Source organism: Pleurodeles waltl, chromosome 4_1 (genome assembly GCF_031143425.1).
Source record: "Pleurodeles waltl isolate 20211129_DDA chromosome 4_1, aPleWal1.hap1.20221129, whole genome shotgun sequence".
Classification (NCBI taxonomy): domain Eukaryota; kingdom Metazoa; phylum Chordata; class Amphibia; order Caudata; family Salamandridae; genus Pleurodeles; species Pleurodeles waltl.
In genome coordinates this window covers 758,357,181-758,429,269 of record NC_090442.1, presented here as the reverse complement: position 1 = coordinate 758,429,269, position 72,089 = coordinate 758,357,181, and positions in this window count along the sequence as shown.

The window sequence follows — 72,089 nt, the reverse complement described above, 5'->3', positions numbered from 1 at the left end:
CCTTATGGATTTTCACTAATGGCTCTTTTGCTCGTGTAGCGATTCCTCTTTCTCAGTCTCCCACATTTGCAAGCTAAATTAGGCCCGCAAGTTTTACTCTCAACTGATCAATGGGTCTGTCCTAGCGCACATAGAACTCGCCAAATCTCAGTCGAAAAATTTATTTGACTCATCTATCTCACACAACAACTTGTTGACCACTCCCGATCAACCTACTAAACAAGACAGATTACAACATATCACCAAGTGTCTCCTGCACTTGTCAATATACTCTGGAGTCTTAGACCACGCAGGGTCCGTACTTCACCAACAACCATGTGGATAATTTTTTAGCACAAAGTGCCACACACATTTGAAGTTCGACGACTTCCCTACTCTCATACTATGGAGTACGCACACTCCTACTAACTTCAGCTGGAGTACTCAAACTCCCTACATTACCTCACATACATCACAATTCACCTGCGATTTGCCTAAGCCTGTGCAAGCGCAACCTACCACTTTTGCCCTATCACAAAACACACTGAGAACATACCCAATTTTTCTAGCAGGATCTAGGATCTGGGAAAGTTGTTTCTGGGCTTCAGGGGACATCATCTTTACTACAATTGCCATTTCAGAAAAACAAATTCGAAACCTCGTAAAAATACCCACGACTAACCCTAAGTTATACTACTACCATAACCACTAGTCACCTAATAACTAGTTGTCCATGGAAACTAACCATCAAGCTGCTACCAAAAACTGCTAGCGCATCTGGTCCTTAGAATGCAAACTTACAAGGGGATGCGTATGGGTCGATTAACCTTTTGAATAGCAGGGAGTATCCTAGTCATGTAGTAACCAGTGAATCAGTTACTGAAATCAATAATTAAAATACATTCTATGAAAAACAACTCTAACCATCAGATTCAAGAATAACCACTGCTCAGGAAAAGGGTTAACAAGTTTTATTCCCTATTGATTACAATTGTAAGTCATCTGTTAATTCAATCTTTAGTCAAATCAATTCTTTATTATTAATTAATTAAAAGACATTGGCAGTCATTACAACATTGGCGGTAAAAGCCGCTTACCGCCGTGCAGAAGACCGCCAACACACCGCCTCGGCTGCGGAAATCCGCCACAGCTATTATGACCCACAGCACAGAATCTGCCAATATTCAGACACCCATACAAGTCTGCCACACCAAAGGTCAGTGATAAACTGGCGAAAACAAAACCTCCACCGTCACGCCAACAGAAATACGCACACACCATCACGACACACGAATCCACGCGGCGGTCTTTCAAATGCAGTATTCCATTGGCGGTACACACATCTCCAAAACACAGCCACATTGGACAAATTGAAATACACACATCTGATACACATACACACACACCACTCCCACAAACCCAATACAATATAAAACACACACATCACCCACAAACCCCTACAACCACAACCTCTTTCTCCACCCCCAAACCTCCTCCAGCTACCCGTCCCAGTGTCTCCAAAAACCTTTTCCTGTCCAACTTTGACCTCTTTCCCACACCTCCCCCACTCCGTCCGTATCCTAGGTCCCAAACTAGCACCTCAGCCACAACATCTCCGGGACCAGTATTGCCTGTAGTCACCGGAATATGGAGTGCACCAGCCCCCAGGGCAGCCAGTGTGGCACGGAGCCACAGCACAGACAGGGCCCCACCTGTGAAGCATCAAAGGTTGGCCAGTGCCCGGCGGGAGAGGGGGAAGACTCCAGCCACCAAAGCTGCTCCCAGGGGTCCCGGTGGGAGTGTGGAGTCAGCTGTGACACCTTCGAAGGTGGGGAAGGGCCACAAGAAACCAGGAAAGTCTGGGAAGAGCAGCACGTGTGGAGGAGACCGCCATCATCCCCGCTGCCCAGGAGGCCACAGCCGTCATCCCCGCTGCCCAGGAGGCCACAGCCGTCATCCCCGCTGGCCAGGAGGCCCCAGCCATCATCCCCGCTGCCCAGGAGGCCACTGCCATCATCCCCGCTGGGCCAGAGAGGACCGCCAGCACAAGCCCTGCTGGGCTAGAGAGGACCGCCAGCACAAGCCCCGCTGGGCCAGAGAGGACCGCCAGCACAAGCCCCACTGGGCTAGAGAGGACCGCCAGCACAAGCCCCGCTGGGACAGAGAGGACCGCCAGCACAAGCCCCGCTGTGACAGAGAAGCCCGCGAGCAGCTGAGTCACTGCAAAGGAGCCCACCGCTCCAAGCACCGCTGAACAGGGCACCGCTGAACAGGGCACCACCACTCCAAGCGCCGCTGAACAGGGCACCGCCGCCTCAAGCACCGCCGCCTCAAGCACCCCTGAACAGGGCACCGCTGCTCCAAGCACCGCTGAACAGGGCACCGCCACCTCAAGCACCGCTGGCCCATGAGCGCCAAGGGTACTGACGCTACTGAGTCCGTCACGGGCAGGATGTAGCACTCTGGGCACAAAGCCCCCTCCAGAACCAGTGGAGAGATACATCCACTACCTCTGTCCTTAGCAGGATGAAGCACTCTGGGCACAAAGCCCCCTCCAGAACCAGTGGAGAGATACATCCACTACCTCAGTCCTTAGCAGGATGAAGTACTCTAAGCACAATGCCTCCTCCAGAACCAGTGGAGAGATACATCCACTACCTCTGTCCTTAGCAGGATGAAGCACTCTGGGCACAAAGCCCCCCACCAGAACCAGTGGAGTGATACATCCACTACCTCTGTCCTCAGCAGGATGAAGCACTCTGGGCACAAAGCCTCCACCAGAACCAGTGGAGAGATACATCCACTACCTCTGTCCTTAGCAGGATGAAGCACTCTGGGCACAAAGCCCCCTCCAGAACCAGTGGAGGGATACATCCACTACTTCTGTCCTTAGCAGGATGAAGCACTCTGGGCACAAAGCCCCCTCCAGAACCAGTGGAGAGATACATCCACTACCTCTGTCCTTAGCAGGATGAAGTACTCTGGGCACAAAGCCCCCTCCAGAACTAGTGGAGAGATACATCCACTACCTCTGTCCTTACCAGGATGAAGCACTCTGGCCACAAAGCCCCCTCGATAACCAGTGGAGAGATACATCCACTACCTCAGTCCTTAGCAGGATGAAGTACTCTGGCCACAATGCCTCCTCCAGAACCAGTGGAGACTGTTATCCACTTGAGAGACTGTGGCTTTGCACTCCCCAGGATGGAACAGTGGGCAACCCACCCACTGTAGAGACTTGAGCTACTGTGGCTTTGCACACCCCAGGATGGAACAGTGGGCAACCCACCCACTGTAGAGACTTGAGAGACTGTGGCTTTGCACTCCCCAGGATGGACCAGTGGGCAACCCACCCACTGTAGAGACTTGAGAGACTGTGGGTTTGCACTCCCCAGGATTGAACAGTGGGCATGTGGCCCTCTCGTGGATTTGGCGTCGTGGACTCAACCGGCTGAGGTGCCCCCCCTTTCCCTCCCCATGAGGTGCCTGTTTTCTTGCTCTCTGATGCCCCTGCGGTGTTCTCTCCGTCATGGTCGGGGATCTTGTGTGGGCCTCGCCCATACCGTGTAGGCCCAGTGTTCCACGGACTTAATTGGAGCCCTACCTGGACTACTATGCTTGGTGTATATTTTGTTTATGGTGTATATATATATATATATATATATATATATATATATATATATATATATTTTTGCCTACTTTATTTTAATATATTACAATGGTTACACTCATTTCCTTTTGTCTTCTCATTCTTCTGGGGGGTTTGGGGGGTGTAACTATCATGTATTAATATGTATTAGTGTATGTGTTGTAGTGGGTGAGGGTGGGGGTGGGGGTGTTGCGTGTGTGTGTCCCTGTTTTTTCTCTCCCCTCTCCCCTGTGTCGTAGGTGCAGTACTCACTGTGGTCTTCGCCGCCGGCGTTCGTGCTCCTGGAAGAGGAGCAGGAAGACTATCGCAGGGAGAATTTCGAGTTCCGGCTCCATGGTGTCCTAGTTCCTCGTGGGGTCTGTAGAGGTGAGTGTTTTCCCTTCAGAATCCTGTTTCCGCCGTGTTTTTATCCGAGGTGAATCCGCCCTGGAAAAGGTGGCGGATTGGCCTGTTGTGATACTGTGGGCGGTACTTTGTCCTCCGTCTGTCTGTTGGCGGTGACGGCCGCACTGTTTGTTTGTACCGCCGTGACGATCGGAGTGTTAAAGTGGCTGTCTTTGTTGGCGGTTTCCGCCACGTTCGTATTTGCTAATTTTTTACCACCGGCCTGTTGGCGGTCTTACCGCCGCTTTAACACCAATCGACAGGGTTGTAACGACCACCATTATCTCTTGAAGGAAACATGTACGGCAAAGCAACACCATAAGCTATGAATATCAGCATTAATACTGTAATTCAGCAATTGAGTCTGCCAGTCATTTGTCACCGTCAAGTCGTCCCTGACATCCTACCTAACCAAGATTAGAATTAGCATGTGGGTCTTCATGTGAAAATAATTTTGAGAAAACATCAATTTAGAAACATTCTACCTATGTGAAAGTCTCTGTAAAACAGCGCAGTTGGTACCTAGAAGGAAAGGCACAAAACCATCAGTCACATTTTCATAGCTACGTAGCCAGGATGGATCAGCAACTGGTCAGTCTTTATCCCCAGGTCATCGAACAGTCTGCTACAGATCAGGCTCACAGAGTATGAGCCCAATATCAGCACCTCAGACAGCGTCTCCTGGCGTCATCAATTTTCTCCCTGCAGTTCTGTCTCCTCGTCCCTTGTCATGACTTTTCATTAGGGTCTCCCAGTCCATCCCACTAAGTGCTAATTGGTCAACCGGTCGGAAGATATGACTCTAACCTATAGTTTTTATTTACCAAATCTTTGACTTTGCATATATTTTGAGTCCCATAAAACTGATGGGTTCTTCTTCCGATGAGAACATCATCCGGCTCTTCAGGTAACAAAATTGTTGCATATGTTTCTTCAGTCAGTGCCTCTATTGTTCAAGTCCTGGGAATGTACATTTAGCCTACACTACACATAATTGTATCAAACGTCCTTCATCATCTCTACATTGCAGAATGTTCTAGCTAAGCGGCCTGAACTCTGTGCGGTTCAAGGTCTCCTGACTCCAGTTACCAGTTCTTTGCAAAGCGTTAGAATCTCTCCATATTTCAGAGCGAGCAAGGCCCAGTGAAACCAAGCCCTTTGTCCGGCTAATTAAAAAATATGAATTAATATAAAACATAGGTTATACATTTCATTATGACATATTAGTACATTTTTCTCATATGTTTTTCATGAATTTGCATCTTTTACGTTATTATAATACAAATGGTGATCATACCCCATGGGCACCTTTCTCAACGCATACATTATTTTCTATCATCAATTTCTCTGCGCATTTTCATTATTAGTAAACACACATATAAGTCATTAATAATTTCTTAATTAACATATCTGCTCCAACAATCCCATCACTGCCTTGGGAAGAATTGTGGAGTTTGAAGTTGTCTTCCAGTTCCCATGGGCCAGGGGGCAAGATGATGAATAGATGTTGGAAGAGCTTAAAAAATGCAGAGGTGTGACACATATTCAAAGTCAGAGTGAATAAAATCCTTATAATCATGCTGAGGAGGACATGAAACATTTGAAACTACATTAAGAACCATGAGTTGGTTAACAAGTGGATGGTGTAAGTAATGCATATTAGTTGTGATGCAGTAAGGGAAAGTTTCGGATGATCTATAGTCACTGCCAAGACGTTTGACGATTTTAAATGTAATTAATTAAATGTCGCTCTAGTTTTGTTTACCTGCAATTGGGAGTATTATATTTGTACTTCAATATTCTTTTTAATTTATAATCGACTTTTCGCCTATCATCATTTCAAGTATATATGTTGTGTTGTTTTAACATACATTTCTTTTGAATTTGCTGTTGACCTCCCTTGTGGAGTCTCTTCATATAAATAGTTGTGCTGGAGCGCTCGCAGAGGTCTTCTTCCCGCCTCAGGTTCAGAAACCACAAGCGCTCTGGTGAGACACCATACCTTATCCCACCACTGGAAGTTGACTGGATCTTTGGACTCAGTGAGGAGTGTGGTAATCACATTCATTCAACATAAATCAATAACATAAAACCTTAAACAATTCTAGTCACAAAGACTAGTTTAAACACCAAACCAAACTCCAAACTGAATAAAGTCTCAAAGCTTTATTACATTCCCAAAATCAATGTAACGTATATGGTGCGCACAACTAAATTATAAACATACATGAGAATCATTGGCTGACTGAGATTAAGGACCAGATTTACAAGGCCCTAGCGCCTCCTTGTGCCACATTAGTGTCAGTTTATTTTACTAATGTGGCTCAACAAGGTAAAAATCGCTGCACAATATTTACAAAGTGGCGCAATACATGCTTTGCGCCACTTTGCGACCCCTTGTGCCACATTATGCCTGCGCCAGGCATAATGTGTGCAAGGGGACGTTCTGGCTTTAGGAGGCCTACAAAAATGGTGCAATGAAATCCACATGATTTCATTGTACCATTTTTGGCATCATTTTGAACTCCTGTTCAAAGCAGGGGTTAAATGGAAGCACCCATTGAAATCAATGGCCTCCTTGGACTTTGCTCCACTAGTGTCAACATTTTTGAGGCTGGTGGAGCAGAGCGCCACAACAGCATCAAACATTTTGAGGCTTATGGCCTAACATGCGCCATGGTTTGCCGTATTCTTAATACGGCGCACCCATGGTGTCCTTAGGTGGTGGTACGGGGGCGCAAGAAGTCTGGCGCTTACTGATGTGCCAGATTCTTGTAAATCTGGGCCTAAGTCTACTAAATGTCAATACCCTTAAACACTCCAAAAGAATAACATAAATGAGCAAAACTACAATATGCACATTCATTTCAGATTTCAATGCAGATGATGGTGACATCAGTAAATCATCAAAATTCAATTTAACAATCAATTTTCAGGGCTGGGACATCTTTACCTGTAACACACATATGGATTTGTGCATGTGTGGGAACGGTCTATCAAATACAGGCAAAAACAAAAGATGAGACAAAAATATTTGGAAAAATAACCTAACTATGGTAAGTCACTATAAAAATACACTGGTGTAATTATCTAAGCTGAACAATAAACAAGAAACCACATTATAAATTATACCTCTCCTCATGGGAAAGCAGATAGGAAGGTTTCATCAAGCAGAGCGTTCCCCTTTTTGCAACATCAGTAGACAGCAGCATTAAGACAGTAGGTAACGCAGGCTGCACATAGGACAAAGTAGCAATTCAGAAGTGATTTGGGCATATTAGTACTGAACAGCATTAGCAATTGGGACATATAGGACTAAAAGGAAACCCATAACATAAAGGCTAAATATGGCAGAAGACTTAGAGAGGGACAAAAGGTGGAGGTGACAGCAACAGCCTTTGCAAGACTTTCACATACTAACTAAACCTTTCTCCCTAATTAGAAATGCCCACGGGTTTGCAATTATTACCTGGGTTAGCTCATCTTACGCACAAGAATCAACATCCAAAGGTAGCCACTGACAGCATCAAGTTTGCAACTATTCCGAATTCTCACAGGGAAAAGATTTGTTCATCTTGAAGAGTTCTACCAAAATATTGTGTTTCCCAGTTGATTGCAACTGATGGGAATCTTTCTCACTATACACAGGATGAGGTGAACAATTCTCACATGAAGTTAATAAGGCTTCCTGTCTTGTTCGACAGCTAGAACAAATACTGTTACTTAGTTAACATTGAAACATGTTCTCTGTCTTCAATACAATAGGACACTCAACAGCACATCAGCAACCTAGGAAATAATTCAGGTCAGAGGGAACAGAATGAGTTTGCATTTCTTCATTACTACTGAAAATTTAATTTTTCAGACCTAGTCTAGCTAAGAAAGCCTAAATACACATTAATACAGTTAATATACATAAATCCTACTGCGCACCTTACAATTGAATCAATTATGCAAAGCAAATTTAATTGCAAACATTATTCACAGCATATTAGAAACAGTTTAAACATAAAGGCCCTCATTCTGACCTTGGCGGGCGGCGGAGGCCGCCCGCCAAAGTCCCGCCGTCATGTTACCGTTCCGCGGTCGAAAGACCGCGGCGGTAATTCTGACTTTCCCGCTGGGCTGGCGGGCGGTCGCCTTCAGACCGCCAGCCAGCCCAGCGGGAAAGAGGCTTCCACGAGGAAGCCGGCTCGGAATCGAGCCGGCGGAGTGGAAGCTGTGCGACGGGTGCAGTTGCACCCGTCGCGTATTTCACTGTCTGCGCAGCAGACAGTGAAATACTTGTAGGGGCCCTCTTACGGGGGCCCCTGCAATGCCCATGCCAGTGGCATGGGCACTGCAGGGGCCCCCAGGGGCCCCGCGACCCCCCCTACCGCCATCCGGATCTCGGCGGTCCGACCGCCGGGATCTGGATGGCGGTAGGGGGGGTCGGAATCCCCATTGGAGCACCGCCGGCCTGTCGGCGGTGCTCCCGCGGTCCTCCGCCCTGGCGGACAAAGACCGCCAGGGTCAGAATGACCACCAAAGTGTTTAAACGTGCATTTATTTTTCTGCACACATGTAACTCATGTTAATAAAATAATTTAAATCAATTTAAGTGAGATTGATTCATGCCCATTTCATACTTTTAATATACTTCATTGTACTGTTTCTCTAAGAATAATACTTTCAAAATGAATTCATGTCAGAAGTTCACTCGACTATAAATGTGGAATTTCTTTCATGCCAAAACATGATGTCAAATAAGCATGGAGGCCACATTGTCCATCATAATTCAAAAGTTCACATTTCACATTTCCATGTTAATTTCTCTGCTAGGCTTTTAAATGAAGGTTAATAATGTCACTGTATGCTAACTTCTATGGCTTAGAAAAATTTGATCTCTCTGAGGTGTGTATAGATTCCTGTTCTTGTATACCATGTCACCAGTTAGCCATGTTCTATTAAAGGAGATATGTATATTATTTGTATGTGTTCTTATGCAAATTGTAGGTCCATCACATGTGTTTTCCAGTTCTATACTCTAATGTAAAATGTGTAGGCTTGAAAAGGCTGTTACACAGAAACTAGAGTTAGAAGACAGCATACTCCTGAGGCTGCATTATGAAGAAGTTTCCTGCTTACAAATTGTGCCCTGCTTCCTAGACAGCACTGCCGGGCATCATTTACGGTTCCCTTAAATGGGGTGGAGTCAATAAAGTCAGTTGTACATCAACATGTCCATTTTCCACTTACACAGCCTTCTTTAAATAGAGTTCCCAGCCTCTCGCTCTGAAAATAGCCAATAGCCAATAGACTTGACTTCTTCTACTGTGCCTCTGCCTCTTTTTCGGAGCCTCTGACAAGTGAAAATGAACTTCATACTACAATGGATGCAAAATAGGTAATTTTTAAATCAGTAGATATATTGAGAGTCTGGTGAAACTAAAACACACGTCGGTCTGGGGCAAAGCCAGTCACATATCAAGGCTATCTGACCTCCTGCTCCAGGTCTTCTGACCTTTTAGGATTCACCCTGCTTTCCTTGATGACCAGTCCACCTTGTGACCAAACCGAAATACAACTCGCCTTGCCTGCATTTGTACTCTATTATGAGTTTAGGAAATGAATAAGGGAAATAGGTACAGTTCACAATCACTTATTACCTAACCACTGTATGTTGCTAAGTGGTAGTTTCTCTATATGAGATCTTTTAATTTCAGTGCCACGATTGCTGACAAGTGGGATACAGGTCCCATGAATGGACTTCGCCGGTTGATTAAAATAATCTCCTTGTTGTAACCGTGTAATGTGAATCCACTTTGTAGCCACTTATTCTGAATGATGCTGTAAGTTGTTCTGTCCTTTCAGCATAAGAACAAAAAAAGATTTTAACAAAAGAGCAAAGATTGGCAAAAATGTAAATTCAGCAATGAGTCCTAAGTGCTGCTCCATGGTACACTGCTACAAGAGCTCAGCTGAGCTTGATATACTTACTTTCAGAATCGGAATCACTATTGTGTTTATTTAGACTATTGTTCACTAAACCAATAAAATACATTCGATCTTCACAAGAGAAATTCACATTCATGAATGTCCATATTGCTCACAGATTGTAAAAAGCATCCCAAAGCCAAGGTTATATCTAAATAAATGTTTGCTAAAACATCAATTGCAGTGAGGTGTAATAAAACATTATAGGTTAAAAATAAAGGTTTTGAGAATTTCTGAGGCATGTTTAAAAGTGGGGGGTAATCAATAAATACATTAGCAATAGTACCTTTTTTTAAATAGTGTAGTCACATTAGCATTTGTTTTGCCTATTTATTCAGACATATGGGGGCCTACAACCTCTTTAAAATGTTTTTATTTCTTGAAGCATTGAAGGGTCCGACAAATAAAACAGATAAGGGAAGGTATCGAGATTTCCCAAACATGAACGTCATATCAACTGAAGATCTTTGTGTTTAATACAACATACCATTTTGATTAGATAAAGTCAATGCCCCTTCCCAAAGTTTATTTACCCTAGAAAGGAAAGGTCCAGATTTCCTTCCTGTGTAAATGCTACATAGGAGTTGAGAATTCAACTGTAGGGACTCAAATAGGGACTCAAACAGAGAGTATGGATGAAATCCCCCCTCAAAGGTAGATGTCCAAAACTGATTAAGAATGAGATCCCTCAATGAGTTAGAAGATTAGTAGAATAATTCTTAATGTAGTCTTTTTAACTGATCAGGTAGCCGTTCAGTTAATCATTATATTGTAGGAGGGTTTGCATGAAATTGTAGGAAAAGAACTTTACACGTTGCAAAGTGAGTTCAGCTTTTATTCATTGGTTCCAAAATATATAAGAGGGTTGAAAATTGTAGACCAAAACACAGCCGACACGTGTTTTGCCCTCTATTGTTAATCCACCTAGGACTTCCTCAGGGTATTGTAGTATTCATGTAAAAGTACACATCATGTCTTAAACAGTCATTGTAGTAGTCATGAGTAACAGCATATCATGTAGTATACGGTCCAAATACCGTACGTTAGTCCAAAAGAAAAGGGAAAAACTGCACTCGTTTGCCGTGTCCAGGTCTTAGTGAGGCGCCATCTTGGCCTTCCTAAAGTTGTTTCTTGTGGAGAAAATGACCCCAGCTAACAAAAGCCCCTGCAGATAATATATGGTATGACTTTTTTTGTAAAAACTTCTTAAGAGGCCGAGCCCGTTTTAGCTCTCTGCATTGTGCTTCAATCCAATAGATCTGTGATATTTTATCAGGGCTATCCATCCAAGTGAGACTGTGTATACGTTTTAAAAAACATATGGGGTCATTCTGACTTAGGTGGGCGGCGGAGGCCGCCCGCCAAAGTTCCCCCGACAGAATACCGCAGCGCGGTCAAAAGACCGCCGCGGTAATTCTGAGTTTCCCGCAGGGCCGGCGGGCGACCGCCAGAAGGCCGCCCGCCCGCCCAGCGGGAAACCCCCTTCCACGAGGATGCCGGCTCCGAATGGAGCCGGTGGAGTGGAAAGGGTGCGACGGGTGCAGTTGCACCCGTCGCGATTTTCAGTGTCTGCAAATCTTTGTGGGGCCCTGTTAGGGGGCCCCACGACACCCGTTCCCGCCAGCAAGGTTCTGGCGGTCAAAACCGCCAGAACCAGGCTGGAGGGAAGGGGGTCGGAATCCCCATGGTGGCGCTGCTTGCAGCGCCGCCATGGAGGATTCCTCAGGCCAGGGGAAAACCGGCGAGAAACCGCCGGTTTCCCTTTTCTGACCGCGGCGGTCAGAATTGGCCTGGATGCACCGCCAGCTTGTTGGCGGTGCATCCGCGGTCCCCAGCCCTGGCAGTCTATGACCGCCAGGGTCGGAATGACCCCCATAGTCCAACCATGTATGTCCATTAAATAAATTACCTTTCACTGCGATACTCTGGACCATTGACCCTTTTTAAATAGTTAAACTCTTTCTATACACAGTCTGTGCACTGGGTCAAAAATATCTAATTTACGTATACATAATATTTGAGAACCATAAAGTGCTAACAGAGGGATTTCGTGAAAACAAGTTGTCAGAAGTGGTGTATATGAAAATCTTCCATGATTCCTAAAGAACCAAAAGCAAATGCGAAAACTCAGGGGGGGACTATTTTCCCAGGAGCAAAGAGAGCCCTCACACATCCATTAGGATTTCAAGCATCATCACTGGGCAAACTCCTCCTCAGACCAGTGCTGCAATGTCTGACGGGCACCCATTCGGAGAGGGATGCTCTTAACCGGAATTCTTAAAGTTAAGCTGTGCCAGAGATTGATACATTAAGTAACAAAGGTGAGGAGGGAAAATATACAACAAATAAAATTAGCTCTAAACCCAAGCCATCACAATTTAATGTATCAGAAACAGGTTTAGATTAAGAATAAAATTAACCGGAGTGCCTAAAGAGATAATGTTCCTATGCACTCACACTAAAAACATTTGGGGGGGAGAAGGAAACTGTCCTAACCCCTCTACTCTAAGGTCAACATGTTTTGTGTCTCAATGGCCACCAAGGATCCAGTGATGCTTCAACAGGACCAACACATCTACACAACTTCTCCTCTAGATGTCTTATAAACCCAAATAGGGTACAGATAAGTAAACAAATTCTGGTCACTCACTCATGTCCACTGCACGTCTGGTCAGTAAATAAAAAAAAAGAGTCGTCCTGTAAAAGGTAAATAAGAGCAGTAATATATGCCATATATAACAAAACTACTCAGTGAGTATACAGCATTGTTAAGAAGTGCTCATAAAACTATGGCCCTCATTCCGACCCTGGCGGTTTCAAACCGCCAGGGTGGAGGACCACGGGAGCACCGCCGACAGGCCGGCGGTGCTCCAATGGGCATTCCGACCGCGGCGGTAAAGCCGCGGTCGGACCGGCAACACTGGCGGTCTCCCGCCAGTGTACCGCCGCCCATAGGAATCCTCCAAGGCGGCGCAGCTAGCTGCGCCGCCGAGGGGATTCTGACCCCCCCTACCGCCATCCAGTTCCCGGCGGTTCTCCCGCCGGGAACCGGATGGCGGTAGTGGGGGTCGCGGGGCCCCTGGGGGCCCCTGCAGTGCCCATGCCACTGGCATGGGCACTGCAGGGGCCCCCGTAAGAGGGCCCCTAAATGTATTTCACTGTCTGCTTCGCAGACAGTGAAATACGCGACGGGTGCAACTGCACCCGTCGCACAGCTTCCACTCCGCCGGCTCGATTCCGAGCCGGCTTCATCGTGGAAGCCTCTTTCCCGCTGGGCTGGCGGGCGGCCTGAAGGCGGCCGCCCGCCAGCCCAGCGGGAAAGCCAGAATCACCGCCGCGGTCTTTCGACCGCGGAACGGTATTCTGGCGGCCCCCGACAGGCCCGCGGCGACCGCCGCCGGCCAATGTCGGAATGAGGGCCTATATGTGCAAACTGGTGAAAGAAATAGGTATACGCTTACCATCCCAATCAGAGATAATGGCACCTTAGGGGTACACGGGTCTATCACCAAGAGCATAGAACTGAACAAAACATGATAGAGTGTGGAGAAAATAAGTAAAAAGTAACAACAATGTTAACAGTTGTTCTCATGATTTTCATCACCAACACACACTCAAGGAGGTTAGGTATGTATTAAACCTGGGACATAAACCATGAATCAATTGATCTAAATCACCATCAAGCGGTCAGAATGTTTTAGACCTTAATATGCAGTCAGATGCAGAAGAAAGCACCATAGATGTGCGGAAGCCAGTAAATATGGGCAAGTACGAGATTGTCCAATGTCACCACGACAAAAAATAGGTTGAAACTAAACGCTCCCCTTTTAAATGGCAGGAATGTGTAGTTCATCAAAATCGGAACTCACGGCCGCCCCGTAGTAACCAACACTATCAATATGAGTCTATTGCCAACACAAATAAAACATCACAACCAGTACTCACTTGCGGCGCGGACTGTGAAAGTCGAGGACCTACCCCGACGCCATGTTCCTAAAATTGACGAGGGAACGTATCAGGAGCCTATAAATAGACGCCGGTAAACGCCAGTCGCCGGCTGATGAACACGGAAGTGGTACCTCTGCCGTGATTGGCTCATCACCGTCATGTGATCCAGGCTAGAGATCACGAGATCAGGGCCAGAGAATACAGTAGTGAAACGTAAACACTTCATTTCAATCCAGGTCCTGGACTAATGTCCTAGAAATAAAAACGGGCTCACAGTTTCCGATGGAATTCATGAACATCAACAAGGGACTCTTGGCTCATCACACCGGAGGTTGAATGTTGGATAAACCAACATAGCTTCCTAAAAGTGTCACATGGATAATAATAAGAGGAAAGCAAAAAAAATGAAAGTGTATTAAGAGACACCAAAACTAGAACCCTGTAAGGATGTCATGTTCAGGGCAACACTAAGGGTCAGCACCAAATTAATCAAGGGAAAAGAAGTCCTAACTGGGATTCCGAACCTTATTAGGATGTCATAACCTAGGGGTCACATGAGGTCAGTGCTAAATAAATCACAAGGGAAGGAAGTCACAACTAAGACATAAGGTTATCATCGTACAGGCAAAGTACAGATCTGTTCAGGGGGAAAGACTTGTCCAAGGAATGTCATCGTTAAGTCCTGTTACGTATGTGTTAAGTTTAAACACCCAACGTTGCTCTATCCTAAAAAGCATTCTCGAGTCATTGTTCGGACAGTTAGGGGCTTGTAGTACCACCCATCAGAGGTCATCAGGACTGTGACCCACTTCTGAAAAATGAACACTGAGTCTAGTGGTAGCTCAGGCACATCTTATATTGCTACGGTGTTCATTAATCCTGTTCTTAACTGGTCTTGTCGTCATCCCGATATACCGTAGCCCACAAGGTCAGGTTATCATATAGATGCAATTGCGTGTGTTACAGTTGGCATGCTTCTTGAGGTACCAAGTTCCCATCGGGTGAAGATCAAGCGTTTCAAGATGTTTAGTTAGAGTGCAGACATTGCATTTTCCACATGGGAAATGTCCCACAACCGGAGGTAGATCCCAGAGAGTCGACTGCTTAGATGATTCTTGATTCCTACGGGGGCGGGTATGAACCACCATGTCTCTGATATTGGTCATCCTTTTAAATGCAAACAAAGGCTTTGGAATATCCACCCCACCACTCTGTAGGATTGACCACCTTTTGGTGATCAATTTTTTGATCTTGTTGGACATAGGGGTATATGTAGAAACGCAAGTTACACGGGTGTCTGGTTCCTTCACAGTGGGCATCAGTAGCGCGTCTCTATGGCTATTACGCACCCTCTTGTATGCAATTTTTACAGTGTGAGGTGGATAGTGTCTTTCGTACAATTTAGTTGTAATGTCATTTGCCTGTGTCTCAAAGGACTTAATAGAACTGCAATTACGGCGTAGTCTGAGGAACTGACCAAAAGGTAGGTTATCACGCAAGGACCTCGGGTGATGACTATCATAAAGCAGTAGGCTATTGCGGTCTGTACTTTTGTAGTAAGTGCACGAGGTCAGTTTCCCATTGTTGATCATCAGGTCCAAAAAAGGGACCTGTGTGATGGAAACACGGGCAGTAAACTTTAAAAAGGAGTCAAGAGTATTGACCCACCCAATAAAAGGGTCAACATCTTCAAGGGTACCCTGCCATACAATCAAAACGTCATCGATATACCTACGCCACAGTTTGACATGGTCATGAAAAGGATTTGACGTAGGTAGTATGAATCGTTTTTCAAACTCATACATGTACAGGCAGGCCAAGCTTGGAGCGAAGGTGCTACCCATAGAGGTACCCCGTATTTGGTGGTAGAACTTGTCCTCAAATTGGAAACATTTTTTGGTCATAGCTAAAGTCGCTCAGTGCATAATAAAATGAACAGGGGGAGTTGGATCCTCTGGTTGGCCAAGTAGAGCACTCTCCACTACCTGTAAGGTAGCATCCTGCGGAATGCTGGTGTAGAGGGCTTCTACATCAAGAGTGATGAAGGCATGTACATCTATTGTGAAATTAATGGTTTCCATCAAGTTCAGGACATCTTTTGTATCTCTCAGGAAGGTACTAGATGCTCTCACCAATGGTTGTAGGAAGTGGTCGCAGAAAACAGAGAGTGGTTCTAACAAAGAGCCAATCCCTGACACTATCGGTCATCCCGGGGGGGGCCTTGCCCTTGTGTATTTTTGGTGGGCAGTAGAGGTATGGTATTCGCGGGTAAGCCGTGTCTAAGAATTCAGTTTCTTTGGGTGAGATTCATGAATTATTGCGAGCTTCCTCAATTATGCCTCTTATTTGAGTTTGTAAACGTCCAGTCGGATCGTTAGAAATGGGAGCATAGAAAGAGGTGTCACTCAAAAGGCGGATACATTCTAGTCTGTATTCCTCCAGATTCATCATGACTATGGCACCCCCTTTGTCAGCTGGTTTAATCACTATACTGGGGTCAAATGCCAAAGTCTTAAGGGCCTGCCTTTCAGATGTAGTGATATTGACAAAGGAACATTTGGGGCACAGGTTACTAAGATCAGACATGACCGCCTTTTCAAATGCCAAAACCGCACACAGGATATTCTGTGGAGGAGGTACAAAGAAAAATGTTTTTTTTAAACCAGAGTCCTCTCCCTGGGAGTACTAGGCTTGTCCTTGAAAAAGAAATGTAAGCACATTTTTCTGAAATATTGGTAGAGTTCACAGTTCAAACAGAAATGGTCTTCAGTTGGTGTAGGTACAAAACCTAGGCCTCTATTAAGGGCTTTGGTCTCATCCGGAGAAAGGTGTCGGTTAGATAGATTAACCACTAGATTTTCGGAGGTGGATTTTTGCCCTGACTCCGGATCACCATCTGGGGCTCCTCTTTGTCCCAATGAACCCTTCTGCCTCTTCCTCTCCTTCTGCCTCTTCCTCTGCCCCGGCTTAAAAAAGGCGTGTAAGGCATGTAGGGCATCATAGGGTGTGGTTGGAAGAGGGGGAATGGAGGCTCCCAGGACATTTGCTGATTCACAGGCTATTGCAGAAAACTGTAAAAAAGGTTGTGGAGCATTTTCTTCGGTGCTCCACCCATCCGATGGAGAAGTGTGGCACAATGGTTAGAGTGGCAGATCCTGAAGCAGAGATCTGGCTCAAGACCAGGGTTCAAGTCCCGCTTTGGCAGGTCTTGGGCTCAATTCCCTTGGACCAGATAATTCTTGCCTCGGTGCCTAATCTAATTAATGAGTTCCACTCTGCAACTCTGGGCAATAGCTTGCTTAATCTCCACAACGGCCCCAACAGCGCTTGGATGCCTGGCTTCACCCTAGGGGTGCCCAGGAGTGGGCACCTCACAGGGAAAAGCCAGGAGGGGTTCCATAGCGGTATGAGTACAGCGCCTTGAGACCCTAACGGGTGAGTAGTGTGCTATACAAGTGCAAAGTTTACAGTTTATCTGATGAGGAGCTGCTACTGTAGTTCTGTGGTTTTTTGAAGGAAGAGGTGGACTCTTCTGAGGAGCGAGATTGGGCCTCAGTTTCAAAATCCTCTCTAATGTAAGGATAGACCTTCTCTCTCTTGAAGTTCTTAATGTGTTTCTGAAGTTTTGTGATCTCTTGTTGTGTTAAATATTCCTTGGTCTCATTGAGTTCGGAATTAATTTCGGTCAACCGACTCTTAAATGCTGCCAAGGTGACTGTAGTCCTTAGTGTATTTTCAACTAAGTTGATCTGTACAGTGATTGATTCTGCTAACCATCTCGATGTTTTAATGATGAGTACTAGCCAGTTCCTCATACATTTCCATGCAACTTGGGCCCAGTCCTTCCTGAATGCAAAATCTTGTAGAAAGATTCTAGGCATGTTGGAAGCTAGTTAGCCAGTAGGGGCAATGTTGGCTCTTAAATATTCTGTCATGATGGTGCAGTGCATAATGGTTTTAATCAGTTCACGTTTGAGGGAGGATAATTTATCCCACCCTTCTTTCAGGCTGCCAGAAGGACCTGATCCTTCGCAGGCAAGGATAGAGGGGGTCTGTAATATCGCAGACACCACCTCATCATCAAAACTCAGACCCTGAAAATCAGTCATTTTAGGAGAATAATCGGGTCAAAAGCTTCACAAGGGAGTGAAACAGTCCCACAGCTTAGCGGCTGTGCTAGTATTAATACAAAAAAAAGGGGGGGACAGGGAGATTATTGGTCCAGTGTACAGCCTCCCAACATAACTTGTAAAAATCATAAAGTACACTGTTCCCTAACGAACCAAAAGCAAATGCGAAAACACAGGGGGACTATTTTCTCAGGAGCAAAGAGAGCCCTCACGTATCCATTAGGATGTCAAGCATCATCACTGTTCAAGCTCCTTGTCAGACCGGTGCTGCAATGTCTGACGGGCACCCCTTCGGAGAGGGGTGCTCTTAACCGGAATTCTTAAAGTTAAGCTGTGCCGGAGATGGATACATTTAGTAACAAAGGTGAGGAGAGAAAATATACAACAAATAAAATGAGCTCTAACCCAAGCCATCATAATTTAATGTATCAGAAACAGGTTTAGGCTAAGATTAAAAATAACCGGAGTGCCTAAAGAGATAATGTTCCTATGCACTCACACTAAGTATGTTTGGGTATATATGATATCTAGAGGAGAAGTTGTGGAGATGTGTTGGTCCTGATGAAGCATCACTGCATCCTTGGTGGCCATTGAGATGCGAAACATGTTGACCATAGAGTACAGGAGTTAGGACAGTGTCCTTCTTCCCCCCCTAACGTATTTAGTGTGAGTGCATAGGAACATTATCTCTTTAAGCACTACGGTTATTTTTAATCTGAGCCTAAACCTGTTTCTGATACATTAATTTGTGATGGCTTGGGTTTAGAGCTAATTTTATTTGTTGTATATTTTCTCTCCTCACCTTCGTTACTAAATGTATCCATCTCTGGCACAGCTTAACTTTAAGAATTCCGGTTAAGAGCACCCCTCTCCGAAGGGGTGCCCGTCAGACATTGCATTAACGGTCTGATGAGGAGCTTGCCCAGTGATGATGCTTGACATCCTAATGGATGTGTGAGGGCTCTCTTTGCTCCTGAGAAAATAGTCCCCCTGTGTTTTCGCATTTGCTTTTGGTTCTTTAGGGAACAGTATACTTTAGGATTTTTACAAGTTATGTTGGGAGGCTGTACACTGGACTGATAATCTCCCTGTCTCCTCCCCCCTTTTTTGTATTAATCTTCCATGATTATCATTAAATTCACCAGGGAACCAGCCTTTAATAAAGCTCTAGATTTTATTCTCTTCAATTGTCCATTCCAATTTAAATTAGCATTAAAATGTAACACTAGATTTTTATGTTTTAACATTTTCCACTTTCAAATTATCTATATACCAAATAAAATTAGATACTCTTTTATCAAAGAACAACACTTTTATCTTATCTAAAAAGATATTCTGGTGGTTTGACATACAATATATTAGATTCTTATGAAAGCCTCTCGGGGTGTAATCTAAGATGACAAGATTGTCAGCATAGATAAAAAAAGGGATGGAAGTCACTCCCTTGTTAATGGAAAAAGAGTTTGAATTATTTAAGGATGTTGGAGGATCTAGTACCCAGAGGCTAAAAAGAATAATGGCTAACACACATCCTTAACATAAACCATTATTATTTCTGACATTCTAATAGGCTGGCCCAACTAATCCATCTTCACCTGGGTCCAATTTAAGGTATGCAACACACCCCTCAGGGCATTCAAAGTATGTAGTTTGCCCCACAGGCCCCTCTAGCCACCTTATCGAAGGTGGTATCCCGCACAGCCTATGGAATAAAACCAGTTCGTGCCCACCAAACAATGTTAATTTTTAGGAAATGTGCAGGTTTATTATCAGAGTACCAATCAATGTTATTTTCTAGGTTATTTGCAGAGATATTATCAGGGTCGGCGGTCCTACAAAATTTGATCTCAGGTATTGTACTTTTAATTTGCTCTTTGGTAAATAACTCAAGTATAGCTGTGTCAATACTGTCGTTATTTTCTTGAGACTTTATGAAGGAGACCCGTAAATATTATATACATGTGATAACCAGTCGTCTTCTGATCTCATGTAGGAAGGTGCTACTGCATGTGTGTACACCAAATTATTCACCAGTCCCCAATATCCTTTTTGATACCCTGCTTTTAAAACATTCAATATTTCATTCAAATGTTTTTGCAAAAGCCAGTTTCTTTCTTCTAATATAGTGCTTCTATTTATCTATTTATCTATCTTTAATCCAATAGCCATTAACTTCCATTGAGGCAAGGAACATTATAATTTCCATAGCATTTGCTTTAGCTCTCCCCACTCTTCATCAAACCACTTCTGATTGTGTTTACTGATGAGGCTATTCCTTACTTTTCCTGCTGATGGCGGAAATTTCCAAACACATGTGAGTAAATTTTCTGTAAATGTTGCGAACCAGTCAAGTGTATTCAGAAAGGAATTAAAGTTATTACTCGGAGGCTGGGAAAGTTGAAATTACTTAAGCAGCTGTAAGTGCTTTGGCCCAAGGCAGGTGCTCAGTCAACGAGGATAATCCACATCTCAAATTAAACTCTTTATTGTTACACCTGCTTGCTTTAGTATAAGTGTTCCCAGTAAAATCCGATGGTCACTTTCCTCATGATGCATGAAAATAAAATCCCACAGTCGCTTAAATTCATTACAAGAGACAAAGAAATTGGATGAAAGGGGTGCCAAGCCTAAAAGTTGCACCAGCCGGATTATTGTGGGTGGAATGACCATTTTAGTTTATTGTACCACTTCAACTCAGCCAATCACTAATAATGGTAGGATTATTCGAAGGGGCAACAGCTGGAAAGTTAGCGTGAGGAAGATATTTAATAATTCATCTCATGTTATTTGTTATTTTTTAAATTAAAATATCCTGCTTTGATATCAGTACCCTCTCTGTATTCCATAGTTCGCGTTGACAGTTTTGCTACAAATAGTTCCAGGAGCTCTCTCAGGTCAGGTGTTATATCCTTATGAAGATATACACTGGTTAACATAAAAATTTCACTTTGATTTTAATCCATCTGAATTTCAACCATTGATATTTGTGCAAACATACTTATAGTTTCTATCATTTTTACCTTTGTTATAACTCTTGTGGATATCATTGATAAAAGACCCCCACATAATCTACCTCCACTGCTAAATAAAATGTTTAACATATAGATACCAAACCTCCAATATTTGAGTTCTTTTGGAGCCAAGTCTGCTACAGGAGGATAACATGGCATATATTTGAAAGCTACTGAAGTTAACCTGACCTTACACACTGATGGTAACCATAAATATTCCAAATGCAGAATGTTAGACTCCTTGAGAACCTGCTACTCTGTGCATGAGGTTCCTGAATTGTTCACAGTACATTTTGATCACAAACATGTTTGGAAGGGAAATGTTTATTTGTATGCGGGCCAACCCTCATTTAATTGTCTGTCATAAGTTAACACAATCCTTAAGTTCTCTCTAGTTATATTGCATTGACTAGAAACACGTTGACTCTCATTACTGAAATGATTATACCTCAGATCCTGCTGTTGATAAAAACATACTTGATTGTCCACCAAACCTCCATGATGACATCACTTCATAGTTCTGCCAATTTAGTGGATTTGCAAGAGTACCTACACCCACAGGCAAAGAATGTGAACTCTATTTTGCATTACAGACTGTATTGGCAGTCCAAATTGAAATGAAATCGACTTTAGCTAATTCTCTCCCATCACTGCTTGTCACAAAACCCACAGTTTTTTCATCTGGTGACCTGATGTGAGGCATTTCAGGGATTTGCTTGAACAGGGAAAGGAGCTTTGCTCTATTTAGTTGCCAGAGTTCCTTGCTTTTTTATCTTTATGGAGGATATCAAACACCAGAGAACAGTGCCTATGTTCCTCATGTATCTGTATATATGAGCTTGATCATTTATGATAGTTAAATGCATTCTCAGAATGCATCTTTAACTATTGTTGTCACGGTTTCGGGCGGGTCTGATCAGGACTTTGGTTGGGACACCCCTTGAGGTCACCGAATATCCTAAAGAGGTAGTACACTGGGGCAGAGGAGCAGCTAAAGGCATACACGGAAAGGACAGCTATGGATAGGCACAGGAAACAGGAAAGTAAAAGCAGAGCAACCCTTGTGCGAACAAACAGGAAACAGATTACCAGTGGACAAACACGCTGGGGTTGTACACAGAGTAAGGCGCAGAACCTCCCACAGTGACAGGGAATCTCAATGCCTCTGTGCAGTTTGCTCTTACAGATAGTCACCCTGCCAGCCCCATAGAAAGGAGGCGGCAGAAGTGATTCTGTCTCTGGACCCTAGAGCACAAACAAGGATAGTACTTACATACACAGGACACGCTCTTGTGGGTCCAGCTGGAAACACAGTGGCGATTCCTGAGAAAACAGCAATAGCACACTGTCACTGTTAGGCACGATATACAACGTATAACACTGGACAAGGATGGGGGCTGGAATTGCCTCCTGGAAACCAGGAGCCAACCCCAGTACACAGGAGGACACGTATACACTGGTGAAGACTGATAGAACACTTACCAGACACAAAGAACCAAGAAGAAACAGAAACAGAAGGGAACAAACAAAGAGGCAGAGGCAAGAACTAGGAACAGGCTCAGGCTGAAGCAAAGGCGGGACTAGGACTTGAAAACAGGGCGCAAACTTCTGTCTGGGACAGACAGAGACAGGACTGGGAAACTGAGAACAGGCTCTGGCTGGAACAGGCAAGGACAGGACTGGAATACAGGGAGTAGGAAATGAGCAGTAAACAGGACTGGGAAACAGAGAGAAGGTTCAGGCTGAAACAAAGCAGGAGCAGGGCAGAGAAACAGGGAGCAGGCTTTGGAAGAAACAAACAGGTACAAGGCTAAGAAATAGGGAGCAGACTCTGGCTGGAAAAATCAGGAGCAGGGCAGAGAAACAGGAAAAAGGATCAGGCTGGAACAGAACAGGAACAAAACTGGAACACCATCCGACAAGGGGTCTGTAACACAAAGGAATTGAAGTCCGATGCACGACGGGGAGCTTGAGGAAATGGCTGCTTATAAGCAGTTCCAAGCTGGGCTGTACAGGAGAGGTTTCAGGTGTGTGTGGTTTCGGACACTTGCATCCTGGAGGAGAGGATCCAGTGAAAAGGAGCAACTGGACTTCTCCCATTGAAAACAATGGGAAACAGAATCCGGGTTTTCCTGACTACCAAGCTGTGCATTATGGTATTTGCAGTCCCAAGAAGCAAATGTAGTCCTACACAAGTGTACCATGGAAAAAAGAGAAACAAACAGGAGTCAGCAAGGGACTCTAGATAGGTGTTCAAGGTGATTCCCAGGCTTCTGACAGTCCCCTTACAGCACCCCCTGGAAATGGAACGACTGAGTCGTAACAATTGTGGCTGGTTGTTTTTCTTTCGACCAGAAAGGTTGATACATTTAGGCCCAGACATTGTTTGTGTCAGTTTTTGATCACTTACATTCTTTTCATTTTCTACTGTGACTGCACGGTTGCCTATGTGAGTCCTTTTAAAAAGTGGCACCATAGTCTAATCCTTTGACCCATTTTTTGTTCTTCTCTTCTGCTTTTTGGGCATTGGTTCTTTTCTTTATTTCCCTTTGCCTTTGCTGATGCAATTTTCTTTGATTTCCCTACTGGGACAGACTGACATTTAAGGAGATTTCCAAATACCCACTATTATAAAGTCTGTGTTTAACCAACATTGGCCTCTAGGGGATATATTACGTTCCCTTTCCACCTACATATTTATTAGATATATCACCTAGGGCCTTATTGACATCCAGGTTTTGCTCTTATATCAAATTTGTTGATGTGTTATTATGCAAGTTGTCAAGGACCTCGTTTACTGGTCTTATAAAAGTGTGTAGACAAATGTTCACCTTTCGTAATTTCCAATTTTTATTATTCAATAAGGATGCATGAGACTTTTTGTTTTTATTTAGCAGAACCAGTACATCCAAATTTCCCTTTAAGATCTCTTGCATAAGCACAATTACATCCAATTGGGCTGATGACATTGTTGGAATTATATTTTCGCTCGTAGACAATTAGAAATAAATAAAAAATTCACTAGGACTCCATTTACCTTGGCTCATTGAAGCATCAACTATAATTTCTTGTAATTCTGACAGCATAGAGTTTTCTCACTCAGATATGAGGCCTGAGCCTATTGAAGTATTCAACATTAGCCCAAGTAATCATAGCTAACATGGTAGTGTGCGACCTGGAGTGCCCTCTTAAAGGCTGAAAGAGCCAGTAATATTCATACTTTTTTGGGGCCTTACATAGCTGCTTGCTTTAACAGAATTATTCACTGGAATATTTGGCTGGGCAACCTTTCCATCTTTTTCTGGGAGGAAATACTTGGACAGAATTTTTTCTATGGATTCTGATAAAGAAGATTTAGTATCTTTATCTTTTGAAAGCAACCGTTTTTATCTGAACCATCTTCCCTGTTCACCCGAGGGATTTAATAATCCCTTATACTTTGCTTAGAAATGTTTCCTTTTCTCTGAAAATAATTGCAGGCCTTATTAGCCTTAATTCTTGTGTGGTTGCTTGTGATTTATCCAGATTAATTTCTTAAACCTAATAACTTTGGGGGTTTATCACTTGGAAGTTGCACCAACAAGTTCCAAACCAAACCCACAACATGGATTATTGGCCCCTGCCCTGAAGTCACCACAACCAACACCCTTATTTGTTAGAATAAAAAGATGTCTACCTATCCCCAGAGGCCAATGCAGGGGTAAGGCCGACTGCATGTTCTGGGACGAGGAGGACCTCGCACCATGGGCACAAGCACACCAGCTGGTTCTGTGATGCTGTTCTCTCATGTAGGCCTTAACTGGACTCCACTGAATAGTGCAGGCTACTCTTCTCATTGGATCACTATATAGGTGTAAAAGATGTGCCACCATGCTGCTTGCCACACACTTTGCCTCTATGCAGAGGATTCGCCTCACCACATTCCCTCAGATGAGACACAGCACTCCAAACTACTGGAGGGACCAGACAATCTCCAGGCTTCTGTCACTGATGGCTTCTTTCTGTAAATGCTGCAGCGGTGCTACTATATAAAATAGACAGTTCCTTTTTTTGTCTCCACACACTCCACAGTGGCTGTTTTCTAGCTTGAATGACTGATATGCTTTCAAACTGAGAAAGTTTGCTAACCACAGCAAACAATGCATGCTAGTAACTGGGGACCTCTGACAGGAACCAGCTCCAGGATCAACAGGAACCAGACAGAGTCAATATTAGCAGGCAGTACACACAATCTAATGTAAAGTCACCTGCAAGCAGCCCCAAGAGCTTCACACTACCTTGCTATCGGGCAGGTCCACAGTCTAACATACTCGGTCTCTGCCACTGGCCCAGCTCAGCCAATGGTGCTCCCGATGCAAATGTGGGGAACAAGAACAATACAGTCAGTGGGCATGGGGCAAGGAGGAACAGCTGTAATGTTGGTATTGATATGGGTCTCTGGACGGTTCGTCAGCGCACTGCATCAGTGGTGATTGAGGACCATTGAGGGCCCCACACATCACAGTGTCCTAGATTTTGTGCCCCCAAAAGCCCCCGCAACTCTTGAATCCCCCAGACTTTGAAAGCACAATCACCAACTGCAATCGCAGAAGACAAGGACACAGACCCTGGCATCTATTGCTCCTCCTTTTTCCGTCACTGAAATCTACCTCAGTCATTGCAGGTTATGAGCTGAAAACACCTGAAAGCCTAATTGCTCTCTTTGTCTACTGTGTAGCCCTCTTCATCTGACACATTCCACAGTGCCTGGAGGCATAGGTGATAATTCAAGCCCTACAAACCCCCATATAAATAGATTTCCTTGTGCAAGATTGCTTACAGTGGTTTGATGGGTTTTACTCTGTGGCTAACCAGCGTTTAAGAAAGGATCTTTTTGAAGATGCAAGGGATGTCAAGGAGGTGCGAGAGGCTAGGAGGGTATACCAATGAACCTTTAAGGACATGAACAGGTTTTTAAATAACAGATACTGGGATTGACTGAAAATTGGCAGCCCCACAGAACAATAGCAAAATGTTTTGGGATTTCGTTAATAGGTTCTGCCAGAGGGATGCTTCAATGCTTCACCCAGTTAGTTCCTAGTCTGTAAAATACCCGGTGTGGAGTGGACTAAGCATTTCACTTTCATTTTTCAGACATCCAAGGACGAGCCTCAGAATGATCTGCTGCAAGTCCGCAAACCCTTCCCCTACTCAAGACTTCCCTTGAGAAAGTAGAGGAAGCTATCATGCAGAGTTCGCATAGTAAAGCTCCTGGGACAGATGGGATACCCATGGAACTCCTGAAGTGTAACAATGAGCTTTGAGACCTTTGCTTACTAATCTGTTTAACAATTTTTAACAGCTTGCAATCTTCGAATAGTCTTAACAAAATGATATCCCCGGATAAGTATGGTTTTCGTCTAGGACTTGGTACAGTAGAACAATGCCTGAACCTGAATTTGATTGTGGGTAAGTACAACATTGCCAGGCGCTGTACACTGTACCTGGCCTTTATGGATTTGCCCACAGCATTAGATTGTGTGAAAAGGACAAAGCTATGGCTGCCTTTGTTAGATCTGGCAGTTCACGTCTCTGGAAAAATTTCTTGCACACTCTGCATGAGAATATAGGGTCCAGAATTAATTATGGCCGTGCAGGGGAAACTTCGGATATTTTCCCTTTAGCTAGCAGTATGCATCAGCAGTGTATTTTGGCTCCTCTGTTTTTTATTATTTACATCAATGAACAAACTACATACTTGTCTGTAGTTACCAGTGATGTAGCGAAAATTGCTAATGTCCCGGCATTATTATATGTTGATGATGCTGTATAATGCCTTGGTCTTCCTGTGCTCTACGAATTTTGTTTAAGTCCTTTGTTTTATTCATGGTCAACTTAGACTTGTCAACAAATTATGGGAAATCCCACATGATGGCTTGTGGGCTTGGAAGGAGGAATGTGAGGTGCCTACAGATCACAGATCTGTCTCTGAATTCTGTGCAGAATAATACTTACCCTGGTGTCATCTTCAAGTCCGGTGCCTCTTGGCAGCCTCTGGTAAATGCTGCTCGTATGTAACTATATATCATCAAGAAAAATGGTCTACAGGTCGGGATAAATTACATTATTATTTTAAAACACAGTGCTCAATACTGTCTTTATGGATTAATTACATTTACGTTGACGTTTAGAGTGGCGAGATTGGGTTCTGTAATTGGAGTCAGCTTCACAAAAACCATTGAATACGCACTGCAAAATACCTTAAAAAATATATTGGTATTAGACAGTTGGCTGTATGCGAATTTCCAATCATCGCAAAAGAGTGGATTACAATCAGAATGTTGAAAATGTAACCACCAGTATCTCATAAAGAAAGGTTGTTGGGCACAAACCTCTACTGACAGTTTGGCCAGCCATAAGACTTTGAGAAACTAGATATTGGCCTTAACTGAATCAAGAAGAATGTGTGAATTTAACTCTATTTGTTTGTACTAATTGTATGTGTGTAATATTTTGTTTTGTAAGTATTTTGGAGTTTGTATAGATTCACCAATGAGTTATTGTCTGCCTTGCATATAAATAGCTGTAAGAAATTTTGGAAAGTAATTAATCCATAAAGACAGTATTGAGCACTGTGTTTTAAAATAATGATGTAATTTATCCCGACCTGTAGACCATTTTTCTTGATGATATATTGTTACTAAACCCAGGTCAGGTTAGGGTTATCGGGTTTCCTCTTTTCTGTGGAATGCTCATATGAAACTAAGTAGGGCAGCATGATCTCTTTTTTAACCATACTCGTAAGGTATGCAGTATGTCCCTACAGCTATGTATGGACGGGGGCGTCTGAGTTCCATAATGCCTTCTCCATTCAGGTGGAAGAAAATTCGATATGCAGACGACTTTTGAATCTCCCACCAAATAGCTCCCATTTTATTTTGCACACGGAGTTAAATTTGTAATATGTCTCTGACTTAGTTAAGTTGGCTCTGATTTTGCAATGGGTTAACTTCTGGTATAGTTCATAACAAAGTTTTAATAGGGACTTTTTTTTTTTTAGATCATACAATTCCTTGGCTGAAATATATCAGAAATGTACTTACCGATATTGGCCCCACTGAAATGTTTATCACCCCGAACACCATAAATAAATTGGATACGAAGTTAGTGAAGTCTCATCATGCAGAATTTTGTATCTCCCAAAGAATAGAGGGGGGTTTTTAGTAAGTGCTACATCAGTAATTATTATATTTTTTTTAGCACTGGGAGAGATGGCACTTAATTTATATCAGGAATTCTAGCGCTGGGAAAGATCTATTCTCTCCAGATGTAGGACAGGCACAATATGTCGTCTTCTGTGTGTTATTCTGAGGGGATAAAGCTTTGGAGGACCATCTTACCGGCCTGTCCTTGTGATGGGTCGGCTGAACAACCACAGCTCAATTTTATGATTTTTTGTAAATTCTATAAACATTTTTTGTGCTGTCTCAAACACGTTTTGAAACCTCTTGCCTTTCAGAAATGTAAAGATGCTTTACTGTATTTACAGTTGCTAATCAGTCCTGATGTCTTTTATACTGTGTGTTGTTTCCTTCAAATGTTGGTTAGAAACAGGAAATCTATGGATGGTTGAGGAGATCCTGTTACTGACCTCGCCACCCTTTTATCTGTGGAGGCGCTCTCCTCTTGTGAAAACAAACTTTATTGCTGTGGTTTTTGTTATTGCATAGAGACTTGAATCCCTTGGATGAAATGGTAGTAGCAAGTCTTACCTATTTGCATTTAGGGCCAGATGTACGTACAATTTTTCCTGTTGCAAACGGGCTGATTCGCAGAATGGGACCGTTTGTAACAGGAAAAAAACATTTTGGTATGTACAGACCGTATTTTGCGATTCGGTAATCTATTTACCGAATCACAAAAAGGGTGTGCACTTCGCAATTAGGAAGGGGGATTCTCTTCCTAATTCTGAGTCGCAGTCCAATGTATGATTGTTTTGTGACTGTGAATGTGCAAATGCGGTCACAAAACAATCGCAGTTAGCACCAGTCACAAATTGGTGCTAACACTTTCTCAAAAGGGAAGGCGTCCCCAAGGGACCCCTTCCCCTTTGTGAATGCATGTAAACACATATTTTCAGAGCAGGCAGTGGTCCCACGGAAGTAAACTTTTCAGGCCAGATGTATCAAACATTTTTGCGATCGCAAACGGCCCAACGGACCATTGAATAGTTAGTTAAAAAATAGATTTTCTTCTGCAAGTCAGTTTAAAAAATCCTGTTATGCTGACACATACATTCCAGTTTAGCTGATGCTTAGCTTGATGTTTTCAAACAATTCAGCTGCCATAGAAGACTGCTCACCCCTCAAAGTGGACGATGGAGCTTTCCATATGGGCACAAGGTGCAGTAAACTCAGTGTGAGATCCTTAGTCAGTAGGTGATGCACTGGACCTCATGGAAACAATAGTCAGTGTGTGATGCTATAGTGTGCCATTGTGTAGTGTAGTAATCAGTAAGTGAGAAAACAGAACCAGTGCACGATGCAATAGAGTAAGAGTGTAATGCAGTAGAGTATGAGTATGTGAGGAGTATGTAATTGATGAGTCAGTATGTCATGTCATAATCAGTATGTGAGGCACTGGAGGCAGTGTGTTATGCAACAGATCGACAGTATGTGGTGCAGTACCTCAAGATTGTGATTCAATAAATCCAGTATGTGGTGCAATACAGACGGTATGTGATGCACTAAGCAAGGTGGTGATACAAAAGAGCCATTATGTGATGCACTAGTGCAAAGAGGTAATGCAGCAAATTCAGTGTGGGCTGCACAAGTCGGTATCAAGCTATATAGCTAGCTTTTGAAGTAAAAATCAACACATAGTGCAATAGAGCTAGAGACTGATGCAAAACAGAAAGCACAAGGTGTGGTCAGCATTCTCAATTGCTTCTGTGCCCTGTATCTATTCTCAAATGACTCTTAAACTAGAGATTTGCACTTTCACTTCATTGTATATAGAAATACTCTGCAACCAACATAGTCAAAATTATCTCGCGATGCTTGTAGACAAGAAGAATTTAAACCAGGAATTCCCGCAACTTTCATGAAGTGTGAAACTGAGAAAGTTTGCAAAACATCGACGATGTGACAAAAACTGAAACTGCCAATAGAAAGAACATCGAGGCTTTAATATTTCCAAAGCGCTGGACTATATGCACAAGCTCTGAAATCGATGTTCCAATGAAAACTCAAAAAAGATATGACTGGATTGTGCTTGAATACTGAGCAGTTTGGCGAGTAATAGGTTCTGGGCGCTTCAGTCTAGAAACATCTGTCACTTGCAGTACAGATTTCTGAGCTGGCGACATACGACTGGTTATAAAGCATGCCAGCATGCCATCCTTTTATTCACCCTGGGAAGAAGTGGATGTGATTGTCTTTTAAGCGGGGTAGTAAAATATATTGACTGAATACCCTTGAGGAAAGCATTGCTTTCTACCTGTCGCTTTTCGCAACTGCTTTACTATTGCATTTCAGTTGCAGAAAGTTTTGGGCATTCTAATGGCCAAAATGATACCCAATTTAAGAAATGAGGACATTAAACGGACAAGGAATTGATGTCCTTTGTCTATTTCTTTGCTCCCGGGCAGAGGCCAGACAACCCAGAGGTCAAACCCCGTCTCATTTGTTTGAGGTAATTTGTCAGCTGACCTTTAAGGCCTGGTTTATGAAACGTTAGCGATGCCTTTGCATCATTTTTTGATGCAAAAGCGGCTGAAACTTACAACATATAAATATATTTTGTAAGTTTACGCCACTTTTGTTTCGTTAAGGCCTATTCTTGAGTAATTTAGGCACATATTATGAAGACATCTCTGAAAAAGAACGAACTGGGGGACTTACTGGAGACTGTCCATTTATCAGGGCTCAAGGAGCAACTCAGGGAGAATCTTTTTGCTGATGTTTTTGAATGAATCAATTCACTAGCATAGTTTACCTAACCGACTAATTGTCTCTGGGCGCTGTTTACAACCTATACAATACCTGCAATTGGGCAAAAAGGGCCTTTAGTTGCTGGTGAAAAATGCCAACTGACTGACAATGTCTTAAAGTATAAAGAAGACTAGCAGATACTGGTCAGAATTTCCTGGTGCAAAGGTATATAAGGCCATGTGAGTTTGTCACTGCTGGAAATTACCATCATTTGCATATGTGCCCCCAGATATTTGCCTTGACTGTTTTTACTGGCTGTAAAAACTCTGCCACGCAGAGGTAAAGTGCCTGTGCATCCCCTTTCAATGTAATGAACTTGACATACCCCTTATTGGCATACTTACTTTACCTGTAAGTTCTTAGTACATGGGACAAAAGTGTATCCAGAGCCTGTAAGTTAAATGTCACCAGTTAACTACATCACCCATTGTTCCATCCACTACAGTGACAGTGTAAACATGGCTGTAGGCTTACCACGTGTAGCTTTGCTGTGCAGATTCAAAACTGCAAAATCAACCTGTCTAAATAACCCTTTTTGAAAGACCTGTACGTTCCTTTTAAATGTTATTAAGTCCCCCTCATTAGGTCTTACTGCCCACAAAGCAGGATGCATGGTATTTAAAAGTAAGACATGTCAAATGTTAATGTTACACATATTCTTAAAGTGAAAATGTCCCAAAAGTTATTGCCGCTTTACCAGGTTTGGCTGTTCTACAGGAAAGATTTGGGATATAATATTAAATTTAATTTTATCTACGCCTAGAAAATAGCTCAAATTAAATTTTTTGATTTTTCTGAAATGGTGTTAGAAGCACAATTTGCTAGTAAAGTCAGATTTATAATAAATATTTTTTTTTAAAAGCTACTTTTAGAAAGGTATATTTTCCCCGCCTATATCCTCTGGAGGCCTATTTGCATTAGTATCAAGTATCAACCAGGAACTGACCCCCTAGGTGTTAACTTTCACTTAGAACTAAGACAAAGGCATTGGGGGTAAGGAGGTGTTCTGTTCCTCTGGCAGGATGATCATCAGGTGTGTGCCTAGGAACCTGGTTAACGTCTGAGAGGTCTAACCTGTCATAAGCAAATGTTAGCTGAAACGTGGCACAACACCTCTTTGTTCTCCCATACAAACAAGCACTAGTGCCAGTAGAGGAGGATTTGCCTGGAGAACTGGTTTAGTGTGACAACAGAGGAGGGGTGTTCATTTTCATAGGGAGAACACACAGTCCCTGCACAAGGGAACAATGGTTTCACCAACTTGGATTTAGGCAGAGAGGGGCACTGTAGGATTATTCACAGAAGAGCACACATATGAAGCACTGCAAAAATGGGTAGGGTTGGCCCTGGAAACCTTTACCCTTTGGTTAGAGAGGGAACAGGAGTCACCCCTCCCACATGCTGGTACCAGGCATTTACGTTGCACCCACAGTATCCTCCTCAGAACACTTTCTGGACCTGTAGAAGAAAAGAAGCAAATAGGACATTCTGTCTAAGGGCCTAAACTGTTACCCTCTTGTACCCTGGACAAAAAAACTGTCATAAGACTTAGGACTTACAGATGTTTTTATCTGTGGATCTGGTACAAACTAGTGTCTTCACCATCCTAAGCTTTAAAAACAGCTTTTAGAACTACCACCTACTATGGTGGATGGTCAGGTGTGACATGAGGGACAAAGGGCCTGATTTATAGATTGGTGGACATGGTACTCCACCACAAACAAGTACTCTCTCCATCAAATCCTTGGTCCACCCACTCTATTCTGAGTCAGGTGGACAGCCTGATGGAAAAGATGCAGTGGTTTAAGAAAATCAAACTGCCTGCCCTATTTAGACTGGACTGTGCAATTAATTGGTTTTTTTGGGGGATTGTGTTAAAAAATCTGGTGGTCCTGAACAAAGAGAAAAATATATATTAATTACTCTTGCACCCTGAGAGAAAACTCCCAGTGTTTGAGGGTAATTAGTATTATATTTTTTCAAAAATGAACTCTTTTTTTTAGGAGTTTCTTTTGGAAAAACAGAAAAGTTTGATGAGCGTCCAGCTGTAAAATGATAGCCACTGTCAAACATTCCATGCCTTCCAAAAATTGATGTGGCAATGGCTCATGTAAGGTCACAGTAAGCACCACTGGGCGGTTGGTGATTTCACAGTATGAAAGTTGGTAGTCCGTCAGGGTGGTGGATGTAAAGTCCTCCCCCACCTCAATAGATAGTGAGCTAACAACAAAACAATAAATTAAGCCCAAAATAATATTCATCTCTTCTTTCCATTCCACATCTATAATATGCCCCTTTCTGGTTGGGACACAATTGCTTCAGTGCAGGATGCCATAGGCTATGCTTCTCACCAACACAATATTATGGATATAGACTTATTTAAAAATAAATTCACATTGGTTGTTGCCATCTTGTTGAAAGATGTAAGACTTATAATGTATTCATTTGATTTCCATCATATAGCGTCTCAGGCTGCTGAGTGTTTGTAGGTAGACTAGGGCAGAAATGAGATTGTATAGGGAGAACAAGTATCTGTATTTTTGGCATGCTTATATCAGAAACCATTAGTTGATTGTTTTCTAGGATTGTAGAGGTTGGGCTTGCACTGAGAATGTCTTATAACAAGATGTTTTCTAAGCTAACAGGGGTTGGATTAAATGCTGTGCAAAAATGTATGCACATTACACACAATTCAATTTGCAAATTCTTTTTACAGTGTAGTAAAGAGATGCACAAAATATATGTATGCTAAGAAACACAGGCAAACTTTGCAAACCAAGAACGTATTTGTTGTTGCTAGTGAAAGCTAAAGCTAGACTGTTTTAAACCTCATATCATGAAACATCTGTACTTCAGCAAGGAAAGTCAGAGTTTCATATCGAGATGTGACTTGTGAAGAAAGTCCCCCTTTGGACAGGAAAATTACAATTTTGTTATCAATAAGATGGATATGGACCATTAGGGTACTTGGTATTACCTTTTCACAGTTCAGAACATGGAGTTGTTTCATTATGCACTACCTTTGGACACAAAGACTCGGCATCTGCCAAGTTAACGCAAAGGATCTCAATCTATTAAATCCAATATTAATTGGATCTTACAGTTTATAGTGCACGTACAAAGTTTCCATAATATAGGAGCTACAGCAGGATAGCAAAATATATGCATATACTCCAAATACTTATCCAAGGCTAATTACTATTACTGGTTAGAGGGTGCTGTAGTAACAATGCATCATAGCCTTCAGGAACTTGAGGCAGGGAAATGGTGAATTTCAAAGAATTACTTTTCATGAATATTTATAAAAATTCTGACTTCCTTAATGAACTGTTTTTTCAAGTAAGCATTTTATTAATTTGGTATTGTTGACATTCAGAGTACCACCAAGTTACAAGTACCAAATTAAGTGAAAACCCCTCCCCACATCCCACCCAGATCTGATTGCCACACCATTCTTTTGCAAATTTGAACTGAAAAGCAACAGCAACTAATCATTCATTAATTTCCTCTCATTATCCTCAGGTCCAAAAGACCCATAGCCCTCCGTCGTGAGGGATCTGGGCTAGGCCTTTCTTCAAAACCTTGAGCAGTGCTCCCCATTTAGTTACAAAGCACATTCATTTATCTTCAATTTTGAATTGGATATTTAGTAATCATTATAAATAGTTGTTTAATTATTCTTGTAGCTGAGCACATTCTTGTAACAGAGTATTATTATTCTAATTTGTATTCTGGTTTCTACTTTTTTCTACAAAGGACAGCCAAACTGCCACTGTGAAGATACCTTTTGGATGCTAGTCACTGTAAAGACAGTAGTGTTAACATTACATTTCTACCTGTCCTGCTTTTAAATATCATGCACCCTGCATTGTGTGCTACAAGTCCTTCATTGTGATGACTTATTAATATTTAAAAAGGGGGGGTTGCCTGTCAAAGGTGTTTATTTTGACAGATTGAATTGCAGTTCTGACACTGCTATAGTCAAGCTATTAATAAAGCCATTTTTGCACTGGCACAGCAGTGGATGGCACATTAGGTGTTGCAATGCACTTGTGGCATTCAATCTCCAGACCCTCCACACAATATGTACCGTATACTAGAGACTTATAGGTAACTTAAAATTTCCAATTATGAGCACGCTAATTCGACCATGTTAATACGGGACACTTTACTACTGAATAGTAGAGGTGGGCTAAAAATTCCACTCCTCCACGGAGTTTGCGAAGTTTTGCCCACTATGTGCTCCACCAGGACTGCAGAATTCAGGAAATCTCTGCAAAGGGACTCAGAGCAGAGTTTTCTGTCTCTCTCGGCTCACCAACATTAAGTTGGTGAGTGAGAGAAATTGCTATGTTGACGAGCATGAGCAAGACTTCTGAACGCAGGCAATCGCGGCAGGTCACGCCTGTCCAAAAGATGCCGCTCACGTTAAGGAAGCTGACGCTCGGGTAGACGCTTATCTCATAAGTTTACAAACTTCAAGAAGATTTAGACAAGGTAGGATAATGGTCTCCCATCAAAATGGGTAGTGTGCAATAAAATGAATGTTTTAAAAAAAGATTCAAATTGTGCTATGCTTCTGAAAAAAGAACCATGTATTTCACAGCACGTTAGTGGCAAGCCCAGATTTTTATATGTTTGCATGAAGCGTTTAATACTGTTTTGATAAGTGAAAAGATTGCAACAGTACACAAGTGATCCAAAGTAATAATCAGTGAATGTTAGTGCTTGCAGTTTGTAACAAGAAATGATCCATTCGAAGGCTAAAGGGCGAGCCTTATCCTACCTTGTCTAAACCAAGCCCTGAAGATGTCCTTTTGGATGAAACGCGTTGGCTACAGAAAAATGAAAGAAGAAGCAGGAATGTTTTCAATTGAAATATCATGAATAAAGAATCTGTTTTATCAAGTAAGAGGCTCTGGGAGTCTGTACAAATTATAGCTTAAATTGGAAAGTATGCTATCTTTACTACTAAGGGCATCGATTCTATGTGGGTGCTGAGTCAAATTTCCTCTAGTTCATGGAATTTGTTTCCTGATTTTGAAGACTAGGTTGGCTGTTCCTCAAGACTCAAGTACCACAACATTTTCAGTAATAATTTACCCATTAGTGTGTTTAAGTGTGGTATCCACTTGCCTCCGCCTTCTTTTTTGGTACATAGTTCATATGGTGTTATTCCAAGGATTTTCCTGGGGACGTAGACTCCTCTTAACTTGCACAGGTTCACAATTCCAATCAAATGTCCATATTATTACAATTCTGTGGACTCAGCCACAATTAATGATATCAATACAGTTAAGGAGGAGGAAACATCGATGTTTCGGTCTCAAAGTGTCACACAGTCAGTGAAACCATCATCACAACTCAGGGCCTGATTGCGACCTAGACGGATAGGATAATCCGTCACAAACGTGACAGATATCCCGTCCGCCATTTTACAAGTTCCACAGGCTATAATGGAACTTGTAATATGGCGGATGGTAATTTGTCACATTTGTGATGGAGTATCTCATCTGCCAAGTTCGTCATCAGGCCCTCTGTGTTGAACATAAAACAAATCTGGCAACAGTACATAGATCAATGAGTGAAGTATAAAGAATGCTGCAATTGTCACCTCCCAGTGGCAACAAACCCTTGTTGTCAGATGTTGAAATCAGGAGATTATTTTATGTCACAAATTCTTGATATTTGAGGCTATTGCACAAGAAAATTATATTGATAGCAGATGGATTCCTAATACAATAATGTTCTCTGAAACATTGAATATTTATAGTTCAACTAAATTTGGTGTCTCTTTAAGAAGAAAGATTACCAGAATGCTTCAAAATTGAGTGATAATTTGATTGTGAGAGGTGATTTGAATCCATCTTAGTTTATGTTAAGTCAGCATTTAAATATATTCCCTGTAAACTGCAAGAAACAAATTCTCACGTTTAGTTGCAAAAAGAGTTGTTTCAGATAGATGTAGACTGTATAATCTGAACCCTTTTGACTTATCTTTCTATTCTCTAGAACATGGTTTCAAAATTCTGAAATAGCTGCAATTCTGGTGTCAGATCATGCACTTGTTTTTCCAGTTTTAAAAAGGAAAGAATAATAAAAGATGGTGATTCAATTCTAGTTTGTTGAAAGATAGGAAATTAAGTGCTGCTTTTTTATGAACGAATGTCTTAACAACAAATCTATCTATCTATCTATCTATCTATCTATCTATCTATCTATCTATCTATCTATCTATCTATCTATCTATCTATCTATCTATCTAGCTATCGTATGCCTTTTTCTCTTCCCCAAACTTGGTTTTGGTTTACAGATAGTAATGGTTTAAGAGTACCTCTATAGGTGATTTTAGAAAACAATGTTCATTCAATCCTTCTCATTTCATGATGTTCTTTTATTGTCTCAAAAGCCTAAATACTACCCTTTTCCAACCACCATTATAAAAGGTAATAACGCCAAGAAAGCACAGACACAAACTGCTCAGACTATGTGAATGAGAGTTTGCAGATTCGTTTACCCTTTTCCAGCCACCAATAATACCACAGGCTTCATTCACATTTCTGAAGACTAATCTTTCCAAAAGTCTTTGATATAGTAAATAATTATGAACTACTAATAACCTTTCGAATAAGATGTATGATTTATTTCTTAAATGCCCACAATGTCCCATAGCATCCTTAATTTGTACTGACTTACTGACAAACAATGAAAGTCATGGGAAGGATACAACTGAAAATGGTGATAGAGGTGCTGCCTGGTCATTTTGGTCTAAATACATTAGTACTCTGCATTTGGCAAATACAACACAGACATTGTTCTTTATTATTACATAAAGGTATCCCTACTATTGAAATTAAATGTTAGTCTTATACTCCTAACAGTGTTCATCTGTTACATGTTGGTTATGATTTTCATCCCGTTAAACAGAATTGGGATTCAAGTATGCAAATTTAAAAATAATATTATGAATGTTAATAATCCCATTTCTTTTCAAAATGTATTCCTAAGAATCCTGATCCTGATTTCAATTACATTTGAAATGTTAAATTGCTGTCATTCTTTTTGCTATATAATTACAAGAAATTACCATCAATTTTAAATAGTTCACTAGATAATCAGTTGAAGCACAGTAGAATGGTTTAGATAGATACCAATAATTTCTCCTATTCATCTCAGTATGGTTTTGCTGGCAGTCAAACCCATGAGAGCGTGCATAACGACTTATTGATTTGGGATATTGACCAGTGCAGTTTTTAAAGATCACTATTGCCAATGGAGTGTTTATAGTTTCTGTACTGGAAATGAATTTAAATTTGGTCACTATTTGCTAAATATTTACCCCAAATCAATTTGATGTCGTTATACATTTTTATCATAGACGAAGAGGGTCACTGATAATAATAGTTGTAATAAGAGCTGTTTTTGATAAAGTAATTTTTATTATTTTGCAAACAAAATGATACAAACATTTAACATGGTGCCAACGGGCACCAGCTTTGGTCAAACCCCTTGTTCCAGTGACACATTATAAACAACAGAAGAGAGAAAAAAGTTACACGCAGATTCGTTAGACTGAACTTAGTAAATTATACATTAACCAGTTAGGAGAGACAAGGAGGGGAACCCCCCTCGGCCCTCTATGGCAATAGGTCACAGTAATACAGAAGAAGCACTTGTTGCGGCCTCCCACTTCCCCCATATCCTATTATATTTATTTGGACTGCCTCTAGCCTCATAAACCAGTTTTTCCTGCGTCGCACACCAGTCCACCCCACGTCTCCACTTAGTCAGAGCCGGGGCGCCCCTGGCTTTCCAGTTCACCATTATATCCCTCTTGGCCACCAAACACGCCACCCCAAGGAAGGTCCGGTCCGCTCTTCTCAGCCCAGTATCTCCCATAATCCCCAGTAGGGGGGACAATGGTGTCCTCTCTATCTCCTCTTGTAGGACGTCAGAGATGTCATTCAGAACTGCCTTCTAATACATCGTTATTACCGGGCATGACCAAACCATATGAAAGAAGTCGGCGGCGGGATTTGAGCATCGGGGGCAGCCAGCTGTGGGTCGGAGGCCCGCTCTGTGCAATTTAGTGGGTGTTAAGTATGCTACGTGAAGATAGTAGGTCTGGATTTGACGGAAGCGTGAGGTCATCGTTAGTGAGCGAGGTGCCATCAGTGCATCACTCCAGTCTCCCTCTTCTATGGGGCCCACCCATCCTTCCCACCTCTGGCGGAGTCCCTCCAAGGAGCTGGGTGTGCAGGTGACCAGGGTACGGTATATCTGAGAGACACCTCCTTTACCTAGACTCCCCATCAGTACCTTTGCCTCCATCGGGCTATACTCCGGTATGGTGTCTCCAGTTTGCATATATGATTGTAGGGCGTGGCGGAGTTGGAGATATTTATAAAATTGCGTCTTGTTTAATGTGAATAATTTCTGGAGATCCTCAAAGGATCGTATGTGTGTCCCGCTCCAAATGTCGCCCAGTGTGGATATGCCGATGTTGTCCCATTTTTGAAAACCCTCTAGGCCCGCTACCTCTGTCAACTGTTTCCCATGCCACAACGGGATTTGTTGAGTGAGGCGCCCCCACCATCCCGACATCTTTTGGGCCGCCCGCCATCCCACTAGGGCCACCTTGGTTACATCTGGGACATCTCGGGGAATCGGGCCTCCATACAGGGTGTCGAAGATCCGTGGATAACTCAGTGTTTGGAGTTCTAATCGGTATGCCGGGTCTGACCATCCACCCCTCATCCAATCATTAATCACGTGTAGGTGTGTTGCCAGATGGTAATAATAAATATTGGACATGCCCAATCCCCCGTCAAGGACGTCCCTCTGGCAAGTGATAAGTACCAGTCGTGGACGGGCGTCATTCCACATGAACTGGTGTGCTAACCCGTCCAACTCCCAGAGCCATTTCATTGGGATGGGATGTGGGAAGTTCTGTAGAAGATAAAGAAGTCTGGGGAGGACTATCATCTTGTAAAGAGCTATTCTACCCAGAAGGTTGAGAGGGAGGGTTCTCCAACGTTGAAGGTCAGTTCTAATTCTTCTGATCAGAGGTGTAATATTAAGTTCCCAGGTTAGCTCTGGGAGTAGTGCGACGTGTACTCCTAAGTATTTAAAGCTATTTCTTCTCACTGGGATGGTATGTTGCCAGTCCACACAGTCTTGACATCGATGGAGGGGAACCAGCAAGGATTTACTGGGGTTTAGAGTCAGTCCCGAAGCCTCTGCGAAGAGGTTCAATATGTATAAAACGCGGGGACCACTCGTGCTTGGGTTGGAGATGTATAGCAGGACATCATCCGCGTAAAGCGCCACCCGGTCCTCTTCGCAGTTGGGCCAGGGCCAACCCTCAATCAAAGGATCTCCGCATAATAGTATCGCCAAGGGTTCGATCACTAAAGCAAAGAGCAGAGGGGATAGTGGGCACCCTTGTCGAGTGCCGCGGCTAATAGGGAAGGAATCAGAAACCACCCCATTCGCTTGTACTCGGGCCGTCGGGTTAGAATAAAGCAATTTAACTAGTCCACAGAATTTAGCCCCAAGTCCATTTCTTTGTAGAACCTGATCAAGATAGGACCAGTCAACCGTGTCAAAAGCTTTTTCAAAATCAAGTAAGAGTAATGCCAAGGGATTACGTGAGTGGGTCCCGCGGTGTGCTAGGGCTAGGTGTAGCCGTCTGATGCAGCGCCTAGTGCCACGGGTAGGCATAAAGCCGCACTGATCAGGGTGTACCAACGCGGGCATAGCCTCCCTCAGTCTGGAGGCCAGGATTGAGGACAGTATTTTGATCTCCATATTTAGCAGCGAGATGGGCCGGTATGCCGAGCAGTGTATTGACGGGGGTTGTGTCTTAGGAATCACCACAATTGTGGCTTGAACAATCTCGTCTGGAAAGTGGCCCTGCCTTTCGGCCTCCGCGTACATTTCAAGTAGGTGAGGGCTGAGGATATCGCCACATTTGCTATATAACTCTGCTGGGAGTCCGCCCGGCCCTGGGGTCTTGCCCGATGCCAGGCAGGTGATTGCGTTTGCAATCTCAGTGAGATTAAGGGGTTCGTCAAGCCTATTTCGTGTCTCTAGGGAGATTCTGGGAAGAGTTATTTCGTTTAGGAGAGGGGACTCTTTCTCGGAAGCGGGTGTTCTGCGTATAGACGAGCGTAGTAGGAGGCGAAGCTTCGTGCGATTTCGGTAGGTGTTTTAGAAAGGGAGCCTGACTCTTCCATGATTTCGGGAATGGCTCTATTAGCCAGAGGCCGAGTAGCCAGCCAGTGTAATAGTTTCCCATTCTTATCCCCCCATCCATATACTCGGGCGGTTGAGGCCCTCCAGATATGTTTTGCCGAGTCTAACACTAGGGGGGTGATTCCGATAGAGGCGGGCGGCGGTAGCCGCCCGCCTCGCGGCAACCGCCATATGGCCGCTCCGTGGTCGAAAGACCGCGGAGGCCATTCAGGCTTTCCCGCTGGGCTGGCGGGCGACCGCCAGGAGGCCGCCCGCCAGCCCAGCGTTAAACCCCTCCCCACGAGGAAGCCGGCTCCGAATGGAGCCGGCGGAGTGGGTATGTGCGACGGGTGCAGTTTGCACCCGTCACGTATTTCAGTGTCTGCATTGCAGACACTGAAATACACAGTGGGGCCCTCTTACGGGGGCCCCTGCAGTGCCCATGCCACACCATGAGACCCGCCAGGAACAGGATGGCGGTAGGCGGTGTCAGAATCCCCATGGCGGCGGAGCGCGCTCCGCCGCCATGGAGGATTCTCCCGAGCAGCGGAAAGTCGGCGGGAGACCGCCGACTTTCCGTTTCTGACCGCGGCTGAACCGCCGCGGTCAGAATGCTCGACGGAGCACCGCCAGCCTGTTGGCGGTGCTCCCGTGGTCGGTGACCCTGGCGGTCACTGACCGCCAGGGTCAGAATGACCCCCTAGGTGTTTAATTTCGTCCCTGACCATGGTGAGGTGTCTCAAACTGGAGGCTGACTGGGAAGTCCTGTGTTGGTGTTCCAGGCTTAGCGCCTTAGCCTCCAATTCCGACACTTTTGAGTTTCGTACGCGTTCACGGACACGAAGAAGGTGTTTGGCATGTCCTCTGAGGGTGGCCTTACCCGCGGCCCATAGTGTGCCTGCTGATCGGACTGAACCCAGGTTCATTTCAAAATATTGAGTGAGATGGTTTCTAATCTCGAGGGTGTAGTCGTTGTCCTGCAAATACCAAGCATTTAGGCACCATATCGGGCGCTTGGAGGGGTCCACTTCTCCCAGTTGGACCCGTACTGGTGCGTGGTCAGAGACTCCATGGGGCAATATATCCGTTCCTGTGACGCTGGTAACGTCAAGGGCAGGCATAAATACAATGTCAATTCTGGATTGTGTCGGGTGGGCGGCCGATGTGTGTGTGTATTGATGCTCCCTAGGGTGCCAAACTCTCCAAATATCGCAGAGACCGAGGCTCTCAGCCCAGCCCGTGAGACTCGAAGCCCGGGTGGATCTGCTAGTGGTGACCTCGCCTGATACATCTAGACTGGGATCGAGGACAGCGTTGAAATCTCCTCCCAACAGGGTGGCCCCTAGGGGGAGCCCGGCAATTACCTCGCGGAGTGAGGTTAGAAAAGCGTCAAGCCCTGCTGGAGGGGCGTATGCACTCACCAAGTTTAGTGGTGATCCATGAACCACTCCTGTGACTACTAGGAATCTACTTTGCGGGTCGGTTTGCGTGATCGTGACTACCATAGGCAGTGAGCGGTGGAGTAGAACAGCCACACCCCTGGAGCCCCTGGAGAAACCCGCATGAAAGACCCTATCGTATCCTCCCCGTGAAAGCATGGGGCATCTGGTTCCGAGAAGGTGGGTTTCTTGTAATAAGACCACGGAAGGGAAGTATCTGCGGAGGGTAGTGAATACCGCGGATCTCTTGATCTTATCTAGCAGGCCATTTACATTCCATGAGATGACCTGAGTCTGTGAGGACCAGTCGTGGGATGTGTGTTTGCTATATCTTGTTGGGTGTCAGCCTGTGGATCTGGGGATGACCATTTCAATTGCAATAGTGAAATATTAAAACAACAACACAAACTTGTCAACACATTACTATCTAAACCCGTGTCAAACTCTTTGCCCCCCAACCGCCCCCCACCCCATACTCCCCCCCGGAAGCATCTGTCGCCCAATTACCCAACTGGAACAAGGCAGCAAAAAAAGGACTGCTGTTGGAGTGGAGTGGTGGACCCCTCCCTTTAGTCGCATCAAATGCAATTAACGGTCTTTAAGTAAGTCACACAATGTGTATTGTGGAAATGTTGGGCCAGTGGCCGCACACCCAAGGGGATTATCTCGGTCGTCCCCGCCCGTCTCGTCAGGATTTACCTGCTCCACTTCAGCCAAGTACCGGAGACTGGCTCAGGCTGGCGTCGTCTGCGACTCGGGTCGGGTCCTGAGGCCCCGCAGACCCGCCGGAGGCCCCCCTCCCGCACTTCGGAGCCCGGGGGTGTCCCATTGTCTGCGGGGGTGCCTGAATCTTTCCCCCTTCCCTTCCTGGATCTGGTTCGCCACCTGCTTCTCCGGGGTCCTCCCGTCGGGAAGGGCACCTCAGAGGCGAAGCCACCCACCGGCCCCCGGGGTCCCCGTCGAGCCCCAACGCCCTCCTCAGTCAGCCAGTCCCATGCATCCTCTGGGGACTCGAAGAAGTGGGCCTTGCAGGCCATGAGGACCTTGAGTCTAGCAGGAAATAGGAGAATGTAGGAAAGTTGCATTGCTCTAAGTTTTTGATTGACGTGCTCGTAGGATCGGCGGCGGATTTGCACTTCTCAGGTGTAGTCTGGAAATATTAAGATTTTATGGTTCTCCCACTGAAGATCATCGGAGCGCCTGGCTTCCTTGAGGATATGATCTCGGTCCTTAAAATAAAAGAAACGTGAGATCATCGGTCGCCTGGGGCCACCCGGCGGGGGCGCGGAGCGAGGGCCCTGTGGGCTCGTTCGACTGCAAACCAAGGTGAGAGGGTCTGTTCCGGCATCCAGGTCTTGATCCAGCGCTCCAGAAATTCGGAAGCTTTGTCCTCTTCCACGCCTTCTGGAAATCCAATGAAGCACAGGTTATTGCGTCTTGATCGGTTTTCAGCATCTTTAGCGCGGCGGTGCAGCTCGCTAGTCCGAGTCTGGAGTTGGGCCACCTTGGTTTTGAGGTCAGACAGTTCGTCTTCGGTCTGGGAGACCCGGTTTTCCACCTCAGTGATTCGGCCCACAGCGTTTCTGAGATCTTGTCTGATTAGGCCCATGTCTTCCCGAACCTCTCCGATCTTGGTCTCCATGGCTGTCTGCGATGATTGAATTGCTTGGAGGATAGCATTCACTCCATCAGGGGCCGGGCCTCCACTGGCTGCGTCTCCGTCTCTCCTCTGGACTGCCGGCACCGTGAACTGGTCAATCTTCTGCTGGGAGGACGGGGGCTGTTTGTTCGCTTTGTCTCTTCCCATTTTGCCGCTCGGAGGGGACCTAGTTATGTTATCTTAGTGGGTCTCTCTCTCGGGCGTCAGCGCACGCGAAGCCTCCTGCTGCCGGGAGTCGAGGGGGCACCACGAGAAGACCGCTAGGCCCCTGAAGATGTGTGTCGGGCTATACGGGCACTGTTCTTTATTTGGGCTCAGTAGTTCAAGAGCTGCTGTCTCTTCTGGTCGGGACAGCCCAGCAGGCGAAGAGGCGTCCACTGTTGGGCCCTTGTGGGGCCATTAATTCGGGGTTCTCCCCTCGGCTTCCTAGAGTCCAACTGAGACCCAGGGGAACCCCCCAGCACTCGAGGGCCAGCCCCCCACGCTCCCGGGTATCAGTGTCTCTCAAGTGGAGGCAACGTTCATTCCGGTCAAGATACTGGCTTTTGTCGCTGTGGTCGGTGAGTGCATGCTGTTTGCGCTGCCACCTCGCGCACTCGCCTCGATCCGGGAGATCTATTCTCTCTCTATATGGCCATTGGTCGGTTCCGGGCCCAGAGGTGTCCGACGCAGTGTTATTCCAGTTTGGATCCTCGAGCCACGTAGCTCCTCACACTTTCCTTCCCCCCCCCCTTTTGCCGAAGCGGGAGTACCTTTCTCCTGTGCGTGGCCTCGGGTCTGTCTCCAGGTGTTGTGGCCCTCATCTGTGCCTCAAGGTACCGAGATGCCCCCCAGAGGCAGCCTGTATTTTCAGCTCTCTTCCCTCATTGCGCCGGGATCTGCGGCCGGCGGCGTGTGATCTCCCCCTTCCAAGGGGTTGCTTCACTGCACGGCTCGCAGTGTCTCTGTCTCCCCCGGTACCGGTCAACACAGTTCTTCTCTGGTGTTCAAGCGGGAGCGCAGTGGCATTCCAGTTCGGCCAGCGCCTTCACCCAACAACGTCCGACACTCTCTAACACGTCCGGAGCCCGGCTCCAAGCCCTCTGCCAGTCTCACCAGGGCTCCCGACCAGAGCGGTTGCGTGTGTCTCCGCCTCTCCCGGTACTGGTCACCGCAGTTATGCCGCCGCTTCAGGCGGGAGCGCAGCAGCGCCCCAGCACGGCCGGCGCCCTTCCTCCAGCTGACGCTCCGACGCTCCCACTCGTCCACGTCCGGAGCACGGCACCAAGCCCACCGCCAGGCTCGCCACGGGGTCCCGACCAGAGCGGCCGCTTCCGGGGTCCCGGCCTCAGCTTCGTTGAGGCGGTCCGGACCCGGCCGCCATTTTGTTTTTGACGGGATGGGCTATGAAACGGATACGGGGCCGTTTCAAGTAATCTTTTCACTTCAATTTGGTTCCCAGGGGTAGGGGACCCACTGGTGTGCTAGGGGCAGCACCGTTGGCATGGCAGACCGCAGCAAATTTGGGCGGATGACAGAGGGGTCCAGAGCACTCTCAGAGTGCGACCGCCATCTTGACGCCCAAAGCCACGCCCCATAAGAGCTGTTTTATTGATATATATTTACTGATGGTAATGATGAAATAGGTTGCAGCACTATTTCATTTAGCTTTTTATGATATCGACAGTTTCAACACTAATAATGCTGATATACAACATCCCTACCTGTCATCTCGTTTTTGCTTCTTTAAGTGTATACAATTTTTTTTTTGTTGTATAAAAGTTCACTTTGCTTATTGTTATATTTATAAATATGAGTACGTTTATTGCACAATTAACTAAAATAATTGAAATACAGAAAATAACCAATAAACACTAGGGGGGTCATTCCGACCCTGGCGGTCCATAACCGCCAGGGCGGAGGGCAGCGGAAGCACCGCCAACAGGCTGGCGGTGCTTCCTGGGCGATTCTGACCGTGGCGGTAAAGCCGCGGTCAGAAAAGGGGAACCGGCGGTTTCCCGCCGGTGTTCCCCTGGCCCAGGGAATCCTCCATGGCGGCGCTGCTTGCAGCGCCACCATGGGGATTCTGACCCCCTTCCCACCACCCTGTTTTTTGCGGTTTTTACCGCCAGGAACAGGATGGCGGGAACGGGTGTCGTGGGGCCCCTGGGGCCTAGGGCTGGGGCATTTGGCAGTGCAGGGGCCCCGTAACAGGGTCCCACAAAGATTTTCACTGTCTGCTATGCAGACAGTGAAAATCGCGACGGGTGCCACTGCAGCCGTCGCACCCCTGCAACTCCGCCGGCTCCATTCGGAGCCGGCTTCATTGTTGCAGGGGTTTTCCCGCTGGGCCGGCGGGCGGCCTTTTGGCGGTCGCCCGCCGGCCCAGCGGGAAAGCCGGAATGGCCGCCGCGGTCTTTTGACCGCAGAGCGGTCATTCGGCGGTAACCGCATGGCGGGCGGCGACCACTGCCCGCCGCGGTTAGAATGACCGCCTAAAGGTCATATGTACAATAATGCCAAATACCGATGACCTAAAAGCGAATCCTTGCGAATCACCGCTTGGTAATCTCTAAACAGTATGTACAAAATGAGTCGCTAAATAAATAGTGTTATGTAGTCAATTTAGTATGCAGGAAATTAATTTCCTAAATAGAGAATGCATTCACAAATAGCAAATTTAATTTTTGACACACAGTGATGACATAATAACCATGAAGTAGACCTCTCTTTAAAGTTGAAGGGAATTGGTACAGCAGCTCCCTAGGAAAATTCAATTTGCATACCAATGTGTGTTAGAAATCCAGCCTCTTAGGCAATCAATATGTAGGGAGAGAGAGAAGAATGCTGGCAGCAGGACAAGAAAAGTTATGATTTTAGAATTGTATTTTTTATTTTATTTTTTAGAAAAGGAGCTTAAAATCTTCATAGAGGACTGTGTTGACCACCTTAACTGACTTTCTGGCACCTCTTCCCAGACAGTGTCTAAGGCCTAGAAGAAAAAATATAGAAGGAGATGCATAAGAAGATCAACGCAGTTGGAGTCACCCAGAGATTGATAGCGGAAATAAGGAGGAGATGGTGCGATCTCAAACAAAGGAGAAGGTGGCAAGCTGTCTTGTTGAGTCCTGAGGAACATGAAGAGCTCCCTTCCCCCCACGCCATACCACCACCAACTGCCATACAGGAGGATGTGCAAAGCACCCTAGAGCCAGAAGCCATTCATTGGGTTTGGTGCAATTGACACCTTAGACATTCCAGGAACCTCACAATGTAAGCCAAATATAGGCTTTAAATGCCAAACATTGTATTTGAAGGCTGTCATTAAGATGAATGAGCATATTGCTAACACAAAGTAATGTATTATAATCAAAAAGCTAAGGTTCCAAGTTTTAGTTATACAATAGTAGTAGTTTATTTACTTTTAAAGTTAAATAAAATCGTCAACAAATAGGAGGTCAAAAATAATTTAATTCTTAACCCCTTCGTTGCCAGGCCTTTTCCCCTCAGGTGGCAGGCCTTTTTGTGGCTTTTTGGGGCAGTTCGCTCTTAGGCCCTCATAACTTTTTGTCCGCTTTCCTACCAACGCCAAATTTGCATCCTTTCTTTCCCAACATCCTAGGGATTCTAGAGGTACCCATACTTTGTGGGTTCCCTTGAAGGACACCAAGAGATTAGCCAAAATACAGCGGAAATTTTGTTTTTTCAAACAAAATGGGAAAAAGGGCTGCAGAAGAAGGCTTGTGTTTTTTTCCCTGAAAACGGCATCAACAAAGGGTTTGTGGTGCTAAAATCACCAGCTTCCCAGCTTTGAGGAACAGGCAGACTTGAATCTGAAAACCCAATTGTTCAACACAATTTTGGCATTTTACTGGAACATACCCCATTTTTGCTATTTTTGCTGCTTTCAGCTTCTTTCCAGTTAGTGACAGAAATGGGTATGAAACCACTGCTGGATCCCAGACAACTAAACATTTCTGAAACGTAAACGAAATTCTGAATTCAGCAAGGGGTAATTTGTGTAAATCCTACAAGGTTTTCCCACAGTAAATAACAGCTGAAATAAAAAAAAAAATGAAATTGAGGTAAAAAAAACAGCCGTTTTTCTCCAAGTTTTATTCTGTAACTTTTTCCTGCGATGTCAGAATTTTGAAAGCAATATACTGTTACACCTGCTGGACTCTTCTGGTTGCAGGGATATATAGGGCTTGTAGGTTCATCAAGAACCCTAGGTACCCAGAGCCAATAAATGAGGTGCACCTTGCAATGTGATTTCATTCTATACCGGATATACAGCAATTCGTTTGCTAAAATAAATAGTGAAAAATAGGTATCAAGAAAATCTTTGTATTTCCGAAATGGGCACAAGATAAGGTGTTGAGAAGCAGTGGTTATTTGCACATCTCTGAATTCCGGGGTGCCGATTCTAGCATGTGAATTACAGAGCATTTCTCAAATAAACGTCTTTTTTTACACACTGTCTTACATTTGGAAGGAAAAAATCTAGAGAAAGACAAGGGGCAATAAGACTTGTTTTGCTATTTTGTGTTTCCCCAGGTCTCTTGATAAAAATGGTACCTCACTTGCGTGGGTAGGCCTAATGCTCGTGACAGGAAATGCAACATGGCACATTGAATTTTACATTGAAATCTGGCATGTTTTTGCAAAGTGCCTAGCTGTAGATTTTGGCCTCTAGCTCAGCCAGCACTTAGGAAAACCTACCAAACCTCAAAATTTGGCCAAAAAACACTTTTTCCTCACATTTCGGTGATAGAATCTGAGAGGAGCCACACATTTCCTTCCACCCAGTGTTCCCCCAAGTCTCCTGATAAAAATGGTACTTCACTTGTGTGGGTAGGCCTAGCGCCTGCGACAGGAAATGCCCCAAAACACAACGTGGACACATCACATTCTCCCAAAGAAAACAGACCTGTTTTTTACAAAGTGCCTAGCTGTGGATTTTGGCTTCTAGTTCAGCCGGCGCCCAGGGAGACCTAACAAGCCTGCGCATTTTGGAAAACCAGACACTGAGGGGAATCCAAGATGGGGTAACTTGTGGGGCTCTCAACAGATTCTGTTACCTATAATCTTTTGCAAACCTCAACATTTGGCCAAAAAAACACCTTTTCCCCATATCTTGGTGACAGAAACTTCTGAAATCTGAGAGGAGCCACACATTTCCTTCCACCCAGAGTTCCCCGAAGTCTCACAATAAAAATGGAACCTCACATGTGTGGCTAGGCCTAGTGCCCGCGAAAGGAAATGCCCCAAAACACTATCTGGACACATCAAAATCATCAAATACAAAGCTACCTGTTTTTGCGGGGGCACCTGCGTTTTTGGTCCTGGGCTCAGCAGCCATCTAGGGAAACCTACCAAACCCAGACATTTCTGAAAACTAGACACCCGAGGGAGTCTAGGGCGGTGTGACTTGCATGGATCCCCCAATGTTTTCTTACCCAGAATCCTCAACAATCTTCAAACGCAGATAAAAAGTCACATTTGCCCACATTTCTGTGTGGGATCACTGCACCGGGACAAAATTCCTAGCACCCAACATTCCCCTCAGCCTCCCAATAAAATAATACCTCACTTGTGTGGGTGGGCCAAGTGCCTGTGACAGGGAAGAGCCGAACATGTTGAAATTTAGGGGGAACCAAAGCGGGTCCAAAAGGGCAGTTTGAAAAAAAAAATTTTTAGGCTGACAAGTGCAGCAGAATTTTTATCGGTATAGATGAGACAATGCTGGGTGGTAGGAATTTTGTGGATTCCTGCAGATTCCGGAAGGTTCCATCACAAAAATTTGGGAAAAATGTGTGATTTCCAGCAAAGTTGGAGGTTTGCAGGGCATTGTGGGTGACAAAATGGTTTGGGTGCATGTGAAGCACACCCCCCTAGAATCACCCAGATGTTCAGTTTTCAGATATGACTAGGTCTTGTGGATTTTTCTACATGGCAGCATCCCAAAGTCCAAAAAGTGCAGCCCTCACCATTCCAACTGGGATGATTTTGAGAGTTAGCCAAGCTCTCATGGCCCAAATGTGAAACCCAAAATAATCAAATGTCTTCTTGCTTGCTGTGCGATAAGATGTTTTACTGTGTGGGGGGAGAGCTGAAAGACTGTTACCCCCTTCAGTTGGGGTGGGGGCATAACCAGGCCCATACTGGTTGGTAGCCACCACCCCACTATTTTTTTTAAATTTCCTGGCATCTAGTAGACTTTCTGCCCCCCCGGGATGTGGATCCGGGATAATTGCCCCATCTGCCCACCAGTGGGCAAAACAACTTTGGCCCCATTTATTTGGGGTGGGGTGTTGATGTAGTATCTTTATTGTTTAGTTAATAAAAACCATAACAATCAGCTCATAATATACCATATAAAATTCTGTTAAAATTCCATAAGCTCCTTTACCATAAAAACCCTTTCGTATGATTAAAATCAATTTTATAAGTCTAAGGTGAGGAGTGCCAGCTTTCAGTTCTAGAAGAATTAAGATTTATTAATTAAGACTGTGTCCCAAGAAGCTGATTGACATCTTTGGTATGTACGGTCAGAAATTTAATAAATCTGCATATTGACTGTACATCACAAGGGTCAAACATTTAAATCACTGCTGGCCGACAGGAGCGAGTCCCATTTCTCACAAAGAGTGGTTTTAATAGTTGTTGGCGCGCCTCTTTTAAGGCTGGACAGATACAAATCAGGTGGACCATATCTTCCTTAGGGCCATTGCATATCCTGCAGGAAATTTCTCCCCCGTTCTTCCACAATGGTTGGTGAAGCTCCTAAGCGAAGCGCTAGGAAACGATGCTTGATATGAGATGCAAAAGTTGCGGACAGATAATGTGATGGCGCCAAGATGGTATAAGTATGCATTAATGACCAAGCGTGTGAGCGCTGCGCAAATTTAACTTTATCATCTAAAAATGATTGGAAGCCTATTTCCTTTTTTATCACTCAACAAAAAAGAGGATATGAAATGTTGGAATCCCACAGGTACTTTGTTTGTGTTTCTTGCAAGGAGTTAAACAAGTACCTGTTGTATACTGAGGTTGCATTGTTATTCACTGAATTCCATAGAGCCATGACTAGAGGGCTGACAGTATTTTTACTTATTTTGTACCAAGTTTTTATTGTGTGGGCTTTCCTGTCCAACTGCTGTTGTGTTAGACCGAATTCCAACCTAACCTGTGATGTGGAAGCAGAACGAGGAAGATTAAAAACTTGCTTATAGATTTTTATTTGTTGCCGATCCAATAGAAAAGCATCTTTCCCATGTAGAGCCGCACTTCGATGTGTAGTGGCTGGGAGGAACTTGGCCGACATAACAGACAGTAATGGTTTGTACGATGGACCTTTTAGTCTTTTAGCTAAGGTGCAAAAAACAACCGCCAAGGATTTGCACTTCTGTGCAATATACTGCTTTTGTGGTACAAGACTGGTCTTATTGTCTATAGTAAAACCAAGATATTTGTAACTGCAAGTCATGTCAAGTGCAATACCGCTCAACTTTATTTTATTTGCAGAATTCGAAGGGCATCCTATGGACATGATTTTAGTTTTTGAAATATTAACTTCTAGTTTGTTTGTCTTTGCAAAATCGCCCAAAGTACTAACCAGCCGCTGCAGCCCTATTTTCGTGTGGCTTAGCGGAACAATATCATCTGCATATGATAGATGTGATATGGACAGACTTCCCGTCCTGGGAGAATGCGAGTTGGTTGCATCCAGCATAGCTGAAAGATCAGCCATAAAGAGGTTAAAAAGATGCGGGCTAAGACGCAGCCTTGCTTTAGTCCTATATTTGTTGATATTCTCTGAGCAATTTTTAGCCGTCTGCTACCTTGACCTGCACCCAAATTTTGTCATACAATAATTCAATACACCTCAGAATACGTTCATGCAAGCCCCAGCTTCGCAGTTTACTCCAGAGAATTGCTCTGTCCACTCGATTGAATGCACTTTTGAAGTCCACAAAGCATAAATATAGATTTTTCTTTAAGCACTTTGCTCGATTGGCAATGTCACCTAGCGTAAGAATGTTGATCACTGTGCTGTATCCCTTCCGGAAACCAGTTTGATTCATGGGGACCAGATTGTTTAGATTGGGCCAGTTCTGCAGGTCTTCTAAAACTAGGGAGGCGAAGTATTTGGCCTCACTGTCAATTAGCGTTATCAGTCTGTAAGTGGCTGGGTTGGCTGGATTACCCCCTTTACATATTGGATCAATAATGGATCCTTTCCAACTGTCTGGAATGATTCCATTGCGCTCGACTTCAGTATATAATATTGACAGTGTTGCTGACCAATAGTCCAGATCCGCCTTGAATATGGCTTGCAGGAGGCCACTAGGGCCGGGCCCCCCGTCCCTTTCTGTTGACTTGGGCAATTTCCTCTGCACTGAGTTCTACCTCAGTAAGCCTAAAGTCTGTGGGTTTTATCACGACCTTTAGTTGCTGGTTTTCTTCAGGAGAGAGTGGCTTGAAGAAGATGTCAGTCAAGTGATCTACCTATTTGTCTTCTGGAATTGATGTACAATTTATTATCCTTACCTTTCGGCCAATTTCGTTCACTGACGCCCAAAATGCTCTAGAGTTAGTGTTTCCTGAATTATCAAGTAATTTGAGCCAGAATTCATCCTCATTTTTTGTTTGTATTTGCCATACCTGTTTCTTATAGTTTTTTCGTAAGGTTTTTATTTGTGCGCATAAAGATTCTGTAAGAGGTCTATCTTTTATAGATCTAAGGTTGCGCCTTAGTTCCTTTCTTAATTCTAGGATTTCTGATGGCATGCTTAGTGACTTCCGATTATTATTTGGCCACGCCAAGTGAAGGTATTGACCGTAACAATCTAGTCCACACATCCACGGTTGACTGATCTTGACACGCTGTCGATTGAAGCAGAGTTTTTATATTTTTGCACAGCCGTGGTAGTGAGGACTCCGTCCAGATCAGGCGATTTAGGTTGACGGAGGTTACTATTGCCAATTCATTTGTAGCTGAAAGAAAGCATGGATCATTCCAAACCAATTCTATGTGTTGAAATGAATGGTTACTGTGGAGAGTCGGTTTGATTTCGAATTTACTAACATGCGCTGGTAAGGGAAGAGAGATGACTGTGTGATCTATTATGGTCGCTGATTTTGTACTGTATTAAGTGGGCCTTGGCAGGAGATCATCTTTCACCCTGCCATTTAGTACTCTCATGCTCCAGGGCCTCTACCAGTTGTTTGCCCCTTGTATCTAGTTTCGTCTGTGCCGATGGAAACTGCGGAAGCACTGACCATATAGCGTTTTCAGCTGCCAGTTGGTCGTCCGGTTCTGGAGTGTATATCAGGTTGGTGTTAAAATCGCCTGTCACTAAAATGTCCCATGTTGGATTGACACATCTTGTCTCTTCTACCTTCTGGTGTAGTTGTTCAAAGAGAAGTGCTTTCCGATGCTTCCGCGGATGAGCATAGACATTGAAGATGATCAATGGAACGTGATGACTATTGCTAAAATTGATTTTTATAGCCTGTAGGTCTGTCGTTGAGAAGGCCAGCTGCTCTGTTGTGGCATGAAGCGCCGTGGAGATATATGTGGCTAGGCCACCGCTTGGTCTGCCCAATTTATTAGATTTTTCGGCTTTGATGTGGTGTAGAGAGTAGCCTCCTAGTTCTATTGGGTCTACCAGGCATGTTTCTTGGAGTACTATTATTGAATAATTGCAACTGGTCACTACTTTAAATCTATCTGTAACAATTGCTTTTGCTCCCGCGATGTTCCAAGACATAATGGTGACAGCCAGTCTTTGATCTGTATCTACTGCATTAGGTGTGCTAGGTCAATTACTTCTCCTCGAGTTTAAGGTATGCACCATCCATCTACATTCATCCTGTACTCCATTCCCTACAGATAGCCAGTCAGTGGAAGTTTTTTAAACATTTTCCTCCCTCTTAGATTGGCGCTGTTCGAGTTCCCCAAAATCTGGACCCCATCCAAATTTGTGGGGCTGTGGCTCCGATATTTGGATTACTTATTTGGCCATACCCCTACCCTCTTATTTTGAAAACAAAATCTTCCCCGGTCTCTGGTGGGCTTTCTGCCCCCCTTGAGGGCAGATGGGCCTTCCAAAAATAGGCCGATCTGCCCTCAAGGGGAGCAGATATGGCCAACAGTATTGTTCCCCCATGGGGAGCGACCCTTGCCCAAGGGGCTGACCTCCCAAACAAAACACACACCTACACACCCACCAATCTTTGATGCCTAAGTGGTTTATAGAATAAGGCCGATCTGCCCCCAAGGGGAGCAGAAATAGCCTAAAATAAATGTGCCCCCCCCCCAGGGGAGCAAGCTTTGTCTAAGGGGTTGCTCTCCTTGCGTGAAATTGGTGCAAAAAAAAAATCCCTCGTGCGTAGTGGTTTCTGCCCCCCTTGAAGGCAGATTGGCCTAATAAAAGTAGGCCAACCTGCCCCCAAGTTGGGCAGGATTGACCTAAAATAAATTTTTCCCCCAGGAGACCGATGCTTGCCTAAGGGGTCGCTCCCCTTGAGTGAAATTGATGCAAAAAAAATAGTGGTTTCTGTCCCCCTCAAGGGCAGATTGGCCTAACAAAAATAGGCTGATCTGCCCCCAAGGGGGGCATAAATGGCCTAAAGACAATTTGCCCCCCAGAGGAGCAACCCTTGCCTTGCCTAGCCAAAGGGGTTGCTCCCCACATATAAAAAAATAAAATAAACAACAAAATAAAATCCCTGGTGTCTAGGGTTTTCTGTCCCCCCCGGGGACAGATCAGCCTCATTGCAATCGCCTAAATACAATTTGCCACCCAGAGGAGCGACCCTTGACTAAGGGGTCACTCCCCATATATAAAAATAAAGTAAACATAAAAAAAATATATCCCTTATGTCTAGGTTTTTCTGCCATCCGTGGGGCCAGATTGGCCTAATTATATTATGCCGATCTGCCCCCAGGGGGGGCAGAAAAGGCCTAAAAATATTTTGCCCCCTTGGGGAGCGGCCCTTGCCCAAGGGGCTGCTCCCCTAATGTATAAACATAAATAAAAAAACAAAACTCCCTGGTGTCTAGTGGCTTCTGCCCCACTTGGGGGCAGATTGGCCTAATAAAAATAGGCCGATCTGCCCTCAAGTGGGGCAGAAATGGCCTAAAAGTAAATTTGCCCCTGAGAGAGCAACCCTTGCCTAAGGGGTTGCTCCCCACATAAATAAAAAAAAGAAACAAAGAAAAATTATCTGTGGTGTCTAGCAGTTTCTGCCCCCTCTGGGGGTAGATCAACCTAATTATAATAGTCCAATCTGTCCCCGGGGGGAGGGCATAAATGGCCTAAAAATAAATTGCCCCCCTGGGGAGCGGCCCTTGCCCAAGGACCCACTCCCCTTAATCAGTTATAAAAAAAAATCTCCCTGGTTTCTAGTGGGCATTTCTGCTTCCCGATCGCATCGCAGTCGGGCAGCAGAAATGCTGAGAATAACATCAAAGGAAAGGAAAGGCCTTTCCTTTCCTTTGATGCCTTTCCCGGCCCCTCCAATTGATCGGAGGAGAAATTAAAAAGCATTTTCTCCTCCGATTGGTGCTGGAAGCTGAGTTTCCAGCGCGGAGGGGCAGGCATCTGATGTCAGTGCGCGATCACGCGCTGACATCATCAGATGCCACAAGGGGAATGGGGGCGCGGGGTGGAAGGGGAAGCAATTCCCCTTCCATCCATGCCCAGGGGAGGGGAGTGCCAGGCTCCCAGGGGGAGCGTTAGCACTTCCCACATGGGGCCCTATCTGGACACAACAGTTATGTCCTGGGCACCCGAGTGGTGCTGCCCAGGACGTGACTGTTACGTCCAGGGCACCCAAGGGGTTAATATCATAAATGTAGTCAATTTACAACCAATAACAAATCGCTAATATCTTGTCAATTGATTTTTACACGGAAAATCTACCTCCAGAAAGTGACTATTCTGAAGGGGACTGTTCAGAAGACATACATACATGTAGCTAACCCCAGTGACAGTGGGAGTGAGGCAGTCCAAAAAATGCTGCACATATAAGTCCTGCAGTTATGGAACATAGAAAGACAGTAGAAGAAGGGACTGAGGATATCACACCAAGTGTTGCAGGAACACAGGAACCAGCAGTAGGTCATGCCAACTGCAGGAAAGACGCTGACTTGGCACTCATCATCCTCAAAACACTCAACCACAGTCCCCTGTTCCAAATGTTTTGAGTCCTGCAAACAACAACTCTTTAGAAGTTTAGGAACCTCCATGCTCAAGGTTCAACACCTGCAACAAAAGAATTACTAAAATGATTAATCAAAAACCGGTTATCCTAGATAAAACATATTGATTAAATGAAGTACCCTGGCTACCAATCAGGTGACAAAGAATTACAATTTCTGTAGTCTGACAGATGCCATCAAGTTCTTATGTCAGGAAATGCACCATGAAAGCATTAGGCAAAGGTGTAGGGAGCACCATGTGTCATCCAGTACTGATAGGTTAACTCGTGCCATCAATCGCCTGCCACATGCTACAACCACCTCATCTTGTTGCATCCTTAGCTTACAAGTGGAAATGGTGCACTGCAGCACATCAGTACTGAAATTATTGGAGCTAAGCATCAACTCGCAACAAACACAAGCCTCAGAGAACTGTAACATCCTACCCTGGCATTTCACTTTTTATATTATTTTGTTTCTACAAAAAAAAGTCAGGAAAGAGAGGCATCTTTTCAGATATGCCATTTCTTATGTGAAAATTAAGGTAAATGTAGTTACACAAAATACACCGTTTGTTTATGTTTCTTTATGTTAGATTGAATGCATGTACAAGCTTACCTTGAAAAATAATGATTAGTTATATTGGCAAGTCTCAAAAGCCTGTCTGCAGCACAGGTTTCTCCGTGTGTGGTGGTGATACTGTATCTCATTCTTCATCTGAGCCAGATTCTGTTACTGTTATTGTTAGTCCTTTATTTGTAGCAAAGTTGTGCAGAATGGCACATGATGCTACAATCTTACAACTAACCTCGGTAATGTATTCCACTCTTGTGCAGGCAACTAAATCGACTTTTAGAGTCCAAATGTGCATTCTATGATGCCTCTGGTTCTACGGTGTGCCTCATTGTGCTGATGTTCATTGGGAGTAGTGGCAGACAGATGGTGTCATTAGCCAAGGCGTAAGGTGTATGCACTATCACATACAAATAGACAAAATATAGTTAGCTAAGGAATAAATATCACATTTAAGCTATGTGTTATGTAAGTTGATGTGTATTTACCCAATAAATATCTGTGTTCAAAATCTCTTCTTTGTAGCCTTTGGGAAATTCCTCTATGTCAGAATATGAATGAGTCATTGGTGCTCACTGAAAATTGGACTACATTCTCTCTTTTGAGGTTGTGTGCATCACATACCACTTGAATGTTCACAGAGTTAGTATTCAAATTCCAGAATAAATACTCAATATCAGATGGTGGGCATATAGGCACAAGTGTACTGGTATACATGCTATAACATGTGGAAAGTTGACAACATGCTAGAATTCTGTTTTGGTGCTGTGCAATTCCTGTGCATTCCTGGGTAAAAGTATATAGGTCTTAATGTGCATTAACAGTGTATCTAGGAATGCACCACCACCAGCTGCTGCAGTGACACCTTGGTAGCTACCCTGAGGCTAACAGATGCAAACTACGTAACACCTGCACAAGGGTGAGGATGGATTTACTGCACAAAGTATGTCTCTCAAGCTGAGGTTTTAAATCAATGATGAGCTCCAGGATAACAATGTGACTTAGCCGTACTTTGTATAGATCTTTTCCTCAGTTTGCTCAAACATTGTAATTTTCAGTCCGAAGATCTTCTATGGTCTTCTACTGCTTCTCTGCAAACCATCAAATACAGGGCAGCAATTCTGGAAACCCACAGATGCATTCTGGGCCACCTCTTGTAGTCTGCACACAGTTACCACTTGGTTTAAGGTGGTGGTAAATTATATGTGCAAAATGAAGATTTTGTGACTATTGCAAATGTTCTGAGCATATGAATAGTCAATTGCTATTATTGATTCGCTATTTAGAGTCAGTAAAAAAACGATTCATAACTCATTAGCAACACAAAATGTATGTCTTCAAATTTGATTTCTTTCGTAGTAAATTCCTGTTTATACAATCGGTAACCAGTTTGCGACTTATTTGCAGCTCACAATTTTTTTTGACATATGGCTATAAAACAATAACTTAGGAAGAGGTATATAGTGGAAAAGTGCATTAATATGTACAGACAATGCAAATCATTAAAATGTCATAAAAAGAATAGTCCCTTAAAAAGTTAAAAAAAGATAAGCAATGTTAAGAATGCCTAAGAGAAGTCCATTGGATTACCACTGGAAAATACTACTTCACGGACAGGGAAAAATACCATTACTTTTCAAAACTACTCTGTCCTTGTCCAAAAAAAATCATTCCTAACTTCCTTCAAGATAGGAATGGTCATAGTGTTGCTCAGAGCATCAGTTGCACACTTCATAAATTAAAAAAATCTCATAGGTAGATTGAAGGAATCTCCCATGAAGACAGGTTTCAATTGCCATTGTACAATATCATATATTTAAAAGTCAGAAGATTGGGAGTAGCCAGTAGCTCTATACATGGATTAATGACTCCTGATCTAGACCTCATAGAGGACAATGCTGGCCAGTCTGCCATTGAGACAGCCATAATGGTAAGCCCTCAGGTGGATGCAAACAAATGTTACTTGGATCAGTTGTTCTTTTGCAAAGGGAAAGAGGTTGACTTAGATATGCTGGACAATTCAGAGGATCATAAAAATGTTTAACTAATTTTGCAAAGGCCTTCCTACCTAATTCTCAAAAGTCCTAGTCAAACAAAATTTGTCTCACCTGTTTTACTACCAGTATTAATAGGTGCCTAACAGGTATATTCCTTTCCAAAATGCCTTTACCTTTTAAGGTTTCAATTGCTTCTTCTAAGTAATCCTTCACTGTGGAGATATCTTTTATAGTACTATACCATGGTAGATGTTTTAATGAGCCTTTAGCTGCAACCTTTAACTTCATGCAGTACACTAAGGGGCAGATTTAAGAAAAGTGGAGCTGCATCCAATGCTTCTCCATTTTTCTTGCACCCTTTAGCACCCACCTAATGCTAGCATGTGTCCGCTGTATTTAAGATATGGCACACCACAGTGGTAGTTAGGGAACTAGCGTCAAAACTTTTGACACTAGTTTGGTGCTTTGCAGAATTAGCGTAAAAAAAAAAATGTACGCTAATCCTGCAAAACATATTGAGGACCATTATAAAAAATGGTGTGCCTCCTTTTAAGACTTGCTGTATGTAGGTGTTATAAATGCTGTAAAAAATGGTGCAAGGGAATCTTTTAGATTTCTTAATGCCATTTTTTCAGCCCTACTAATGGGGGAACTCTCCCGTTGCATACATTATGCCTAGTGCAGGAATAGTGTGGCGCAATGGGTAACAAAGTGGCGCAATGCATTCATTGCACTATTTTGTAAATCTGGTGTGGCAATTTATGATACCTAACACCACACTAGCATAAAAAATTACGCTAATGTAGCACTAGAGCTCCTTAAATCTGCACCTAAAATTCTTGCATAGAGGAGCAAATCTTGCCTTGTTAAATTGAATTTAAGACATATTCTGTGTGACTGTAGATTATGGAAGATGTAAGAGCCACCTGTAGCATCTGCATTGTTTTGTATTATGCCAGTTACTCAGCTTATTTCTGTAGTTGATGATACCAAAGGTTAATGAAGGGAGAAGTTTGCTTCTAATTACTGTACACAGTGGTATCAGATCTGGGCCTATTAGATTATGTGATAGCCTTTAGAAAGTTATGATGACCGTAGTATCTGTGGTCTTACCACATGCAGGTGGCATGAGTGATGAACTTGTTCATTTATAGAGTTGCCTAGATACATTATTTTTGATTTTCCACTATTAATTTTGATATTATTTGTTTTATCGTACTCAACCAAGCCATCCAAATATCCTTACAGATAAATTGGTGTTTGATCCAATAATATGGTGTTATCTGCATATCAGAATTTGAATTGGAGTTCTTGCAATTTTTGGGGTGAATAATATTTCGGCAATGTCAGGAAATTGTTTCTAGTTACTAAATAAAGATTAAATAACAGGGGTACCAGGATGCCTTTGTTTGTCTGGATCTTCTCTGATGTCACCCACTTGGAGAACACCTTAACCTTGTCCTGGGTTTCTTTATAGAGTGAACTAATTCCTTTTAGAAGATTTAGGGGAATTTCCCATTTTACTATCTTTTACCAAAGCCACCATCTATGACATCAGATTCTGTTGTAAAATCGATAAAGGCAGCGAGGATTTGCAGAGCTTTTCTTGAGCCTGCTTGATCAATCAGGGATGTGAGAAAGAAAATATCATATTCAGTAGAGCTTCTTTTCCTGAATAATGTTCGGGCACCGGAATCAGGAGATTTTCCATTATCCATTGCTCTAGTTTCTTGTTTAGGAATTTTGTAAATTGTGCACCATCAACATCTAAAAGAACTATTAAGCAAAAATTATCAGGATGATTAAAAAGGTTTTTATCGGAATAGGGACCAATAGGGATTCTCTCCAGCTGCCTGGGATGCTATTATGAAAAGGGTAGAAGTTAACGAGCATTTGCAATGCACTGCATCTAGCATTTGCTCGAGTTAGAGCTACTAGTGTTGTAAATTCCTAACTGGACTTTTCTGGCCACATACATTGAAAATGAAAAGTAGAACAGTTGACATAAGCGAACCGATTCAAAGTTCCAAAGCCACCGTGAGCATGAAGGAGAGACACAAAAGGAAAAAGACGTTCACTCGCAGTCAAACACATCGGCAAAAGTGCAATTATCATGTAAGAGGGTCAGTGTCCAAGGCGGTAACAAAACCGCCCCAAGGAGGAACAAAGGTAAAGCATTTGCCAATGATAACAAAGGATTTTAGAAAGGCAAGCCCATGAACGAGTGATAATGATGGCGTGCGGTGGGCGTGGTTAAAAGCTCATAGAGATTACAACACCTCAGAGCGCTTGCGCGCTCAAACTAAAAAGAGGGGAAGGTTAGCCTATTCTTATTCAGCTGGTTTGAAGATTGCAGCAAGAATGTTGTTTGGGCCATGGTCCACTTGGGTGCAAATCTTCTTAATTACTAACTTCAATTTTTATTATGGCATTAATGGCTCTATAGAGCTTTCTATGGTCTCTTCTCGCTGATGTCATATACCTGCTCCTTCATAGAAAGGTTTGCTGTCCACCACATACAACTGTTTGGCATTATTGGACCAAGTGGCAGCGGTTATGTTTGCACTAGGTGTCTGCAGGTTTTACGTAGTAGCTGATTAATGAGAGGCCGCAATTTCTTTTAAAAACTTTTTTGCATCCTGAAAGCTAATCCATCACTTTTCGTCAAATAGTCTCTTTTGATCCCATATAGCTTTCTGATATCTCCTTCTTGTTTTTCTTTATTCTCTCTGTAATCTTCTAATTAAAGTGTAACATCAGTTGCTTCCTGTGAGGTTTATTTGATTCAGTTTTCAGTGACCTTGCCTTCGATCATATAGAGTAACAGCTTTGTAGGTGTCTCCCTTGGGGGCTGTTGGAGTTTTCTTAGATAAGAGCACAATAAGTGTCTACAGAAATCAAGGGTAGTCATCTGATCTAGCGTTGCTGTTCTTCTGAAGGAAATCTTCCATGTGTGCTTTTTAAGTTGTATATGGAGTCATACATTTTTTATTGGCCTTTTCAGTCTTTTAACAGGCTTCTTTTCCTCCTGTGATCCCAAGTGATATTTCATTTCTAGACAAGTGCCATTAAAATTTGAGATGTTTCTCAACATGGTAAGATCACTAGATGGGTATAGAATTATTTTAAAGTTATTTCTCTCTAGGAAGTGGAAAGTGGGAAATAGAGATCCACATGTAGTCCAAGATAACGAATCTTTGTTGTAAGATGAGGGTAAACCCCACTGAATGGTCACTTTCAGCCCTGCTGTTCAGGACTCACAGGCCATGCTGTTTAATACATCACCCAGAGCTTTACCTTTTTGATCTTTTTTCTGGGCCTCAGTGGGCAAAGTTGGAATCTTTGATAAAGTTTCTTCAATAATTTGAACCTTCACAGCTTCAGCCATTTGAAGGAGATTTGAATGAAAGTCCTCCATTATTAGAAAATGGCTTAAGGGAATAATAATCTTTGTCATCAGAGTGAAGAGTGAAGAGAGGAGGGAATCAGTCATCCATTTATTGTTGTCACTTTTGGATTAAAATAGATATGTATGTATTAAGGGTACAAACTGTCACTTGTTATTCATAATAAAATCCAAATGTAGATATGTAGATATGTAAACATAAAAAAGAGTTTATAGGGAACTTAAAATACACCAACTGTTTGAAGAAGCTTTGATTGTGAGGGTGCTAGTTGTAGTTACTTTAGGGCATATGTTTTAGTTACTTGAGATAATCATAACTGGTGAATTGCAGTGATTTTATTTGTTTAGAAGTGTGTGTTGTAACTGAGATTTTCACCTAGAAATACTGTGCATTTAAACTTTATTTTTCAGTGAATTTCTAAGGTTTTATTAAGATAAAGTAAAATATTATTAGAATTCTTAACTATCATGTGACTTTATCCTTTGTTTTTTTCCAGTAAATGTCTATTTTTTTCACATTCAGTAGGATGTCCATTTCGGTGCACAGCATGGAGCTGAGCGCAATGCCTGACTTATGGCTGCTCCCAGTCCACGTAGGGTGACTATGTGATGTTAAAATATAAAAGATGTTAATCTTAGTAAGGCAAACTCACTGACTTTGTCAAAGGGTCAGAACACCAAAATATATGAGATGTGTCTATTGGCTTTATCAAGGGGTCGGCATAATAATAAATAAAGCTGATATAAAGTTCTTCTAAAAAATAACAAATTATTATAATCAAATGTATATTTCATTATTTCACAAGCTGTAATGTTTGATAAAATGGGTTATCATAAAAAATGTATGATTTTTTTAAAATAAAAATCACAACATGTCTTTGAGTCTTTCTTTTAACTTTTTTTCAGGCCATATCATGTAGTCATAAAAAAACTATCAGGGGGCCCTGGACACCAGCTGAATATCATAGGGCTGCAACTCGGATTGGTTTAAAAAACATATAGTAAGGTCTCCTCAGGTCATGAATTAAATGACCAGCAGGTTCACTATTTTTGCTGCTGGAGGGCCGATGCACTTCCTCCAGCCCCCTGCATCTTTAAAAAAAATGCTTGGTGGTTGCCCACCTCCTCTAGGAACACAGCCAGGCTTCAAAACAATATGAATAAAAAGCACTGGCAGGTGATTATGGCTCACTCCATGCTGGAGCAGTGTGTAATAAAGGAGCAGCACCTACTGCTCATTTATTATTCTTTTATTCTTATTTTTTTTAAAGAAACATTTTGGGTGCTCAGTCATGACATCCAAATTTTTAATCTTTGTTGGAGGGGAATAAGGGATCTCAAGACCTGTAAGGCCCCTGCGGCTCCCCTGATGGAGCCTGCCACTTTATAGATTTTTTGGGGGGGACCTTGGACCACCCAGAGCCCCCATGAGACAGCTTTTGTTGGTGGCTGTGTAGGGAACCCCAGGGCACCTTTGACCCCTGCCATCTCCCCTGACAGAAAATTGACACTTTTTACATTTTTAGTGGGTGCCCAAGTGGTCACCCTGGCACCTACAAGACAGCTTTCATTGGGGACAGCTGGGGGAGCCCCAGGGCCCCTGCAGTCCCTGCTGGCTCCCCAGGCAGCACCGTAGTGTGTGCAGCATTTTTCAATGACCCCACCAAACAGGAACAAAGTTGGTTCTGTACCTGGGAGAGTGTGGGTATGGTATACCTGATCTCTGGCAGACAGGGAACACCATTGTACTGGGAGATGGGGTCCCCAGGACACTGAAGCTGTATCAGGCCCAGGACTAGTACACAGCTTAGGGAGCGGGAGCCACATGCCCCCTACAAAATATAAATCTTAACTCCAGGGGATGGGGTCCCCAGGGCTTCCATGAGGCTAGTGCCACACACACTCTTCCCCTAATTATCAAGATCGGCCTCGGAGAGTGGGGCTCACATGACCTCTATAAGGCTCATGGAGGGGGGCCACCCGCCCCCTCCCCTTTCACTGAATTACAGCTCAAGAGAATGAGGTTTCCAGGGCCTTAAAAAGGCCCTTCCCTCAAAAAATGCATTTGACAATCCTCTGGGTCCTGGCCCACACCAGGTTGCTAATTCTAAAAATGGATGGGAGCCCATTATATTTCCTCATTGCCTCAGATCTGCAGATCACCACAGATTGGCAGCGCCAGGAAACAAAATATGTTTTTTGCCCCACTAGGTCTAGAGGGGAACAGTATCCCCTCTACTCCCAAATATATTTTTTTTCTTCATTTTTTTTACCCAGGACAGATGGCTAAGTCCTAAAGTGGCTACTGCCAGGTTTGTTGATTTATTGGCAGCCAATCACATCTTAACTCAAGATCTGTCAGCTCCGCGGATCCTCCACAGTGTTAAATATCTAAACATTCACTTAATGTCTTGAATACCACTGAAAAGATTTACACCATATCTCAAAAAGCACACGTTCTGTACCAAGGTCTAGCTTGATGCCAAATTTGGTGTATTTCTGCTCAGCAGTTTTTGCAATATTGCTGTTTGATTGTCCTATGGAAAAATTAACAGGGAAAACGTGTTTTGGAACCAGCCTTTTTTCTCACCCTCAACTTGAAAGGTAACCCAAAACCTTTTCAGGAAAGAGCTGAGGTGGACAAGACCTCTTTTTGGAAAGTTTTGTGAAGATTTACCAAATAAAGCCAAAGTTATAAGCAAATCAAGAAATGCTTTTTGTATGGAAACGTGGTCCTAGGCCGCCAGTAAGTGGTGGTCTCCAGTAGATAGTTAGGACCTACTTTCCATAGCATAAGCATTTTCTGTTTTGCTAATGACTTTGGCACTGTTTGATAAATCTTCACGAACGTTTGAAAACTTGTTTGCCATTCACTTCAGCTGCAGCCTTGGGCTGATTCATCAAAGAGGGGCTGAGAAAAAGAGGGGCCCCAAAATGTGTTTTCCCCATGAAATTTCCCATAAGGATTTAGATATGACTACGGCCCGAAGCACTGGATGGAATGACACCAAATTTGGCAGAAAGCTAGATCATGGTCTTGGAAGATCCCTTTTTGTAATTTGGTCAAAATCTGTTCAGTAGTCTGGATTTATTAAAGAAAAATATTTATGTGTATTGGGTGGATCTGCAGATCCATGCACCATTAGCAATGCCATTATTTATTGGCTGCAACCTGACAGGAAAGTTGTTGTCATTTTCTGATTAGAGACATGGATTCTGGGAAGTTAGAATAAAAATAAAAATATATTATAAGGGGTCCTGATAGAGGGTTCCTGACCCCCATGGTACTGATGGAGGGGTCTCTGAGGGACGCCTCATGAGCAACAAATTTCCCCAAAATGTATTTTTTGCAGGGGTAACTGAGGATCCTCTACTGCACTCATCATGCCCCTCCTGGGGAAATCTGTGGTGGATCAGAAGATGCAGACCCAATTAATAAAATACACCCACTTACACACCCATTCACACACTCACAGACCTACTCACCGACCCACAAAACCACTATCACACCTAGTCACAGACCCACATAGCCACTCACATAGCAACACACACTCATGCACCCACTTATAAATCCTAGCAATCACTCACACACTCATACAACCACTCACACACCCACTCAGACCCACAAAACCACTTGAACACTCAGTCACAGACCCACACAGCCACTAATTCATCCACTTATACACCCAGTAAAACACCCACACAGCTACCCACACAGACACTCACACACCCACTCACAGACTCACAAAACCAGTCACAGACCAACACAGCTACTCACAAATGAACTTACACACCCACTCATACACCCAAACAGCCACTTAAGCACCCACACAACCACACACACCCAGTCACCCACCAATACAGCCACACTCTCACCCACTGAGGCCAACACCCCACTGCGCATCGCTGAAGGCCAAGCACAGCAAGAGGTTGGCCAGCTCCCTGTCATACAAAGCAGAAGGCCATGTGCTTTGGCAGTTGGATTAAAATATGGTAATTAAATATTACTTTAAGTAAAGTAAACCTTGAAATTCAATGACAAACCCAAGGGCTACAGGGACATTGTAGTTTGGAAATATAATTTTTTTTAAACTTTGAACATTATAGTTAGGTTCAGGTCAAAAAGACAAAGAAATTCAGCAGTTATAATTATACTTATCTCTATAAACTATAACTCATGCCGTAAGGTAACTATAACTCACACTCCTGCCATTCACTGCTAAATACTCCACATATTCCTTCAGTCATTAAAGGGAAATTATAGGTTCTGAATTTACTCACACAAAACCATAGAAATTCAGCAGTTATAGTTAGAGTCAAGAAACTATAACTCACGTCCCCGCCATGCACAGTTTTTTTCTTCAATAATTTAACTTCTAATGTTTCATTGATATTTTTATTGGTTATGCTAGTTGTCATGAGTGCTGTAATATCTGGGGTAATTAGTAGGGGATAACGAGGGCATAAGTTATACTTATCCTGGGCCACAAGTAATAGTTACTTCCCCTGGGGCCTAACCATCAGGCCTGGGTGCCCCGCAATGTGCATATATAAATAAAACCTAGTGGTGGTTCCCACTAGGTAGTTATAGTTAGGACCTAGTTTCTATAGAAAAAGCTGTTTTTTGCTTGTCTATATCTTTGGTGGCACTTGAACAATCTTCACAAATATTTTCCAAAACATTTGTCAGTCACGTGAGTTGCTGTCCGGAAAGTTTTCATGGTGATTCATCCAGCGGGGCTAAGATAAAGGTAAGGTGAAATTAGGAGCATTTCCAATGTCAATTACCATAGGAACAATTGAGCAGTGATAGCACCAAAACCACTGGACGGAATTACACCAAATTTGGCAGACAGGTAGCTCTTCGTACAGAAAGAGCACTTTTTGTTATTTTGCGTAAATCCATTCTGTAGTTTTAGAGAAATTAAGGAAAATCCAAATTTCTATGCCTAGGGATGCAAAGAATTTGCGACCCCTCCTGATCTGATTGTCAAACAATGGAGCTTTCATCTCTGTTCCCTGCACGCAGCTATGCATGCAGAGAACAGAGATAAAAAGTTTACTTCAGCAAGCAGGGAGCTGCTGTTAAAGCAGCTCCTTGCTTAGTGAAGCAATAAGACCGGGGAGGAGGCCTTAAGGCTTCCCCCGTGGTTCTGGGAAACCCGTAAAGGGCATGTTTTAAAAAAAAGAAAAAAACTTTTAGGGACCATCGCAAAGTTTTTGAGGGCTCCCTTGTGGTCCCAGGTAGCCCATAAAGAACTAAAAAAAAATCTGTCAAAACAATGAGACACAAAAAGGCCATGTGAAAGTCACAGACCTTCACAGTGAGCATTGAAGGTTCGAGCCCAGCTGGACTTGTTTCCCTCTTTTTTTTTAAGTACAAAATGTTTAAGAGCCATCTAAAAAGTGATCTCACTCTTTTTACATGACAAAGGCATTTTTCTTTTAAAATTGTGCATAAATATCTCATTCTAAGTATATCATAAATCAAAGCCTTAAAAACTCTCTGTCTCCCTCTCAATGTCTTTCTCCCACTCACACACTCACTCAGACACTTAAGCACCCATTCACATACTGACTCAGACACTCACGCATTCACTCACAGATGCACTCAGACCCTCATGTAACCAGTCACAGCCCCAGTCAGACTCTTATACGCCCACTCACAGACCCACTCAGGCAGTCACGCACCCACTCACAGACTCAATCAGACTCTCACACACCCACTCACAGACCCACTGACACCCTAATGCACCCACTCACAGACCCCCTGCACACACTGACGCACACACTAAAACACTGATGTATGCACTTTCACTGCAAGACAGACACTGCAGACAACCAAAGGGCTACGTGCAGAGAAGGTTCAGGTGGTTAGTGGGGTTGGCCGCAGGGACTGGCTTCAGGCTAACCCTTGTGGACAACCTATGCTGTGCATGGGCTACGGACATGCACGGTGCAAGGTTTGGTGCTTATAAAGGGTTGTCCACAGGGCCTGGCTGCAGGCCAAGCCCTGTGGCAAACCACCACAGTGGTTGGATTAACGTGTAGTATAATTACAATACATTAAAAAGAACATAGAAAATCACTTTAAAAAACCCAAAGGTTACAAGGACGTTATAGTTAGGCTCAAACGTACAAAACCATAGAAATTCACCAGTTAGAGTTAGTTCAAGTAACTATAACTTGTGCCCTGTGGTAACTATAACTCACGCACTCACCATTCACTGCTAATTACTCCACAAATTATGGCAATGATGACATATTTGATAACATCATTGATATCACTGTAATATTTTCTGTAACATTTTTGATCAAAAAACTGTGCGTGGCAGGGGCGTGAGTTATAGTTTCCTTAGGGCACGAGTTATATTTACTTGAGATAACTCTAACTCTAACTAGTGAATTTTTATGGTTTTGTGCATTTACAATGTGAGCCTAACTATAACGTCCCTGTAACCTTTGGTTTTTCAAGTGAATATATATATATATATATATATATATATATATATATATATATATATATATATATACTGGTGTAATAAAGGCTGCATTATGAAGGCGTTATGTGATAAAGTCATTGTTATAAATACTGTTTTCCACTTCAAAATCCAAAGACTACCATCTCCCAATTAGATTCAACAATCACAGATATGTTTCATCCTGATGTGGTGGCCATGCGTTGCTGAGACCAGCTCCCTGCTCTGCTCACCAAATGGAGCTGTGCCATACCAAGGTCCCCACCATCTTCCAAGCATTCCACACAGTACTCCAGTCCTTTTGTATGTATTTGTAACCTGCTAATAGCATTCATTAGGATACTCTCAAGCTTCACAAACATGTCACGTAATTGTAAAGAATTCATTTTTCAAGTGAAATATTATCTGAGGGATGGATGAAGGAGATATTTTTTAAACACATTCTAATGCTTTAAGATATGGTTTTCTGTATGATACAAAATTATTCTTCCCAGATAAGCAAAAAATTTCAACTGTGCAAAAATGAATTGAGCACGTTCAATTTGAAGGTTAGTGGAACCATATAGCGGCTAATTACTGCAGGAGACGACCACCGTTCAGTGAACTAGTGGTGATGACTTGTAGTTCTTGTAAATGGTGAGGATGTTGGAAGTTAAAAAGCCTCATGGCTGTCAATTTCATTTTTTTAAACTTTGCAGCCATTGTTGAGTGTGATGTCTGTACATTTTTAATAGGTTGCTTCAGTGGCAACTGACAACAGTAGAACATTTTTCCCACAACTGTAAATGGTCAAATCTCAAAAGTGCACTGGCCACCTTCCCTCTAAGCCCTTCCCAGACAAATTCCAACTCTTGACTTGAACACCTGTACCCCCAGTCTCACAGTATCCCCATCCCTTCTGCCACTACCAAGCTCCCCCATTTTAGAAGTCCCATTCTCCTCACTGGTGCATCACCTCTCTCCTGCACCATTGCCTGCTATTTTACCAGGCACCTTGTACTTTACAGGAAAGTTTCAAGCAGACAGTATGACAACCTGCTGCAGGATGTTCCACACTCCTAGCCCTGCTGCAGGTGAGGCAGAGAGTCTTGAGAATGATGGTTCAACTAAGTGTCATGATAAGTATAACCATGTAACTGGTAACAGCCTTCTTTTGTTAGGCCTTAATGCATTCACCAGAAACCCTGGCTTCATATTGAAGATTGGGGTTGTGCTTTGCACATTTGGCATACATTTTCAAAACGTATTGGGTGTGTAGAGCAAGGAAGCAATGAGTTCCATGTTTAGACATCCTTCAAGGATGTTTGCTCCAAGTTTTAATCTTTCTCATGAGCTTTGTTAGAAATGGCATCTCTAGTTGGCAGAGGTATACACCTTTGTCCAAGTAGAGACCATGATCCTAGTCAGGGTAAGCCACACACAATCCAATTTATCCTGTGCCCACCCACTGGTAGCTTGGCACTCAGCAGTCAGGCTTAACTTAGAAGGCAATGTGTCAAGTATTTGTGCAACAAATCATACAGTGACACAGTGAAAACACCACATAAATACACAACATAGATTTAGAAAAATAGATAATATATATCTGAATAAAATAAGGCCAAAACAACAAAGATCTAATAATCAGAAGTTTAAATATCACTTTTAAAAGTTTTAAAAGAGTCTTAATCCTTAGAAATGAACAGTTCTCTCTTTGTTACACTTAGTACCTGGTACGCGTCAAACTTATCATGCAAGAGGAGATGCGTGGAAAAATAGGGTGTTGCATCCAATTTTCTGATGCGGCACAGATGATGTGTTGTTTCTTTCCACGTTGCCAGGGGTTTGAGTCATTTTTCAGCACAGTCTTGGTTTCTTACTGTGATGTGGGGATCTTTTGACACCCAGGGGTGATGTGGGAAAATCCTTGATGAGCTGGTAGTAGACACGGGCGTTGCGTTGATCCGGTAGGCGATGCGTCAAATTTTCCATCGAAAGGCAGGCCCTGGGTCGAATTTCCAGTCAGGCGGTCAAGGCTGCACCGTTCCACTCTGCTTTGCGTTGATTTTTCGGTCGCAATGCAGGCTTTGCAGTGCTTCCAGCAGGTGGTGCATCGATTTTCGATGCACAAGGAGTTTCCTGAAGAGATGAAGTCTTTTTGGCCCTGAGACTTCAGAAAACAGGAGGCAAGCTTAAACCATGCCCTTGGAAACAATTTTGGGGATTGCAGATTCCTTCTCAGCCCAGTAATAGGCCAGCGGGATAACAGCACAGCAGTCCTTCTCAGCAAAGCAGTCCAGATGAGTCCTCCGGGCAGCCAGGACAGTTCAGTTCCTCTTGACAGGGTGCAGGTGTAGGCCCAGAAGTGTCTGAGCTGGTGGGCTGTGAGACCCAGTTTATATACACCCAAAAATGCCTTTGAAGTGGGGGAGACTTCAAAGAGTGATTTTGAAGTGCACAAGTTCCCATTTCAGTACAGTCCTGTCTGCAAAGGTCCCAGTAGAGGGTTTGGCAGTCCATTGTGTGAGGGCAGGCCAATAGCCTTTGAAATTTAAGTGTCAGCCCTCCACCCTTCCAGCCCAGGAAGACCCATTCAATATGCAGATGAGTGCAGTTGTGACTGAGTGCCCTGTGCTTGTGGTTGTCAGGGTGAAATGCACAAGGGAGCCCAGCCCAGATGTTGATTGGAGTCAGGCAGTAAGGCACAGATGGTTTTTAAGTGCAGAGAAATGCTCACTTTCTAAAAGTGGCATTTCTAAAATAGTAATATAAATTCCAACCTCACCAATAAGCAGGATTCTCCATTACCATTCTGGCTATACTAAATATGATCTGGTTACCCCTTTCTGATCAGAATCTACCATACAAAAAGTTAATGAGAGCAGTCTTAATGCTAGTCTATGAAAGTAGTAGGCCTCACAGTAGTGGAAATCAAATGTAGGAGCTTTTCACTACCAGGACATATACAACACATATGTACATGTCCTGCCCTTTATCTACATAGCTCCCTGCCCTATGGATTACCTAGTATCAACCTTATCAGTGACTTTTATGTAGAAAAAGGGGAGTTTAAGGCTAGGCA